Source organism: Salvia miltiorrhiza, chromosome 6 (genome assembly GCF_028751815.1).
Source record: "Salvia miltiorrhiza cultivar Shanhuang (shh) chromosome 6, IMPLAD_Smil_shh, whole genome shotgun sequence".
Lineage (NCBI taxonomy): Eukaryota > Viridiplantae > Streptophyta > Magnoliopsida > Lamiales > Lamiaceae > Salvia > Salvia miltiorrhiza.
In genome coordinates, this window is record NC_080392.1 from 30,375,780 (window position 1) to 30,427,242 (window position 51,463).

At 36.6% G+C, this 51,463-nt stretch overlaps 3 protein-coding genes and 1 long non-coding RNA gene across 11 annotated transcripts; 3 read left to right on the plus strand and 1 right to left on the minus strand.

Annotated features, from left to right (window-relative positions):
- Window positions 1–1,208: 1,208 nt before the first annotated feature.
- On the plus strand, window positions 1,209–2,368 carry LOC130989052 (uncharacterized). Its single transcript, XR_009090428.1, has 2 exons — window positions 1,209–1,438; window positions 1,887–2,368. It is a non-coding gene; the product is annotated as an uncharacterized LOC130989052 (long non-coding RNA).
- An 813-nt stretch (window positions 2,369–3,181) lies between these two features.
- LOC130990744 (uncharacterized) lies at window positions 3,182–14,624 on the minus strand. Its single transcript, XM_057914974.1, has 5 exons — window positions 14,291–14,624; window positions 13,278–13,779; window positions 12,840–13,041; window positions 7,281–7,700; window positions 3,182–3,553 (listed from the first exon to the last, which is right to left on the minus strand). The coding sequence occupies exons 1-5, from the start codon at window positions 14,622–14,624 to the stop codon at window positions 3,182–3,184; spliced, it is 1,830 nt and encodes a 609-aa protein (XP_057770957.1).
- Window positions 14,625–17,669: 3,045 nt separating this feature from the next.
- LOC130989038 (uncharacterized) lies at window positions 17,670–26,853 on the plus strand. 8 transcript variants are annotated; one of them, XM_057913030.1, is made up of 4 exons: window positions 17,670–18,380; window positions 20,235–20,299; window positions 20,944–21,544; window positions 22,044–25,112. In XM_057913030.1, exon 4 carries the CDS (start codon window positions 22,045–22,047, stop codon window positions 23,098–23,100), a length of 1,056 nt encoding a protein of 351 aa, XP_057769013.1. In that variant the 5' UTR covers window positions 17,670–18,380; window positions 20,235–20,299; window positions 20,944–21,544; window position 22,044; the 3' UTR covers window positions 23,101–25,112. The 8 variants fall into 8 exon arrangements, 5 of the variants coding, with proteins under 5 accessions (XP_057769013.1, XP_057769014.1, XP_057769012.1 ...); XR_009090416.1 differs by lacking the exons at window positions 20,944–21,544; window positions 22,044–25,112 and adding exons at window positions 25,925–25,989; window positions 26,634–26,853 and having other exon boundaries at window positions 17,670–20,299; XM_057913031.1 differs by having other exon boundaries at window positions 17,670–20,299; window positions 20,944–21,483.
- Window positions 26,854–40,825: 13,972 nt separating this feature from the next.
- LOC130989045 (E3 ubiquitin-protein ligase UPL1-like) lies at window positions 40,826–43,128 on the plus strand. The gene is made up of 7 exons (XM_057913040.1): window positions 40,826–40,976; window positions 41,058–41,155; window positions 41,479–41,677; window positions 41,770–41,919; window positions 42,004–42,084; window positions 42,234–42,459; window positions 42,548–43,128. The coding sequence occupies exons 4-7, from the start codon at window positions 41,911–41,913 to the stop codon at window positions 42,643–42,645; spliced, it is 414 nt and encodes a 137-aa protein (XP_057769023.1). The 5' UTR covers window positions 40,826–40,976; window positions 41,058–41,155; window positions 41,479–41,677; window positions 41,770–41,910; the 3' UTR covers window positions 42,646–43,128.
- The last annotated feature ends 8,335 nt before the right edge of the window (window positions 43,129–51,463 follow it).

The window sequence follows — 51,463 nt, forward strand, 5'->3', positions numbered from 1 at the left end:
TTCTAAAACAGAACAAGGAGAAGACAGAAAAACATAATCAGAGCCTGGACAAAGAGTCATTGTCTTCAGGTTGAGATAAAAAAGAAGTTATTTTCATTAATAAAAGACTGATAAGCCATCAGTCTAAATTACAATTGGGAAACGGAAAAGAACAATACAGAAGACAACCAAGAGACTCACGGTTTCTGATTATATAGCTTGAAGACTGCTTCCCAGATATCTCTGGCTGCACTGGAGTCTGGATGCAAATTCCAGATCTTGCATATGGCTTTGAATTATGTCTTGATTCTGTCTCTGTTGACTCCATTCTTAATCCTTGGTGGAGTCACAGTCTTCTTCTAAGGATCAGGAATGCTTTTTCCGAGTCTTCTTTGCGCTTCTTGTATTTTTAAGACCAAAGCTCGTTCTGGCAGCTGCAACAGGAAATACTTCCAGGCATCACTCCTGTATTCTCCGTCACCTTGGATGTTTGCAAAAACCATCCATTTGGTGTAGCATTCCTTTGTTTTCTCCCACCATTCGTTTAACTTAGACGGTATCCATTTGTCTGGACGCTCAAACTTTTCCAAATATGATACCATCAGTCCTTCACTGAAGTAGTGTTCGAGCTTTTGACCTTCCTTTAGAGTTGATACGAAATCGAGTTTCGTCTTCTTTAGTTCTGGCTCATTTAAGGAGCTTTCTCTGGCTCTTTTTCTGTTGAGTTCGACTGAGGATATGGTAGGAGCAACCTTTGAGATAATCTCTTCAGCCCTGTTAAAGTATGAAGGGATCCAATCCTCTTCCCTTCGGATGCGCTTCAGTAAATCCTCTTCCCCCTTTTTGGCATCATCGGGAGGAAGTCGCCTTTTCAGCTCTTGAAGATCATTAAACATCTTCTGAAGAAGGGCAGAGTCAGGGGACTCTTGAGGTCGTTGGATTTGCAGTTCCACTTTTGCAAGGCGTTCCAGGATAGGATGTACTGTGTCTGCAACGAGGTATCTGACTTCAGTTGCAGGCATGAACGTCTTCAAGAATTCAAGTTCCATTTCCTTGACCTTCTCTTTCAGCTCAAGAAGGTGCGTCTTAATTTGAATCTCTGTTTCAAGAAAAAGATTGCACAAGTTATCGTGATCCTTCTTGATTTTGGGAATACCGTTGTCAGGATCAAGCATTTCCTTCTTGTATTTGATAAGAGCAACTTCTTCATTCATCAAGTCTCTTTGTTCTCTCTGATTCCGACGCGGTCGCCTCCGCTAGGCTTCGTCCGCTGCCGCTCTGTGAATCAGCGAGAGCCTCGCCGTCGTCGTGCCCTTGGCTTTTCCCTGCACCTCTGCCTTGGCGACGAGGCGACAATCACCGCCTCTTGGCCAACCATACTTCCTCATGGTTCACCCATCGGTTTTTGGCTCAACGCTCATACAAAAGCCGAGTTCTCCCAGCTCGGCCCCACACTAAGGTACTAAACGCAGTTAAGCAAGATAGGATTTTTGGTGCTTTTCAATTATCAATGCTCGTAACTCAATTCATAAATCTCTTGTGAAACTATGGTTTTCTGTACTAGTCTTTGTTTCACCAGTTCTTGCGTGAAGTCTATAAGTATAAACTGAATGAGCTATTCATCAGCAACATATCATGGTTTATGCTGGATTATGGAAAGTGTGACTTTGGAAAGTGTGAAGTCTATAAGTATAAACTGAATGAGCTAAGTCTATACGCATATATACTTGTCTGTATAGTCTATATCCATTTACTAAAATATGTTTTGATGCTATGAAGTATAGATTTGAATAATTGAGATAGTATAATACCTTGCAATTGTTTGGTGGTTTGGCTGGCTGTTGTGTTGCTATTGAAATCAGCTTGAAGAAACTGAAATAGAAACTGGTTGCTTTAACCTTTTGCAGGGAGGAACTATGGAGGGATGGAGAGAGTTAAGCAAAACTTACCTATCCGAAACTTGGCAGCTGGAAAATTGGTTCACTCCTTTGATTGCTGGTGAACAAAGACTGAATAAGGGAGTTTGTTGGATGGCTGACTTATTGAAGGAGAGAGTTAGCTAAATGGGAGTATCTACTCTTCTATGACATGCTTGAAAGATGGGCAGCAGGTGTAGGGTGGCTGATTGACACTCTAAGTGTACCTTGGCATGTTTTAAGGGATGGGGGAGTGGCTTGGTGCAGATGGAGGTGAAGGTTGTTGTTGCAGCTATTCTGCACACAGGGCACACATTTCTTTTTCTTTCTTTTCCTCTCTTTTGTTAGCAGGTAGTGAGTAGGAAATAGGAAGTAAGTGATGATTGTACTAGCTATGTAGTAGGAGTAAAAGTTGTACTGTAACTAGGAACAAATCCTTATGACTTGTATTCTTTATGCATCTGTAATATTAACTCCGAGTTTTGAGATCATCGTGTATTGTAAATCCAATTCGAGCTATGCTAATAACGACGCTTCGTTATAAAGACTCCACAATTAAACATTTAATTTATTCTTATAAGTCGGAATTAAATCCATACTCAAGTAACAATAATAAATAGAAATAATAGTATGTAGCATATAAATTAACTTGATTTCGCTAAGTCAGTTATCATTCTGGAAAAATAAATCATTGTCTGCTCAATGAATAAATTACAATTATCTCACGCGAAAATATCTAATTCAGAATCTCAGCTGGATTAACATTATTGGAGGATGCAATAATTAAGTATCGCATTTACTAATCCTAATCATAAATAAAAGAGCGGGCTACTACAACATTTGCTCTTCATGCATACAATATTATTATTATTAAACACTCGTGTGAAACACGCGCCAAGCATCACCACCCTTCTTGCCCGGCATGAGCGGGCATGCCGTGCTCGAGCAGCGGCGGCACACTAGCTGCCCCCACCTCCCATGGTACTCAATTACTTATTAATTGCCGTTGAAGACAACCTCATGAAAGATACTCCATATAAAATACAAACACCAACACAAACACAAATAAAATTTATTAAAAAAATTGAATTTCATCAAATAAATAAATATACAAAAGTTAATGTAAATGGTTGATGACAAGTAAAATCCATAAATTCAAATTTAAGCATCATCCAACGATGGTCATAGTCTTTATTTATTTTCAAGTAATATAAGTGTATCAATAATAATTACTAATACTAACATAACCACTCTATGTAAGCATGCATAATTATAATATATACAAATTAAACTCGAAAAGGCACAAGATCAACATCTATATCTTGTGGAGTTTCTCTTTGAGGTGGAAATTTGGGCAAAAGGGTGGCAATGCGTTTTGCAGTTTCCAGATAATTCGTGTATCTCAAGGCCACATTTTGTTTCATGTTGAATGGCCTGATCATAGATTGTAAAGATAAGCCGTATTGATCTTTGTGTGAGTTAATGTTTTCCATAAAAGTCCAAGACCCCTTTTTCCAGCTGAAATGGTATAAACTCATAAATCTCTGGCCATACATAGCTATGAATTCGATGGATGCTAGAATGAATTCCACTTCTTCCTGCGCCATGTAGTATGGGAAGCTCACTCTTGTCCATCCTGGCTTTACTCCACCATATCCCTACATTAATTACCCTACTTGTAAGAAAGAGAGAGAGAGAGAGACTAGGATGCACATAAGGGTATCACAACCTCTTTATGGTTAAAACAAGTTAAAAGTATCACAACTTTCAAATATACTATGGTTTCTTTTTTTCAATTCTATAGCCGAAGCAAGCTTTTAGTGTCAAGAAACATGACATGCGGAAGGGCTTCGGATCCACTAAGGGGATGTTTACTTTGTGATAGAATGTGGATTGCTAAAAAATAATTCAAACTAACCTAATTTACCTTTTACGTTGATTGATTATTAATTTTGAACTCATTTTATAACCTTATCCTTTAAAATACCCAATCATATATTTTTATCAAGTTATCGTATCACTCAAAATAAACACTGCTCTCTAAACAAACACATTCCCATTGTGCCAATTTCAAAACTAGAATTGAAACAAATAAAAATTCAAGGGTCTAGATATTTTGGAGAGCTACTCTTAAATTATAGTCCAAACGTTTACCTTGCAGTGACTTTTTAGTTCAAATAAATAAAACAAAATTACAAACTCTTAAATTATATACATTGTTAATTTAATAGAGCATTTTTTTTTTTTTGACAAATAAAGAAGACGTGGACCATATAGTTTGTGGTCGGATATCGACTAAATTTTTCAAAATTTCATGATTTGTGGCTCAAAGTTTTGATAAACTCTTACACACGTCATGTTTAGCTGATCGAAAAATTCAATATAGGCTATTATATGAATAGCGCAAATAAGTACAAGAAATAAGTACAAGCTACATATATAAAATTTTTAACTTCAAGCTAAGATACCGAGGCAAAAAGTTCGAGCTATAATTTAAGAATAACTCTAGTTTGGAAAAGTTTGAAAGATCGGAATAGAAAGTGTGATTACTTAAATATGATATATATATATACATATATATATATATATATATATATGAATAGGATCTTGTAGTATCCAAGCATATGGTAGTACCATAGGACCAATTCTTGACCACACATTTATGACATATGGCGCATGAAGATGGTGACACGTGGCAAGGCATTCCAAGGCAAAATCTGGAGAGGGGTAAAATTGGAATATAATTTTCGGAATTAAATTTTTTTTTTTTTTTGATTTTCACAAAATAGATATATTTTAGATGCATAAAGTCTCACACGAAGATGCATAAAGTTTTCACATGAAATGCATAACTTTGAACAGAAAAATGCATTTGATTTTTACAGTTTTGGTATTTTCACCACCCCACCCCATACCACCCCCCAACCCACCCCACACCGCCCCCCCCAACCATCCCCATTACCACCCCCAAAAAATAGGCATGTTTCACATGCATATAGAATCAAACAAAAATGCATAAAGTTTTCACATAAAAATACATTAATTATACAAAAAATGCATTTCATTTTAATAAATCCGGTATTTTCGCCACCCCCCCCCTGCCCCACCCCCCCCCCACCCACCCCTCCCCCAATTTTTTTTTTTTCGAAAAATGATTTTCTGATTGCTGACCCACCCCCACCCACCCCCCCCCCCAATTTTTTTTTCAAAAACTGATTTTCTGATTGCTGACCCACCCCCCCCCAAAAAAAAAAAACTTATTTGCAGTTAATGTTTTATGCATTTTCATGTAATAATATATGCATTTTATTGTTCTTGATTATGCATTCTTCTTTTTTATATACACATGTTTTATAATATTTTATTTTAGGGTATAGGGTTTAGGGTTTAGTGTTTAGGTTTTTAGTGTTTAGGGTTTAGTTTTTAGGGTTTAGTGTGTAGTGTTTGTTTAGGGTTTAGTGTTTAGGATTTAGTTTTTAGGGTTCAGTGTTTAGGGTTTAGTTTTTAAGGTTTAGGGTTTAGGGTTTAGTGTTTAGGATTTAGTGTTTAGGTTTTTAGTGTTTAGAATTTAGGGTTTAGTGTGTAGTGTTTTAGTGTTTAGGGTTTAATTAGTTTTTAGGGTTTAGTGTTTAGGGTTTAGTTTTTAGGGTTTAGTATGTAGTGTTTTAGTGTTTATGGTTTAGTGTTTAGGGTTTAGTTTTTCGGGTTTAGTGTTTAGGGTTTAGTGTTTAGGGTTTAGTTTTTAGGGTTTAGTATGTAGTGTTTTAGTGTATAGGTTTTAGTGTTTAGTATTTATTTTAGGGTTTGGGTTTTAGTATTTAGGGTTTAATGATGTTTAGATTTTAGTGTTTTAGTGTTTAGGGTTTAGTTTTTTAGGTTTTAGTGTGTAGTGTTTTAGTGTATATAGGTTTTAGTGCTTAGTATTTATTTTAGGGTTTTGGTTTTAGTGTTTAGGGTTTAATGATGTTTAGAGTTTAGTATTTTAGTATTAAGGGTTTAGTGTTTAGGGTTTTTTTTTAAAAAATATATTTGCAAAAATAATTATTTGTAGTTAATGTTTTATGCATTTTCATGTAATAATATATGCATACCAGTGTATGAAATTATGCATCCCCAAAAATTAAAAAAAATGAAAATTAAAAAAGAATTGGGGAAGGGGGTGGGTGGTGGGTGGGTGGGGGGGTGGGGGTGGGTCAGTGGTCGGAAAATCAGTTTTTGAAAAAATTAAAAAAAAAAATTTGGAGGGGGGGGGGGGGGTGGGGTGGGTGGGTGGGGGGGGGGTGGGGGGGAGGGGATGAGTCAGGTGGTCAGAAAATCAGTTTTTGAAAAAATTTTAAATTTTTTTTTTGGGGGGGTGGGTGGGTGGGGGTGGGGGTGAGGATCGGTCAGTGGTCAGAAAATCAGTTTTTGAAAGAATTAAAAAAAAATTTGGGGTGGGCTGGGTGGGTTGGGGTGGGGGGTTCAGGGGTGGGGTGGGGTTCAGGGGTGTGGGGGGTGGAGTGGGGTGGAGTTGGGGTAGGGTGAAATCTTATGCATTTTTATATGAAATTGTATGCATTTTAGTTTGAACCTTTATGCATCTAAAATATGAATATTTTGAGAATATAAAAAAATAGTACTCCCTCCGTCCGCCAAAAGTATGGCACTTTGGCCGGGCACGGAGATTAATAAAATTGGTGATGATGTTGATGTAGTGGAGAAAGGGTCCCACCACTTTTTGAGATGTGTGGTGGAGATTGAATTTGGGGTGGGTTTTTTGTAAATAAAGAGTGTTTGTAAGGATAAAATATAAAGGTGGATGGTGGGACCATGGCTTAAAAAGGAAAGTGGAATACTTTTTGCGGACGCCAAATATAGTAATTGTGCCATACTTTTGGCGGACGGAGGGAGTATATTTTTAATATACAATTTTTTTTTCAATTTTACCCCTGTCCATATTTTTGTCTTGAATTGCCTTGGAAGCTTCTTGCCACGTGTCACAATCTCAATGCACCTCTTATCCAAATTGTGTGGTCAAGATTTGGTCCTACGGTACTACCATAAGCTTGGATACTACAAGAACTCAACCCTATATATATATATATATATAGGAATTGGTTCAATTGAGATTTATATATATTTTGAGATTTTGAGATAAATGAACATATAAGTACATTTTGATGAACTTGTCAATTAATTTTTATGAACGCGCGTTGATCTGGGGTTCAATCCCTACAAGTGGCGTGTTTTTTAAATAAATTAAATAGATTCATATGTTCATCAGTTATATTGGTTATGTTCAAAGAATTTATTGATATGTTCATTTATCTCAAAATCTCAAAATATTTAAAATCTCAATATAAGCTAACCCTATATATATATATATATATATGTATGTTCTCTGACCTGTTTGACGAAGGATCTCAAGGCAAGCGAGTGGTGGTGGTTAAGATTAAGTAGGCGGTGGCCGTAAGGGGCGGCACAAGCGCAGCCCCCACGGGCTTGAATGCCAAAGAGGTCGTTGAGAAGCTTGGCGACGAAGGAGCCATTGAGCGGCTTTCCTCTAGTGTTGTTTGAAGAAGACGAGTATATGAGAAAAGACAAGATGGATTGTCTCTTCACATTGGCGTTACCTAATATCAAAATGTTGGGATTGGGAGTGAATCGTTGCAGAGCTCTTTGTATGTAGCTCTTCTCTAGTTTGTCAATGGCATTGTAACCTATGTATTCTTTGATCCAGAAAGCTAAGCTAGTTCTTACTTTTTGGATGTTTTGTGGAGTTCCAGCGTCTTCTCTTTCTTCTATGTTGTCTACATATATGGTGTCCTACAATCATTTTAGGAAAATTAAACTAATAGCCTAGTAAATACTAAGTACATAAAATTTGTATATAGTACTACTAAGATGGGATGAGGTAGAATTCATCCCTCTTCTATTATCTATGCATTTAATATAACAATGCATTATATATATAGGGTTGCGCTAAAATAAGACACACTCTTAGCCTATAAAATAAGACCTATTATAGGCCATTGGATTTTATTTAATTAATGGACAGATCTTCATCATCTTTTCCTTAAGTAATTAACGCAGATTATGTGTTAGGATACAAAAGTAATTTATGCATTTTAATAACAATCATTTCATTAAATAATGGGATCACGTTTATGCCAATATCTAATATTCCATAATTACAATTCTGAATTAATGTATACATAATAGGAAGAAAAAAAAAACTTTACGAATAAAGTTGAAGAACATGATCAGTATTCTTATGGAGAACACTATTCACAATTTTTAATTATCATCCTTTCTGATTTTTTTTAAATTATTTTCATATGCAAACCCGATTACGTATGGTCTAGTAAACAAAAAAAAAATTCATACGTAAACAAAAAATAATTCGTACGTAAATAAAAAATAATTCGTACGAAACCCAAAAACAATTCATACAATCAGAGTTGAGGCTAAAATAATTTTTACGAAAACCAAAATAATTCATACGTAAACCAAAAATAATGCGTACGTAAATAAAAAATAATTCGTACAAAAACTAAAAATAATTCATGCAAGAACATTTATCCAAAATAAAAAAAGTTAGTTCTTCAGCGTACGTACGAATTTTCATTAACAATGAATGGATTATCGGATTATGAATTAACTAAAATGCAACTCTGTACGAATTTTGCTAGCATCTTTGTACGAGTTTTTCATTAACAATGTATGAATTATTACTGACATTTTATTACGTTTAATCAAACTTATCTTATTTTTTCTACAGTTTTGAAGAATATTTATCCAAACAAAAAGTCAGTTCTTTAGCGTACGCACGAATTTTTCATTAACAATGAATGAATTATCGGATTATGAATTAACTAAAATGCAACACTCTACGAATATTGCATTATCAATGTATGAATGATTGGATTATAAATTAATTAACTAATATACAGTACTGTATGAATTTTACATTAGCAATGTACGAATTAACAAAATGAAAATTTTTATTTTGATTCAGAAGATATGAAAGGTTTTTAGTATACCAAGTAGATTAAAATTCAAAATTTTATTGATATCCACAAATTTTTCGGGTGAATTTTTAGGTGGGATCATTTACTACCAAAATGGTGCCACTCCCTTAATTAAAGCGAGAAGTAATCATTTCGAATCTTAAATTCCATAAATAAATTGGAGAGAGAATCAGAACAGTTTAGAAGGTCAACAGCCAAAGTCAGTAATACCCTCACGTAAAAAATATGTATGAATAATTTATATTACTCAATGAACTATTAAAATCATAAATTATGGAATGACAGCCGTTGATTCCATTTGATTGACACCCATAAATTAGTCTTATATTATAGATTAAGAGTAGTGTAGTGAATAGCGTTAACCTATATATATATATATATATATATATATATATATATATAGATATAGATATATATAATTATGCATCTTTTGATAATGTATAGGGGCTGAGATTCATTAAGAATGTTATCTTTCGAGAGAAATGAAAATAATGATAAATCAATATAACCTACAAATAAATCAATATAATGCACGAATAGGTGTATATGCAACACGAATAGGTGTATGCAATTAATTAATGTGGGAAAATTTATGCCCTCTACAATGTTAAGGGATCTACGGTACTACCTAAAGCTAAAAGATCTATATTATCCATTAATTGATGAAAATTAATAATGTTAAACCATTTAACCTATAAGTTGTAATTGATGGATGATCAAAATTGATTTTTTAAATTGATATTTTTTTTTATAAAATAAATAATTAATTTCTATGAGTATATATGTTTTTTTATGCATATAATTATGTCCTTTCTATGTATACAATAATGCTCTTTATATATTAGAATATTGTTTGTTCACAATTAACAAAATAATGCTGGTTTTTAGGAGAGCCCTAAACCACGTATGTGTTATATATATATATATATATATATATATATATATATATATATATATATATATAGGGTTGGGTTCCGGTGGATCCCTATGCTTATAATAGATCCGTAGATCCAAATCTAGACCACACATTTATGACATGTGGCGCATCAAGATGGTGACACGTGGCAAGGCATTTCAAGGCAAAATCTGGAGAGGGGTAAAATTGGAATGTAATTTTCGAAATTCAAAAAAAAAAAAAAATTATATTTTCTCAAAATATGTATATTTTAGATGCATAAAGTTTCATACGAGAATGCATGAACTTTCATATAAAAATGCATAAAGTTTCATATAAATATGCATAAGATTTCACCCCACCCCAACCCCACCCCCCACACCCCAGAACCCCACCCCACCCCACCCCAGAACCCCACCCCCACCCACCCCCTACCCCCCACCCACCCCCCCACCCCCAAAAAAAAAAATTTTTTTTTTTTATTTTTTTAAAAACTGATTTTCTGACCACTGACCCACCCCCACCCCCACCCCCCCACCCACCCCCCCTCCCCCCACCAAAATTTTTTTTTTATTTTTTTATTTTCTCAAAAACTGATTTTCTGACCACTGACCCCCCCCCAAAAAAATTTTTTTTTTTGAAAATCAATTTTTAAAAAAATAAAAAAATAAATTTTTTTTTGGGGGGGGTGGGGGGGTGGGTCGGTGGGGGGGTGGGGGGTGGGTGGGGGTGGGCCAGCAATTAGAAAATCAGTTTTTGAAAAAAAAAAATTTTTTTTTTGGGGGGGGGGTGGGGGTGGGGGGGGTGGGTGGGGTGGGGGGGCAGGGGGCAGGGGCAGGGGTGGGGTGGCGAAACTACCAGATTTATTAAAATGAAATGCATTTTTTGTATAATTTAATGCATTTTTATGTGAAAACTTTATGCATTTTTGTTTGATTTTATATGCATGTGAAACATGCATATTTTTGGGGGGTGGTAATGGGGAGGGTTGGGGGGGTGGTGTGGGCTGGATTGGGGGGTGGTATGGGGTGGGTGGTGAAAATACCAAAACTGGAAAAATTAAATGCATTTTTCTGTTCAAAGTTATGCATTTCATGTGAAAACTTTATGCATCTTTGTGTGAAACTATATGCATCTAAAATATATCTATTTTGAGAAAATCTAAAAAAAATATATTTTTTTTAATTATTAAATCCAAAAATTACATTCCAATTTTACCCCTCCAGATTTTGCCTTGGAATCCTTGCCACGTGTCACCATCTTGATGCGCCACATGTCATAAATGTGTGGTCAAGATTTGGATCTAGGGATCTATTATAAGCATTGGGATCTATATGATCCCATTCCTATATATATATATATATATATGTGTGTGTGTGTGTGTGTGTCGGAGGACTCCGGTATAAATACTTCTTAACATATAAAATAAGAACTAACTAAAATATATGAATTCTATATAGAACACGTATGAATTTGTTGTGTAAATGTATGAAGTGCGAAAGACAATTTTTTTGCTACCTATGAGATTCAAACTCGGGACCATGAATTCATCCAATAAGGTGATTAATTAACCGTAGATCTTGATGATCTAAGGGCTGAAAATGTTTCCTATTTTATATTCTAAGATGTGTTTTTATTTTAGTCCACCCATATATATATATATATATATATATATATATATATATATATATATGGGAGCGTTCTAATGAGATCCCCTATATGTGGTGAGATTTTAGATTGATTTGTTAGTGTTGATTTAATGTATCATACGGCTGATATTTATCTGGATGGAGAAAATTTTTAACTGGGTTCGAATCCTGAAGGGAGCGAAATTTTACTAATTTTTTGAATATCGTTATTCAATATATATTGTCTTATTCATTAATCTCACGATCTCACGTGAAATAGCAATCTCACTGGAGCCTACCCATACATATATATGTGGGGGGCTATACAGAAAACTCCCCTTAAACTATATTATAAGGATAAATCCTAACCATTAAAATCTAATCATGGACGGCCTAGATTTATTCTCTGTTGGGCATTTTTAACATTTTTTGTGATCTTATACTTCATACATAATGTGCGGTAGAGGGTATAATTAGGGCTGATGAATTATTCTCTCTCTTACTTAATTATCTGCTTCCGAAAATAAAGCCTCGTTTTTGGGGAAAGAAAATGTTATCAAAGCAAATGAATAATGATAAAATATTTCAAAGAAAATTCAAAGATAATTCCGGATGAGATCGGTTCAGATTCTATAGCTTTGGAATTACAACCGATAATTCATTTACATATCTAACACAATTCATACTATCAACTCCGCCATTCATACATAATCATCTGCTCAAATAAGGATAATTTACACAGAATATGGATGTAGTACGAATTATTTTTTATTTACGTACGAATTATTTTTTATTTATGTATGAATTATTTATTTTAGCCTCACCCTATATGTGTTGCACGAATTATTTTTTGGTTTTTGTACGAATTATTTTTGGTTAACGTATGAATTATTTTGGTTTTCGTACAAATTATTTTTGCCAGTGTTCTCCATAAGAAATCTGAGCGTGTTCTCCAACTCTATTCCTATATTTTTTTTCTTTCTTGTACACGTGGGTTAATTCAATTTTGTGAAGAAGGAATATTATATATTTACTTAAATGTAATCCCTTCGTTTAAGGAAATGATATTTAATAAAATCCTAAAATTACTTCTATACCCTAATACCAAATCTGCCGATAATTAGCTAATGAAATCAGAATGCATATTTGGCCGTGCCCAACAGTAATGTCCCATAAATAATGGGACGGAGGGAGTATATAAATGCATGCATACCTAACTACCCAAACTCTTATGTAGGTAATAATGGATATGCACCTATACTACCCAAACTCTTTAACTCCTTAGGCCAACCTGATCTCCCTCCTGCCCCCTATCCCTATGTAAGACCATACATATGCACGACATTGACATCACAATATTTTATCAGAATTCAATACTATAATTTATGGAGAAGATAACAATAACACTTGCCTTTTCATCCAAATCATTAACATAATCAACAGTTCCACCCCCACAAGTTGATGGAGCTGATGAACCAAGCTGGTAAAGGATGTTGCTCATCAATAGTATCCCCGGGGTACCTGGACCTCCCACAAACTTATGTGGGCTCAAAAATATTGCATCGTATCCATCTGTTTTGCACGATCTCATCTCCATCTTCGTGTACGGTCCGCTGCATGCAAAATCATAACATACAAACATATATTGGTCGTCGACTTTTGTAATGAGAAACATAAATTAAACTTTTTCAAAAGTTTAGGATTTTTAAGAAATTAATTAAAGATATTAGTTGTATATATTTTTTGAAAAATATTTGAAAGTTAGAAAAACAAAATATAATTAATCCATAAAAATAACTTAAAAGAAAACAAAATGATTGATTCGGAAAGAAAGGGAAGAGTTAATGACCTCGCAGCAAAGTCGAAAAATGCAAACGCTCCGTATTGGTGAAGGAGGCGAGCGACGGCACGGGTGTCAGTGATAATTCCGGTGACGTTGCTACAAGCAGAGAAAGAGCCCAAAATTTTTCGTTTTTCATTCATGTAGAAACTAAGTTTTTCCCGCAAAGCCTCCATGTCGATGTGGCCGCGGTGGTCGAGGCCGATCTCCACCACTTCGGCCAGGCTCTGCCGCCATGAGAGGAGGTTGGAATGGTGCTCATAGGGGCCTACCAAAACCACCCACCTCTCTTCCTTGCTTAAGCATTTTAGAACCCTCTCCCTTAGAATTGAGGGAACGACGATTCCCATCACTTCTTGGAGGCGTTTGATCGCCGCTGTCGAGCCCGACCCACAGTATATTATGGAGTCTTCTTCGCCGCCGCCTAAGCATCTCTTCACGTAGTTCGTCGCCTCGTGCACCATTGTTGTCGTATGGTATCCCACGTGGCTATCGCTCGTGTGCGTGTTGCCTAGTCAAGAAAAATTATTATTGATCCTCCTTTACAAAATAAACACTAATAATGGACCATTTGTTAGTAAAATGAATTTCATCTAAGTCGTAATAGGACAGTCTGTTGGTGAAATAATTTTCCTCCAACCTTGGGTTCGAGGCACAAGGGCTATGCGTTCGAGTGTGTTTTTATTTCTTTGATTGATAATAGCATTTTTTTTTGGATAGATTAACAACATTAAATAAAGAAATTTAAATTTATTGACTATAATAATACATTATTAACTAATAAAAAAATGATAAAAAATAATTATTTACAATAATTTAGTGAAATAAATCTTAGTTAATGATCATAAAATCAAATTAAACCATATGAAATTAAAATGGACGAAGAAAGACAGATGAAAAAGCATAAAAAAAAAAACTAAATTGAAAACAGAACATAAATTGAGACACGAAATTTGGTATACTAGTAAATTTCATATGCCTTTGAGCCAATGATAACTTGAATGATTTTGCGACATACTTACCATAAAAGGGAAGTAATTTGGTTGTGATATAGTTCTCGATGTAGTGGAGGGAGCGACCGGAAGCGGTGTGATCGGCGTAAGTGAGGCGGCGCCGCCCAAAGGGAGTTTTGAGTTCAGCTGAGCCGCCGATGATTTGAGAGCGCAACCACCTGAGTTTCCTTGCAGTGGAGTCGTTGCTTTTTGGCACGCCTCTACCAATAATATGAAATGGCTGAATCTCATGGTTGACTTTATCATGATAATGATGATGGGCAACATCATCGTTGAGATCTTGATCAACTCCGTAACTTGGAGCATCATGATGATGCCATTCAAATTTCATCTGCATGGTCATGATACGAATTTCGTGAGTAATTTGGTGCGCATTGAGTAGATACAAGTTAATATATATATATATATATATATATATATATATATATATATGTGTGTGTGTGTAGGTTGCATAGAGAATTATCTTTTTCAAGAGAATGAATAAATCTATACATTTTACGAAGAAATCAACATAATTAATGAACCGACGTATTTACTAAATATAGTGAAAATCTCGCCACCTTCAGGATTTGAACCCAGACCAAAATGTTGTTCATACGGTACATTAATTTGTTCATCAAAATTATAGATCTGTTTGTTTTTTTTTTCCACTCAATAACTATTCTCTAAATATTTAGCATTGTATGTTGAACCTTTCTATATATATATATATATATTTATATATAGGGTTAGGATCATGTGAGTACGTATATTTTTGTGAGAACGGAAAAACCATGAACAAATACGTAAAATACATAAACAAAATACTGTCTTTTGTTCATGTATTTTATGTAGAGTAAAATTTTGAAGTGGCCAAAATGAAGCATAAAACACAATTTATGGCCACACATTGAAAAAATATAAAATTTGGCCATTTTTATTGATTTGGATGTTTTTACCCTTAGTGAGGCGGATCGGGTAGGATTAGGCACGTGGGTCACGTGCCGGGTCGGGTTAGGCACTTATGGCACTATTAGTGTCATAAGTGCCAAAAGGACCATTTTACTTTGGTTATATTTTGGATTTTCGTTGGCACTTTTGTGCCAAGATTTTACTTTGGTTTTATTTTGGATTTTCGTAGGCACTTTTGGCACTAATAGTGCCAAAAGTGCCTACGGAAATCCAAAATAAAACCAAGTAAAATGGTCATTTTGGCACTTATGGCACTAATAGTGCCATACGTGCAAGAGAAACAACAGTAATAGAATCAAGAAATCATAAATGGATCCTCTAAACCCTAAATGAATAATCTAAACCCTAAATGGAACATCTAAACCCTAAATAGATAATGTAAATCCTAAATGGAACATCTAAACCCTAAATGGAACATCTAAACCCTACGGGAAAGTGTTTAAATGGTTCTTTTGGCATGCACTTATGGCACTAATAGTGCCATAAGTGCCAACAGAAATCCAAAATAAAACTAAGTAATAAAATGATGCGTATGGCGCGCAGCGGGAGCTGACTTTTCCCCGCGAGCGCGCAACTCACCCACAAGCTTCCAGCGGCCGCGCAATCATCCATCGGTCGCGCAATCACCCCAGCGGCCGAGTAAAAATGGCAAATTAGGCATATCCATATTTTGATGTTTTAAGATTAGGGGCCAAAAATTGATTTTCAATCTTCATTATGGCCATTTGACTACATTGTTTCTTTTATGTATTTGTTCATAAATAAAAAACACATGAACAAAGATGTTCATGTCTTATTGTCTTTTTTTTTCATGTATTTTATGTATTTGTTTATGATTCTGCGTTCTCACAAAAAGATGTGGTTCTCACATGATCCTCTCTCTCTCTCTCTCTCTATATATATATATATATATATAGGGGGAGCTTCTAATAAAAATCTCTATAAAAATGAGAACTATTTCTTAAATTTTAGATCTAGTGGTTAGGATTGTTTCTATTTAAAAAGCCGCCTTTATTGATTTGTTTAGTTATGCTATCCATTTTTTTATCTTTTAGATTGGTTGAAGGATATTTAAGTCTTTGTATTTTAATACCCCGTTTTTACCTATCTAGTTTAGAGTGATTTTGAACTTAGAATTTAAGATGATTCATGCTGGATTAAAAATAAATAAATTTATTTTAATTCCAACAAAAATGATTTACAAAAGCATTTATAAACTTTTAGTTATTTAAATTTTTATGCATTGCATATTTATTTAAATTAAGTGTTTGAATATTTATACGAGTTATTTATTTAGCGAAACATCGAGACTTTATTTTAGTCCTGATGAATCAATCCTGAGGGATTTTTAATTGTCTAATGGCTCCCTCAATTTGTTCACACACATGCATCCCATCAACCACCCTATAGCCATGTTTCTCCTTACACTACACCTAATCTATAAGAAACCTATAGCCATGCTTCTCTTTACACTACAATACACCTAATATGCAGGAAACACAATTTCAGTCTACTAGCATACCACTCTTCACATTCTTACATTTCAGTCAAAGTTTTCCTTCCCCATTTCAAAAATTTATCTCGCAAGAACTCAAATTCAAGAACTAAGGAGCAAACCAAGATTTGTCTTCCCCACCAAATTGGCAGCTGTTACCTCTCTCATTCAAGGTTTTCCTCTATCCTAAGAGCATCTCCAATGCCCGGATCGAAGGAGGCGTCGATCCGGGCCTTCCATTGCTGCGCCGCGTTGGAGAACCAGGGTGGTTTGAAGCCGAGGCTTAGCGAAGACCCGGGGCGAAGGAGAGAAAAGATGATCACGTGCGGGAGACGCACGAAAATTAAAAAAAAAAACGAACAATTACAAAAGAGAGGAGAGATGGGGGAAGAAGAATTTAAAAAAAAATGAAAAATTTACAGAGAGAGGAGAAATGGGGGAAGAAGAAGAAGAAAGAGTGGGGTGGGGTGGAGTGGGGCGGTGGGTAGGTAGGTAATTGATTTGACTTTTTTAATTTCTTTTAATTTTTAGCCAAATTTTTAATTATTGTTATTTAATTCATTGTATTGTATTTAAATTAGTAATATTTATTGTTAATTTTAATTATTGTAATTTTTTTATTATCAAAATTATGTAATTTTTTAATTATGTCTTTAATTTTATTTTAATTATTGTAATGTTTAATTTTAATGAAATTGAGAATTTAAAAATAAAAATATAAAAATATGTATTTTGTGGAAATGAGGATCTAAGACACTCTCTAAGACCTAATGCATTGGAGAGGGGTGTGTCTTAGATGGGGACCACCATCTAAAACACCCCCTAAGTGTAGTAGCCCGCTCTTTTATTTATGATAAAAACTAGTAAATGCAATTTTTTATAAATGAATCCAGTTTATGGTTCTGATTTTTTTTATCAGAGGCAGAGTTATTATTTTAGCGTTATATTTTTATAACGTATGAAAAAAAAAAAAAAAAAAAAAACGCGACGAGGATTATTGAGCAATCAATAATTATTATTTCCAAGTTATAACTGACTTAGCAAAGTCATGTTATTTATTAATCGAGAAACAGAAGCAGTTATATTTTATTAGTGCTACTAGAAGTCGAGAAATTATTCCGACTGCAACGCAAATTCAATCTACGGATTTAATCTAGATTCATATTACTGTATTAGCATCACCAAGGCATGAGGATATAATTCATTTATTCATCAATCTCATTCTCATACTTTACAAACTCTTATAACCAATTACAGTTTCACCTATCAATGCTATGAAGTAGATACATGAATATGCTAGACATATATGTAAGCATACAATCATCATTATTTTTTTTCCACTCCCTAATGTCTCCTACACTATACACGCATAATCTCCACTTCTCCACTCCACCAACTATCTCCACCACCTTTTGCTTTCTTCCACTACATTTTTTTTCACCACCCTTTCCACTCCACTAATTCCACTACACCAAACTTTCCACCTACTCCCTTCCCCACCACACGCAAGAATGCATCTAACATTCCATTATACAGGCAACAATCTTTTCATCATCTTCATTCTTCACTAAGGAACCGAAGAGCAGCCACGAGTTCTGCCATAAGTACACTGCTCCGGCAGTGTTTTGCAAGGCGATTCCAGCCATCCAAAAGGTTCCCAAAAATTCCCAAATTAATTGTGTATCATCTTTCATATGTTTTCTATACTTTGGCAAAATTTCAGAAGGTTTGAAGCTCTTATGATTTATTTATGAATTTGTAAACATCACTGCCCATCTGGAATACATTTTTGGTAAACAATCTTTGGGAGGCCATAAGTAAAGTTTCAATCGGTGAAAACCTTTGAAACTTGAATATGTCACTCTAGACTCCCGTATCTTTCTTTTGACATCGGCCTCACCATTTTTGAATAAGGGAAACAACCGGTATAAATTCTTGAAATCTAGTTCTTATTCCATGTACCATCCAGTAGATTTTACAAACCTACGACTTTGAGGTGGCAAAGCCCGACTTAAATCTTTGATTCTCAAGCCTAGCTTTCTACTGAATATTCAATGACATGTTGGGAACTTACTTGCTTAGTTTTAGAATTTTTGGTGAAGCCTAAAGTTGGTTTTCTGATTTATGTTATGAATCTGCCAAACTTGAACGCTTTTTGTGCACTGAACTTTAGACAGTCATATCTTCTAAACCATGAATGTTCTTAGAGTAAATCCAACTGGAGAGTGTTATGATCTCTCCCTAGTTTCCAGATTGACCCTTGGGGTTCCCAGTGGAGTTTTGTAAAGGGAGATATGAATTTTTAAAGAAAGCCCACTGACTTGGTTGTAATCTGGAAATCTGAAATTTTCAGATTTTGCTTGTTAAATACCCATCTTTGAGAGGGCATATCTTGCTCGTTTGAATTGTTTTTCATTCGATTCAAATTGGAGAATGATCCTTGAAATGTCTAGTTTCCAGAATGTCTTTTGGAGCATCATTTGGAGATCCGAGGCAGATTTGGTGTCTGTTGCAAAACAACCCCTTAAGAGCTCAAGTTGTTGAATTATTTTCTATGTATCAAAGTTTATTTTAAAGGATGTTTCATGAAAGATTTCGTATATGTGCGTAACAAGTTTGGGACTATTTATTTTAAATGAGGTCCGTTCTTTATTTAAATTATGATGGACTTTTAATGAATATTTTTGGGATTAAACTCTTATTTCTTGATTTATATAAATTATTTTTTTTAAGGACTTATAAATATGAATTTCGTAGGCCTACTGACCTACTGTGATCGACGGTTTGTCGATGTCTAATAGCTTTGAAAATTTTATAGCAAGTCCTGACATGAGTCTTGAGTACCCTGGTAAAATTTCAAGCCATTCCAACTTCGTTTGATACTTCTTTAAAATGCAAAACCTAAACTGCACATAACTACCGAGAATTTCAGAGAACAGATGAAAGAGTCATTTATTTCAGTAGCTTCCTGTGTGATCTAGCTTTCCAAATTTTTATGGTATTAACCTTATTGTGTTAGCTAGATATCCACCAAAGTTGAGCCCAGTTTGACAACGTTTACTATTTGTCAAAAATCCAAGTTTTCGATTGTTCAAAACTGCCGTACATGGTAGATCGTGGTAAAAACGTCATATCTCTCAAACCACTTGGAGTTTTCGACTCTACTTTTTTTTATATGAAACTAGATTCGAAGATCTTTCTTTCGGTATGAGTCTCGAGTCCAGGAGATGTCGGAGTCAGAACAGATTAAATTTTGAAGTTGAGTCAGTGTAAAAACAGAGCATGTTTTGATGATGTTTGATTGTGATTCTTATGTGCCTTATGTGTTTGTGTTGCCTATGTGTTTGAATGAGATTAGACGAGGTATGATTGATTTTTGACTGTCTTTAATGTAACGAATTATGGATGCTAGAACCCTAAAACACTAAAAGATACCCTAGGCACGTAGAATTAGACTTTGTCTTATGACAATTACTTCACGAACTTATCGACTCTTCATCAATGAAGGTCCGGGCGACAGAAAGTGAAGCCGAAGAAGAAACGACTCCACGCCAGCTTTAAGAACAATTGAGGTGGGCAATTTCTTACGTGTAAATAAAATGCTATGCAAGTGTTATGCTTTAAAATGCAAATTGGATCTTCAAGTGTGGTATGCTTTATTACGCTTATATGAGTTAAGCTTTATTATGATGCACATTAAATGATTACGCTTATTTACGCTTGAATGCTTTACGCTGATAAGTTTATGCTTATGTTTGATGCTTGCGTCTGTTGGGGGAGGCCTCCCTCAACAGTACGATGCCGTGTCCGCTGAGGAGGGCCTTCCTCACGGCGCGATGCCCGTGTCCGCTGAGAGAGGCCTCTCTCGCGGCGCGATGCCAGTATGCCAGTATGCCAGTGTTACAGCGTCTATTGGGGGAGGCCTTCCTCAATAGTACGATGCCGTGACCGCTGAGGGAGGCCCCCTCTCACGGTGCGATGCCCGTGTTCGTTGGGGAAGGCCTTCTCCACGACACGATGCTTGTTTATGATTGTTGATGATGAAGAATGCCCTTATGCTATTTATGAATTTGGAAATGTTTAATGAGCAAATGATATGAAAGAAACTTATGCCTCTTATGCGAAGTTGTGTTTTGTTGTTGATATTATGTTATATGCTTGGCACTGCCCACTAAGTACTCTTGTACTTAGCCCTTCGATGTTTATGTTTGTGCAGGTTGAGCTGTGATGGGCGATGAAGTGTTGTTGCTGAGTGGAGTTTTTGTCGAACCTAAAGTAGGCTCAGAAAGGATACATGTCTTCATACATGTATCTCAGTTATGCTTTCCACTGTAAACACTGATTATTTCAGTTACGCCTTCCGTTGCAAACTCTGATAATATTTTAGCCAAGCCCCTAACGATGCCTTTTTCCTTTTACGGAATATAACGCGTATACAAGTTCTTTGAGTACCCTTTTTATGCGACCTATGCCTTTTTCCTTTTTAAGGAATATTTCACGCGTATTCAAGTCCTTTGAGTATTCTTTTATGCGCCCCTTTCTCAACCCGCTTCTTAATTTCCCTTCCCCAGTCATGGTTTTCCCGGATTAATTATCCTTAATTAAGGCCGGTCGTGACAGAGTGGTATCAGAGCAGATCGTTTGCTCTGAGCCTAAGAGTTTATTTAAGCCAAACTTAGAATGGATCACTAAAGTGTCTAGAGTTCAATCGACAAAGCTCAGCACTTCATCGTATCACACTCAACGAAGCAGAATGGTATGCTCTTCCAAGTTTTGAGTTAATGTTTACAAAAAGTGAAAATTATCGTAATAGCAAAGTGAGTAACTGTTAATAACTATGTTATGTTGTTATTGAATGAAATGATTTACGCAAGCGCGATTAAGTATGCCTATGGAATGAATCCCTATGAACATAGAGCTATTAAGATATGAGATCACCACTACGACAGAACATAGAAGCAAACATAGAAAAAAAATTAGATTGTATCTTTTGGTGGCTATAGTGAAGGAAGCAAGATAAGTGATACGTATAGAAAAAAATTTTCTTAAGCTGATGATATTATAGCCACTATAAATCTCCATGACTTATGCTTAAGTATCCAGTTTAGATGATGTGATAATATATGCTTAAGGATTGTTATGACTCATAGATTTGAGATGCTAAGGACCCTTAAAGCTTACTACATCAATGATCAATGATGTCATTGGAGTCATGACTTGTTTACAAGTTATATTAAGTTGACATTTACAAGAATTCTTTTGAGGCTTGTATTAGATTATGCTAGAGTGTACTAATTGGCACATCTTTGCTATCAGAATGCCGCCTAAGAGAGGACGCCCTGCGAAAAACAATAACAATCGCAGAAACCGTAACGCTGTACCCGAAGAACCACAAGATGCTCGAGGACATAACCCATCCCCTCCGCCTCCGACTAGGAGAGTCGAAGAACTCTTTTTAAGGCAAAATCCACCTACGTTTGACGGAACGAGTGAACCGGCTGAAGCTGAGATTTGGGTGCGTGCAATGGAACGCATTTTCAACTTTCTACGTTGTACTGATGAGGAGCGCCTATCTTGCGTCTCTTTCCAACTAACAGGATCAGCTGACTTCTGGTGGGAAGCACGTCGAAAAATTCTGACACCTGAACAATGGGCAAGTTATACTTGGGAAGATTTTAAGACGGGATTATATGATAAATATATTCCGAAAAGCTATAGGAAGAAGAAAGAAGCTGAGTTCTACGAGTTGAAGCAAGGAAATAAATCTGTGGTTGAATACGACAAGGAATTCTGCAACCTGTCTAGGTTTGCTCCGCAACAAGTGGACACAGATGAGAAGATGGCAGAGAAATTTTGTGCCGGTCTACGGTACGAAATTAAGATGGCTCTAGCAAGCCACGGAGGACTCTCATACACGGAGTCTTTGAACAGGGCACTTGATGTTGAAGCTGCAATGCCGTCGGACAAGTCAGCCCCATTGTTGATCTCAACGCCAAATGATCCACCAGTAGCCTCACATACTCTCAAAGGGAAGCGCAAGTGGGACAACAACGAAGACAATATCAATCAGACTAGTAAGAAAGTGTGGCAAGAATATGAACGGGCCGAACAGTTTATTCAACCAAGGCACGAGGCACAGACTAACCTCGAGCGAACTGGGGGTAACCAAGGTCAGAAAGGAGTTTTACCTTGCCCAAATTGTGGTAAGATGCATAGGGGTATTTGTCGTGCTGGAACTAACGGTTGTTACAATTGTGGCCAAAAAGGTCACTACTCCACGCAATGCCCCAATAGACAACGAGGTTCAGCAGTTGGGAACACCCGCACCCCCTTGCCAGCAATACGTGGACACTTGCGAAATCATCCTCAATAACATCAGTGAAAATCTTATGGAGACACCGCAGACAAGAAAAGCTACGTGGGAGCTTGAAAACAAGATGAAGGAAAAATACCCCGAATTGTTTTAGCAGAGATATGCAAATTTCGGGACGAAATTTTTGTTAAGAGGGGTAGTATGTAGTAGCCCGCTCTTTTATTTATGATAAAAACTAGTAAATGCAATTTTTTATAAATGAATCCAGTTTATGGTTCTGATTTTTTTTATCAGAGGCAGAGTTATTATTTAGCGTTATATTTTTATAACGTATGAAAAAAAAAAAAAAAAAAAAAAAACGCGACGAGGATTATTGAGCAATCAATAATTATTATTTCCAAGTTATAACTGACTTAGCAAAGTCATGTTATTTATTAATCGAGAAACAGAAGCAGTTATATTTTATTAGTGCTACTAGAAGTCGAGAAATTATTCCGACTGCAACGCAAATTCAATCTACGGATTTAATCTAGATTCATATTACTGTATTAGCATCACCAAGGCATGAGGATATAATTCATTTATTCATCAATCTCATTCTCATACTTTACAAACTCTTATAACCAATTACAGTTTCACCTATCAATGCTATGAAGTAGATACATGAATATGCTAGACATATATGTAAGCATACAATCATCATTATTTTTTTTCCACTCCCTAATGTCTCCTACACTATACACGCATAATCTCCACTTCTCCACTCCACCAACTATCTCCACCACCTTTTGCTTTCTTCCACTACATTTTTTCTCACCACCCTTTCCACTCCACTAATTCCACTACACCAAACTTTCCACCTACTCCCTTCCCCACCACACGCAAGAATGCATCTAACATTCCATTATACAGGCAACAATCTTTTCATCATCTTCATTCTTCACTAAGGAACCGAAGAGCAGCCACGAGTTCTGCCATAAGTACACTGCTCCGGCAGTGTTTTGCAAGGCGATTCCAGCCATCCAAAAGGTTCCCAAAAATTCCCAAATTAATTGTGTATCATCTTTCATATGTTTTCTATACTTTGGCAAAATTTCAGAAGGTTTGAAGCTCTTATGATTTATTTATGAATTTGTAAACATCACTGCCCATCTGGAATACATTTTTGGTAAACAATCTTTGGGAGGCCATAAGTAAAGTTTCAATCGGTGAAAACCTTTGAAACTTGAATATGTCACTCTAGACTCCCGTATCTTTCTTTTGACATCGGCCTCACCATTTTTGAATAAGGGAAACAACCGGTATAAATTCTTGAAATCTAGTTCTTATTCCATGTACCATCCAGTAGATTTTACAAACCTACGACTTTGAGGTGGCAAAGCCCGACTTAAATCTTTGATTCTCAAGCCTAGCTTTCTACTGAATATTCAATGACATGTTGGGAACTTACTTGCTTAGTTTTAGAATTTTTGGTGAAGCCTAAAGTTGGTTTTCTGATTTATGTTATGAATCTGCCAAACTTGAACGCTTTTTGTGCACTGAACTTTAGACAGTCATATCTTCTAAACCATGAATGTTCTTAGAGTAAATCCAACTGGAGAGTGTTATGATCTCTCCCTAGTTTCCAGATTGACCCTTGGGGTTCCCAGTGGAGTTTTGTAAAGGGAGATATGAATTTTTAAAGAAAGCCCACTGACTTGGTTGTAATCTGGAAATCTGAAATTTTCAGATTTTTGCTTGTTAAATACCCATCTTTGAGAGGGCATATCTTGCTCGTTTGAATTGTTTTTCATTCGATTCAAATTGGAGAATGATCCTTGAAATGTCTAGTTTCCAGAATGTCTTTTGGAGCATCATTTGGAGATCCGAGGCAGATTTGGTGTCTGTTGCAAAACAACCCCTTAAGAGCTCAAGTTGTTGAATTATTTTCTATGTATCAAAGTTTATTTTAAAGGATGTTTCATGAAAGATTTCGTATATGTGCGTAACAAGTTTGGGACTATTTATTTTAAATGAGGTCCGTTCTTTATTTAAATTATGATGGACTTTTAATGAATATTTTTGGGATTAAACTCTTATTTCTTGATTTATATAAATTATTTTTTTTAAGGACTTATAAATATGAATTTCGTAGGCCTACTGACCTACTGTGATCGACGGTTTGTCGATGTCTAATAGCTTTGAAAATTTTATAGCAAGTCCTGACATGAGTCTTGAGTACCCTGGTAAAATTTCAAGCCATTCCAACTTCGTTTGATACTTCTTTAAAATGCAAAACCTAAACTGCACATAACTACCGAGAATTTCAGAGAACAGATGAAAGAGTCATTTATTTCAGTAGCTTCCTGTGTGATCTAGCTTTCCAAATTTTTATGGTATTAACCTTATTGTGTTAGCTAGATATCCACCAAAGTTGAGCCCAGTTTGACAACGTTTACTATTTGTCAAAAATCCAAGTTTTCGATTGTTCAAAACTGCCGTACATGGTAGATCGTGGTAAAAACGTCATATCTCTCAAACCACTTGGAGTTTTCGACTCTACTTTTTTTTATATGAAACTAGATTCGAAGATCTTTCTTTCGGTATGAGTCTCGAGTCCAGGAGATGTCGGAGTCAGAACAGATTAAATTTTGAAGTTGAGTCAGTGTAAAAACAGAGCATGTTTTGATGATGTTTGATTGTGATTCTTATGTGCCTTATGTGTTTGTGTTGCCTATGTGTTTGAATGAGATTAGACGAGGTATGATTGATTTTTGACTGTCTTTAATGTAACGAATTATGGATGCTAGAACCCTAAAACACTAAAAGATACCCTAGGCACGTAGAATTAGACTTTGTCTTATGACAATTACTTCACGAACTTATCGACTCTTCATCAATGAAGGTCCGGGCGACAGAAAGTGAAGCCGAAGAAGAAACGACTCCACGCCAGCTTTAAGAACAATTGAGGTGGGCAATTTCTTACGTGTAAATAAAATGCTATGCAAGTGTTATGCTTTAAAATGCAAATTGGATCTTCAAGTGTGGTATGCTTTATTACGCTTATATGAGTTAAGCTTTATTATGATGCACATTAAATGATTACGCTTATTTACGCTTGAATGCTTTACGCTGATAAGTTTATGCTTATGTTTGATGCTTGCGTCTGTTGGGGGAGGCCTCCCTCAACAGTACGATGCCGTGTCCGCTGAGGAGGGCCTTCCTCACGGCGCGATGCCCGTGTCCGCTGAGAGAGGCCTCTCTCGCGGCGCGATGCCAGTATGCCAGTATGCCAGTGTTACAGCGTCTATTGGGGGAGGCCTTCCTCAATAGTACGATGCCGTGACCGCTGAGGGAGGCCCCCTCTCACGGTGCGATGCCCGTGTTCGTTGGGGAAGGCCTTCTCCACGACACGATGCTTGTTTATGATTGTTGATGATGAAGAATGCCCTTATGCTATTTATGAATTTGGAAATGTTTAATGAGCAAATGATATGAAAGAAACTTATGCCTCTTATGCGAAGTTGTGTTTTGTTGTTGATATTATGTTATATGCTTGGCACTGCCCACTAAGTACTCTTGTACTTAGCCCTTCGATGTTTATGTTTGTGCAGGTTGAGCTGTGATGGGCGATGAAGTGTTGTTGCTGAGTGGAGTTTTTGTCGAACCTAAAGTAGGCTCAGAAAGGATACATGTCTTCATACATGTATCTCAGTTATGCTTTCCACTGTAAACACTGATTATTTCAGTTACGCCTTCCGTTGCAAACTCTGATAATATTTTAGCCAAGCCTCTAACGATGCCTTTTTCCTTTTACGGAATATAACGCGTATACAAGTTCTTTGAGTACCCTTTTTATGCGACCTATGCCTTTTTCCTTTTTAAGGAATATTTCACGCGTATTCAAGTCCTTTGAGTATTCTTTTATGCGCCCCTTTCTCAACCCGCTTCTTAATTTCCCTTCCCCAGTCATGGTTTTCCCGGATTAATTATCCTTAATTAAGGCCGGTCGTGACACTAAGACACCATGCATTGAAGATGCTCTAATGGATTACTTACACCCTGCTTTGAATCATCATTTTCACAATTATTCTTCATATTCAAGGATTTTTCACAATTATTCTTCATATTCAAGGATTTTCCCCAAATGTCAAAAACTTATTGAACAAACTCACAAATGCAACCTTTATCATTCATATGCATATATATATGTATATACGTAATAAACGTATGATTTCATTACAGCAACACCAACTCTTTATTGATGTATCAGTCTTATATATATATATATATATATATAATTTTCTGTGATAAAATTGACATAAAGGTCTTCTTGTTCTTCTTCATTAAGAAGTATATTGCATAGAGCATCTTTTAAATCTCTATCAATATTAAGATTATTAATCTTTTTCTTAACAAAACACTTATTAGCTTTATGGCCAATTTTTCCACATTTCCAACAAACAGGTTTAATAACTTCATTTTGTTTAACCTTTTTTATCCTTTTAGGATATATATATATATATATACATACACACACACGAAATCAGGGCACTAATTCGACGTAGAACAAATGTTTTTACTAATGAAATGAATAAATAGAAAAGTGAGATATTTGGCTTGAAAACTTCTAGTTTTATGCTAATGAATACTGGTTATCAGAACCATAAAAAAAAAATTAAAAAAAATAAAAATAAAAAAAAATTGTGATCCAAAGGGGCCTAGCCCGAATTTTTATTTTATTATTCGGATTTCAACAAGGATTTTTCCTTGTATTATTTATGTGAATTGGTTGCACCTCGATATTAATTATTTCCTCAAGAATTGGGGTGTGACATATATATTTTTCTTATTCAATTAAATACTCTAAAATAGTGGATTAAGTTGTTAGTGCCATTTTTTTATTTCATGTTTTTTAATTATAGACTTAATAATAGATAAGAATGGTGAATATTATTTTATTATTAAAGAGCCTTATTTATTTTTGTTGCATGTTCCATCTAGGTTTTCAATGTTTCTTATTTTCTGCTCTTAAAACTCTCTCATTTTTTCTTCAAGTTTTCTTTAGTCTTCCATACGCTTAATATCAATTCTTATTGAAGCTAGATGAAGCAAGTGTTTATATACAATGAACAATCAAGTTATTTATGAATTTATATTAATTGTTGTCTTTTATAGAATAATTTCTATAATTTAGGGTCGAAATTACTTTATCATATTAATTTTTTATGAAACGTTTATTGTTCTTATTTAATAGTTAAGAAGTTGTTTTTTGCACTGTTAATTATTGTTGATTCAATTCTTGATCATAATATGTCATGACCGCATTTTGCTAAGGATAGCAAATTCGGAAAACCGCGACTAGGGGATGAGATTTAGGAGTGGGATTAAAAAAGGGGCGTGTTTAACTTCTTGATGACTCGACTTTATATAAAGGAAGATAATTGAACTTAACTAAATATCAAAGAAGACCACGAGGGGGCCGTGCATAATTCCAAAAGATACTCAACGAGTTCGAGTAAAATGCTAATAATACATAACGGGGGTTGTCATGGCAACAAAATATCCCTAGGCATAATTAGTGTTCGCAGCGGAAAATAGTAATTCGAGTATATGTGTGAAGACATATACTCTACTATGAGATTCACATTCTAGATTGATAAAAGCTTCGCTTGCACACTGCATCTCCGATCACGGCTCAACCTGCACATTTATAAATACATACAGGGCTAAGTACGAGAGTACTTAGTGGGCATTTGCCGAAATTTACATATATGCATATCATTTTATTGTCAAGCCTTTCATAAGTAGTAAAATACGAGGGTTTTCTTTTAAAGGCTCGTATTTACTAAATAATTTATCATTTCTTACATAAATAGCCCGCGCAAGCATTTTATATCATTAATGACCATATCAGTAACTCGTGCCGAGAGGGAGGCCTCCCTCTACGGACACTGTGATCGGCCAACCCGCTAGATGACTCACGATCATGAAGGTGTACATTAATTCCGATGGGATTTGCGGTCTCATACAGAATCCGAATTCGATTAACATCAGATAGGCGATTAATAATAGGGTTAATAGTCAGAAAATACACGAACTTTCATCGGAATTGCATATTGCACACGACCTTCAAAAATAGCCAAAAAATACACCACCTTTTATTTTAGTCGCAAATTGCACCTTTGAAGTACCCAATCGTGATGCAATTTGCGACTAAAATAAAAGGTGGTGTATTTTCTGGCTATTTTTGAAGGTCGTGTGCAATATGCAATTCCGATGAAAGTTCGTGTATTTTTTGGCTATTAACCCTTAATAATAAAACATAAAACATTTAGGCATTATTTAAATTCATTTCATGAAGCATAAAGTCTTAGCAATTCTATAATATGATTTTAGTTTATACGTAAGAAAGCTCACCTGTTCAAGTCTTCTTAAAAACAGGTGCTCGTCATCGCCTTGGCCTGTCCTCCAATTAAAGTGCGCGACCTTCATCGAAAGATTCGATAAGACTTAGAAGGAAAAATTGAGGTTTTATAAAGGAAACGACGTGTTTTAAGGGATTTAGGGTTTTGCATTATATTAACAAGTTTTAAACTCCATAACACACCTTATGTCACAGCCCCATTTTACGAAAAACCAAAGGCGACATCTATAGACTCCGTCAACACATAGGAACAAGGACATTTTTCTCAATAACAAGTGAGTGGCATAAATATGTAACAAAATATTAGAATTTCAATTACGCAATCACCCCTAGATATATTGAACGTGCATATAGAACAATATAAGCACCACTAAGTTCAAATATATATATATATATATATATATATTAGTTAGGTTCAATGACATGAATTAGGTGGATTTAAAATAAGTTCACCATAATCCCAGTACGAAAGAATAACTCGAGTATCAGAGCTTCATGAAGAACGCAAACGAAAACATAGTCAGACTACATGTATGGAGACATGTAGCCTGTGAGGTCTAACTGGTAATTATACGAATTTTTCAACAGACCAAGGCAATCACTTTGCGACCATTCACAAGCTCAAGTGGAATAACCATGATAAAAGACATAAGGACGCGTCGGATGTAACAATAGCCTTGGATCCCTCTCCTCTCCATTGCTTAACCTGCACATTTAGAAATATGTGCAGGGCTGAGTACAAATATACTCAGTGAACATATGCCGAAAATAATTTGAAATCTTGCTCAATTAGAGCTATAGTTGAACTTGCCAATTTTAAGCAAACAGAAGGTAATATTTGATTGAGAAAAATACCTGTGCATGCTATACTTATCATAAAATAATTTCTGCAGTCATCATCATAGTAATATCATCATATCTCATATCATAAGCCGGCAACAATAACGTGTATGGACCACATCTACCCATCATCATCATCATAATCATGACATCTCAACAATATCATCAACATGGGCGAAGAGAAGGAGGCCTCCTTCTCAACCCCGTGACCGGCCGATGCATGACAACGGCTCACGATCACCACTGTGCACATACCTTAACTAGCAGCCCGTCGGCTCACATAGTTCAAGGCCGATCGTTATCTCATGGTAGCAGGTCAACATACATCTCATCATCACTCAACAAAAACATGGCAAGTCAACGATTTATGAAATACCTTTTTCAAAATAATAATATTAGTAAATTTGATTCAAAATTATTTTATTTTTAACCCACATAGTAGGGTTCATGAGGCCCACTTATTAGGGTTAAGAAAATGCCCACCTGTCATCCTTGCTTCTCTTCCCTTAGCACGATAGGTTACTCGGGCGCTTTTCTTCGTTTAAACCTTTGATAACACGAAAGCAAGCTTTCGTGTAAATAATAGGGAAAAGATAGACAACAAGTGTAGTGAATTACTATTCACTTCTTTCCTAATTACCTATATTTCCTTAAACGACAATGCCTCATAAATTGTTGTTCTAGGTGTGATAAGTCTCAGGTAAGGTGGATTGTCTTGTGACAATCGTATCCCATCTCATCTCATCACATCACATGTAACGATATCTTCATATACAATCGTTCTTCATTTATCGAAGTACTTCATGTGTCTTTGAGGATGTAGGAAATCTCATTTTATATTATTCATTTATTTATCTATTATAAATAAAGAATACTTCTATAACATAATACAATATCCTTTCTAGCTCCCATTTAAGAATGACAATCACCATATGTGTGTGTGTGTATATATATATATATATATCTTTTCTTTTATTAAAAGAAATATCAAATCATTAATAAATTTTAAACATTAGTTCTAGATTAAAAATTTTAATAGTGTTATTATTGGAAAAATTGTTAAAAACACTTTAACATAATAGAAGAGGTCAAATATAATAAAAAGAACTTTTCAAGAAGAATTATTAGAAAATTATGATATCTAATTCCTCTTAGAAAATCAATTATTATTAAACTTAATAACTCACTTTCAAGATTTAAGAAAAAATAAATATCGGCGAGTTTATAATTATTAATAGATCCGATATTTTAACCACTAAACAATTAACCAATCTTCAATAATCCATTTATAAACTCACAACTTTTCACTTCTAATTAACCCACAATAACCCTTAATAATCATAATAATTTGCATGTAAATCATAAGAATTTCTTCTCATTCCCATGCAATATTTGCCACGCAATAAAACTATAGAAATTTAAATAAACATCAAATCCTTGCACTTACTTAGCCTCGTAAGCAATAGATGATATTGAATCATCCCCATTTCGAGCAATCTCGTGAATTCATTTCTTCGCTCACGATCTATAAATTAATAATAATCAAATGTGTGCCCACGTAAGATTTCTTCTTAAGAAAAGAAATAATAATAATAATAATAATAATAATAATAATAATAATAATAATAATAATAATAATAATAATAATAATAATAATAATAATAATAAGAGTGAAACCCCTACTCTAGCCAAAACCTTGTAGTTGTAGGAAAATATGTCCATGAAGATAAATATATGGAAAATGTAGCCTTTTTAGTGTTGAATTGACAAAGTTACCCTTAATAATATATATTGATTAATTAGTTTTTTTACTAATTTTCGAAAATTTCACAAAATAGTAAAATGAAAAAAAGTTAAAACAAAAAACAAAACCTAGATTTTGGGTTAAATCATATTTGAGTAAAAAAAAAGTTACCGTCTTCTTCCCCAAGTTACCACCGTCTCCGGCGGCTTTTTTTCCGGCGACCTCTTTCTGGCGGTCTCATAAGGCGGTCTCCAAGGTCGTGTTGCTTCTGTTCCTCTCGTTTCCGGTAAGTCACATCCTCCTAATCTCTCATAACACGGAATTTGTCGAGAGGTTTTTGAAAAAATGGTGTTTTAAAATTTTGTTAGGTAAATCTTGATAATAGAGGGATGTGTTAACCCCCTTTGTAATGATGTTCAAACAACAAGATTTGGTTGTTTAGTATTAGTGAATATTCTTGTTGTTGTTGGTTCTTGATTTGTGATTTTCACATTGTGTTCATGGTTACACGGAAATATACTTGTTTACACACAAAAAACGATAGTTACACACTTTATTCGAGTGTTACACACAATTTGGGAAGATAATGTGTGTAACAGTGCAAAATTTTGCACTGTTACACACATTATCTTCCGAAATTGTGTGTAACCGTTCAAAATGCTTCATTACACACATTATCGACCACAAATGTGTGTAATGGTTGAAACTTCACGTTTACACACAATTTCGGCTGATAATGTGTGTAACACTCAAATAAAGTGTGCAACTATCGTTTTTTGTGTGTAAACAAGTAAATTTCCGTGTAACCATGAACACAAAGCTGGTTCGAACGTCGTTGGTTCGGACGTCGCAACGGGAAAGGAAAGGAAACGCAGTGGGAGAGGAGAGGCGGCAGCTGTTGAGAGACGGCGCCGGTTCGGACGTCCCAGCGGGAGAGGAGAGGAGAGGTGGCAGCCGTGGGGTTTTACGGCTGCTGGACAATGACGGAACGGCGGCGGAGCGGGCGGCCGGCGTCGGACGTCGACGTCACGGCGGCGGCGTGAGAACTTAAAGGCGATGGGGAGATGTTAGGGTTTGAGTGTGAATTTTGGGTGTGGTAAATTTGATATGGTAATTTTGTGATGTAATTTTATTTGATTTAATTATATTTTTAATTGAACAAAATAGGATTTAATTTTTCACTTTTTATAAATTATTAAAAATTCAAATAAGGGTAAAAAAGTCTTAAAGGCTACTATTTCCATGTTTTAATTTGAGTGGACATTTTTTCCTTTTATTAAGTTGGAAGGGCTAAGTGAGCCCATTTACTCTAATATAATAATAATGATATATATAAGTGAGTGTACATATAGTATGAGAGTTATACTCAAGCTTTGCTAAAGACGTCGGTTACCGTTAGTGTCAACGCCGGCGACGTGAGCGGCGGTTGGAGGCTGAGATTAGCGGCTCCGGTGTCATGGGAAGTGGCTTCTGCTCACCTTCGTTCTGATATTGCTCCCACGGCAAGAGAGAGTGCAGCGTGAGGAGTTTAAGGAAGTTGTTCGCCGAGGGGTTTTCCGGTCGTCGTTTCGCGATGGTCTTTAGCCGTTAAAGGCTACGGCTTGGTTGTCCTTGTGCGAGGTAGATCGGGCTACACAATGGTGGTTTCTCGATCTTTTGTTGTTGTCGACAGAGCGAGAAACGAAGGCCGTAATTAAGCCGGCTGCTACGTTACGTCGGGAATTCAACGTTGGTTGCCGATGGATATTGCGGCCCTTGATTGGGGAGATGGAGAGAAGGTTTCGGCCTTTCGATCTTTGGTAGTGGTAGCCTGAAGATGGAGGAACGGTTACGTGCTGACGGCTCACGTACTAGTGGCCGGTCGGCAGAGAAACAAGCCGGTGAAGGGAGCTCACTTGAGCTCTTGTTCTAATTTCAGGCGAGAGGGAAGAGAAGCTTCCGGCGTTTCTTTCGCCGTTCAACGACCTCCTCGGCTGGTTTTGCGAGGGTGGCGGCGTAGGGAGGCTGCGGTGGTGACGACGGTGGCCGGCGGAGCTCAATCGGCGAGCTCGGAGAGGTGGCGTGGCTCAGGCAGATTCTGCCGCTGTTCTGTTGCTACTTGCTGCTATGGTCTGATCGACTGATCGGAGAGAGCTCAAGGCTGGAAAAGTGATGAAGATAGAATTGTATAATATATTATATCTTTAATTATTGATTTGTCTTGTTGGTCAAGTTAGTTTGTTTCCTTTTAGATGTCTAGGGTTTTATTATAAATAGGAGTTTTATTTATGTTTTAGTGGAGTTGAATTGAGAGTTAAAATATAGAGGGTGGGATTGTTCCCTTCTCGCGGTGTTCTTCCGGTATTCATGAGTGAATCAACGGATTAACCCTTATTGTACGTATTCCGGTATACAATGGTTATCAACGGAGTTCGTATATTTATCAGTATCAAATATATTTCACGCTTCTACCTGCATCAAAAAGGAGGGAGGGTGGTGGTGTTTCACGGTGGTGGTGAGAGCAGAGCGAAGGGCGGCGGCGCGACGGAGCGGCGCGGCCGAGCTTGCTCGCTGCTGCTGCTGTTGCTGCCGGCTGCTGCTGCTACTCTTCGGCTGCTGTTGCTCTAGCGCCGTGCAGGTGGCCGGCGAAGGGCAACGGCTGCGGTGGTTGGGGCTTGAGCGAGAGGGAGAGATGGCGGGCGGTGGTGTGTGAGCCGAATTAAGAGAGAGAGTTGAGAGTGATTGAGTGTGAGAGGGCCGAGGGAGTATTATAGAGGTAGAGAGAGAGAGAGTTGCCTGCTAGAGAGAGAGAGTTACTTGGAGAGGAAGTAACTGCCCGGCGTGTGTTTCTCGCGTGGTTTCGTTAATAGATATCGAAATTAATACTCCTTAAGCAAAATATATATATGTATAGGGATATATTATAATTTTCGACATTTTATAATAAATCTCTCCCCTTAATATATAATCACGCCTAACTATTAGGCGATTAAGGCATCATAGCTCACTTCCGAATATAATTAAATTAGCATCCCTACTAATTTAGCACACATCATTATTATTAATAATCACAATTGCTTAATTAATATAAGCAATTAAATTTCACATGGCAAATAATCTCTCCCAATAATATTAATCGCGCTTGATTATTGGGCACTCTCAAATAATTAAATTAATAAGTAAATATATATATAATTACAGAGGCACTAATTATAATTACAAATTAGCATCATTGCTAATTTGTTAATAATTCACTTTGCCAATAAATAACACAATCACTAACTTAATATGAGCCATTAAAGTTTATAGAGAAAATAATTTTCTCTAAAATTCTTCCATTGCATCATAGGCGAATAAACTTCCCATCGGCTCATGAAAAAAATAAAAAATATCGTGTATGCACATATATATATATATATATATATATATATATATATATGCATACACGTTTCCAAAGAAAACTAGTGATTCTTACGTCCTTAATGGACGTGAAACTCATTCATGTGCGATTAGAGATTCTCACAATCAACCTAGGTTTATTCCCTTGACTTGTAAACTACGCCACATATCGATAGGTCCTTTTTATTCCCTAAGTAAAAATCCTGAAAGTTTTAAATTCCCACCAAAATATATAATAAAATATACATATATTCTGGAAGTAAAAATGGCGGGTATTACAACTTAAAACTGATTTAATACCCATATCCATGGATAGGTTCAGTTCAGGCATAGAGACGAGCTTAGGTTCGCTCAACTCGAAGCTTATTGGCATTTTAAGAGGATTTTCGAATTTTAGATTTTTGACAGCTTCATTGTGAATATCAGTCCACTTTGAACGCTCGCCATTTTCTGCTCGGTTGGAGTTAGGAGTCGTATCTTATACCGTTAGAAAGCCACATCATGTGTGTATGTGGCGCGCTAGGAGAGTGACACGTGGCGGATGTCTTTTAGGGGCTTCCAAGGCAAAATACACTCAAGAGTAAAATAGGAATAAAAATTTTGAAAATTTTAAAAAAATTATAATAAAAATTTTCTTTTAATTTTTTTTTCTTCCGAGAATTCATTTTTTATCCCGCGACCTTCTTCAAACTTAGGCATGTAATTGAACACCAATATGCATAAAGGTAAACATAAATAAGGATGACGCTGGATAGAAATATGCATGGAAAAGTATCAGTATGTGACCCATCCGAAAAAAGTATGATCCGTCAAGTGACCAACAGCGAGAGCTACCTGGCGGTGTCACATAGTGACCAATCTGCCTAGGCTCAAACCTCTCATCGCTAAAAACAATCTGATTTCTCCTATCCCATAACCACCAAAGCAAAGAGATAATACCCAATTTCCAAAACGAGGCGATCAGAGAGCTGAAATGCGCATTCCAAGCCATAACTAAGAAGCTATGAATATCAGGACACTGAGCAAGGCCACCTTCCTAAAACCACTCGAAAAACTCCTTCCAAATCGGTTTAACCATGGTGCACTCCCAAAACAGATGGGAAATCGTCTCCTCAGCAACACCGCAGACAGGGCATCGATTGGGTCCCAGAATTCCTTGTCGAATGATGACTGATTTATGCCTAATTGTTCTTATTTTGGGGGTTTGATCGTGCTAAGTATGAGTTAATTGTTCTGGAATTTGGTGCGTTTATGTGTCTATTTCATGCTTTGTAGGAGTTTTTGATTAAATGGGAGGAAGAATGCTAAGTTGGAGATTTTGGATCAGAAATTGCTTATTTGGGCTCAAAGTGCTGCCCAACGCTGATAATCACTTGCCAGCGCTGAGAAGGCCGCAGCGCTGAACAGACTCGCCAGAGCTGACCAACACTCCCCAGAGTGGCCAAGGTAGCCAGAGCCGACCAATACTCCCCAGAGCGGTCAAGGCAGACAAAGCTGACCAAACTCGACAGAGCTGATATTCACTCGCCAGAACTAGCAAGGTCGACAGAGCTGGCATTCATTCGTGCAGAGCTCAAGCTGCCAGAGCGGGAAATCATTCACAAGGCCTCTAGAGCTACCTACGTATCCAGAGCTGGCAATCACTCACAAGATCGCCAGCACTACTCCAGAGCTGGCAATCATTCACCAGCGCTGCCGAGACTTGCCGAGCACTTTATCCCTTGCACTTTCCTGTGCGCACACGCCTGTCTTGATGTTTGGCTGAGGCCCATTTGATTGTCATTAGGGTTGATGAAAGGCAGTCTATAAGAAGGGCTTAACGTTCATGATCAAAATTAATCTTTTACCTCTAGCAATTAATCCTCCGCCTCCAGCACCAAGAACATTTTAGGGTTTTTCTAGTTTTCAGAGTTCTTTGAATTTTTCAAGATTCTGTTCTAGTTAGCTTTCCAGACACCAGTTTCTTAGTTAGGGTTTACTGCTTTCATTCTTAATTCTTACGCCTAGAGTAATTCAGTAGTTAGAGATTATTTCCAGTTATCGCCATTACTGTAAGTTTCCATTTATTGTCTAGATAAACTCTAAGAATTATTCTTTCAATACAGTTTCTATTATTTCTTTCCGTATGCTCTTTAGATTTATTTTGCTTAATAATTTCATTCTCTGTCTAGATAATTGTTATTTATATTGCGCAATTAGTTTAATGAATTATTGTTTTTTCTCAAGAACCCTAGAGTAGATTTCCATGCTTTTTATTCCTGCGTACTATTTTAGTTCTTGCCTAGATAATTTTACTTGCTTTATTTCTTGCCTAGATAATTTACATGCTTTATTTTAATTACGCGCTAGATAAAACAGAGAGAAAGTCAGCCCCTAAAATCTTGATTAGAGTGTTTAGGTTTATTTTCTGTTATTTGTGTGCAACACGAGAGAACACCCTGTTTAGCCTTCCTTGAGAGACGACTTGGGTTAGCTTATTCCACTGCAATTGATCTCGTACGATTGCGAGTCAATCTAGCATAGTGTTTAGGTTGAGTCAATGACATCCATCGTTGGCAAATGATTATGAATAATGCTCCAGCAGATGATGGAGCGCCGAATAAGAATATAATTCTCCCAAATCCAATCACCCCAAACAACTTTGGGATAACTATGGCAATTAAGAGAAAAAGCAAGGGCTGCCGTAACCTCTCCCTTGACCGAGGGCTTCTAGAATCTGGAGTAATTTCTTCCCTCAATGGGCAAGAGCAAAATATCACAAACCGTGTCAAGAAGTTGAATAATGAAATCCTCGGAAAAATGCCACGTCCCATCAAAATAGTAATCCGCCACCGATTGATTGAGGAAATCGTGCATAAAGTGCGGGACATGAAAGCGATCACCTAACTTATAACCAAGCCAATCATCACGCTAAAAATAAGTATTAGATCCATCCCCAATATGAGAGTAGGTATCATCCACCAGATCACTCACATTATCACGAATGCTAGTCCACACATGAGAGGAAGCTAACGAGGTTTTAGCATGGCCAAAATTATTGAAATACCTCGTACGAAGAATTGAATACGTGAAATCCGTTCCTTTAATCAAATTCCAAGTGAGCTTCATCATAAAGCTTTTGTTCATAATATCGAAGGACCGAAGACCAAGACCACCCTCAGTGCGAATAGCACAAACACGAGACTAGTTTACCGGGTAGGTAGGACGCTGATCCACACTGCCAGTCCAAAGGAAATTCCGACATTTCCTATCCAAGCTGTAAATGAGCGACTTCAGCCAACGATAAACCATCATCGAATGAATCACAGAGCTCTGTTAATAGAAATACATAAAGAAATTATAATAGAACGATATAACACATTGAACATCAAATGTTAGAAATTGTTTGAAGTATACCTCTTCTATAGCATTGGCTATATCCTTCCATTCCAGTCTAGGATGAAGTGTGACGTGCTTCCGACTGTTTCTATTAATCTTACTAAGTTTCTAAAATTCAATCAAGTACTAATAGTTACATATGCTATATAATCAATCACCAAAAATAAGAACAAAAAATATGATCTAAGACAAACGAAAAAGAACAAAAAAAGGTGTAGGACACAGCTCCGAATTATATAGTCATTATGCACAAATTATTTAACAAGCAACAATGTATTTAAGCCGTTAAAAGAATTATGATTACTTTAACATGTTGATATAATAATTGTCTTCAAATTTTTCCTTTTATGAGGTGCACAAATTTCCAACAAAATACTATCTCATGCATTGAAATTGCAACACTCAATAAATGAATTTAACTATGTTACCAATTGCAAGCTAAACATCACAAATTTTAGAATTTATTTGATGTATAATACTAACCTTTGCATTTTTAGAACTCCAATGGTTTACCAATAAAGGTCATTGATCAGCTTCCACCCTTTGGGGACATCTTGACAATATTTGATGTAGTTCGCTTTCAATCTATTCTTCCAATCCTTCAGAGTTTTTCAAGTTTTTTCAGATAATTTTTTTTGTAACTGCCCGACAAGTTTGTATTTTCCTAGAACCAAAAAATTGAAGGAATATTAAATTGAATTAATGTTCCGTTTGCCCGATGATCGTTTCTTGGATTATTATTAATTCATCATACAACGATTAATCCTAACATGCTCCTATGAATTAACAGCTGCACACAGGTGTTAGGATTTACTTACTTGTGAATTGGATGCACAGATGATTGATGATCGTATCGAACAGCTCCAGTTCTGATATTCTAGACTGTATCCCGCTCAATTCTCACCGTTGGATGGACAACGAACTGTGAGAAATCCCAAGACAGAAAGCTCCCACGTTTCCTGCGCCTCCTCTCAGTTCTCAAACCCTAATAATTATCAGTGTGTATTTCCTGAGAGCTGACAGCTGTATTTTATAATAAAATACAGTGAGGGGGCGCATATTAGGGTGTAGGGGCGTCTTCTGCCTTTCTCTGGGCTGGGAGACTTTGGGCCAGTCCAGGGACCAGATACAAGGAATAAAGATGGGCCTCAAATAAATTAATTATCTATGGTCAGCCCGGACCATAATTAATTTATAAATATTAGTTCATTCCACTAGAGAACCAATATTGATTTACCCCTTTATTGCCGGTGATGAGTCGGGGCTTGTATTTAGACTTATTAAATCCTCGTATTTAAAATATCCGACATCCATTAATTAATTAGAGCTTTGACAGCCTGAATTAATTAATCTCTTTGTAATCCTTAAGCAGCACCACTCAAACCTTATTATTGCGCCTGAACTAAATCAACCTGCAGGGTTTAGCGCAATAAACATTATTGAGCTCCTTAAGGGGATGTCATTATCCTATACGGATACGAGTACCAATACAGATAATCAGATATCATATATTAACCGCTATCACCCAAGATACAGAGTACTCAAGTTACTATATAACTCTTGCTCATAGTAAGTCAAAGTGATATATAGACGAATCAATATATATATCTGACATCTTATTAGTATTAAGATCTTATAAGTCACCGAGATCTCTAATTCTTCACTTAAGTCAGATAGAAGAATATATATCTCACTATGGTCACTACAAGAATTCAGCACATAGACAACATGAAATAGACAACAGAATTTAATAAATATGTTGTTAATTATTATACAGACAACACAGATGGCGAAATATGTTGTCTATAACCATAAAAATATATGGTCATAGACAACACAGTTTTAAACTTGTTGTCTATGACCGTTTTTAGACAACAGCTATTAATTTACGTTGTTTATTAATTCAATAGACAAGGGCTTTTTACTTTGTTGTCTTTATTCAATATATATAGACAAGTATTTCAAACCTATGTTGTCTATAACATCATTAAACAATAGATTTTTAAAACACTGAATTTGAAAAATGAATAGTAATATTAGCATCCACACTTCCCGTAAACAAAAAAAAACTAAGTTCTTCTACCCCTCTCAAAAAACTAAGTTCTCCACGTCTAGTTTAACAACCGCTCCTCCCCGCTGTCGCCGCCCACCTCCCCACCGGCCGCCGTCGCCGCCACCTTCTCCAGCCCGGTGCGCTCCCTTCTACCGTAACTCACTATGCATCAAAACCCCCAAAATCCTGCCCTGATTTTTTCTATTTCTCTCTTTTAGCGGATGACTGCTCGACGATAAATCGACGCTTCCTGCAGCGAATTTTGCTTCTGCATCACCTTCACCAATCGGACGGCTTCAGAATTTCTGTTATGGAGGTTAAGGTTACGAATTTCTGTTGTGGTAACAAAAATCGTATCGTATTTTGCAGCTTGAAGCAATCGAGCCTTTTGCCTTCTTTCTGTAAAAAAATTCTCTTCCTTCCCAAGCAGCTCATGAATGGAAATTTTCCATCTATGAGGAACACTCTTCACTATATAAAGGGTGTCATAATGTAGGATTTTTCATCACATTCTGAAGTAAGGCCGCATATATTAATTTCTCCCTCTCATTTTCGTTTCTTGGTGGTATTTGAAAGGATTGTTGGTGAGCTTTAACCTCCATAGTTGCAAGAATTCGACTTTTGAATTCTGCATACCAGGTGCTCGAGAAATTGCTTGAAAGAACTTTACTCTTATTTTAACTTTGCTTCCTTCATCAGCTTTGCTGTGTTCGTTCCTGACCAGGCTCCTCTCTCTTTGGAACGGAGCCCGTCGAATTGCTCCGCGCCTTTTCAGCCAAATCCTAATTCTGTATATCAAACTGAACATCTCTCTTATTTCAGATTTGTCGGCCGCGTGGTAATTGTCTTGGGGACCTTTATTGAGTTTGGTTTTTGTTTCACCTATTCATCATTTCACTAATTAACATTGTTATACCATGTTTTCTATAGGTAGCCAAAGCATTGTTTGATGGACAATTGCTAGATGTATATTTTACTCGGTCCTTCTATAAGCATATCCTTGGCGTGAAGGTAACCTATATATCATGATATTGAGGCTATTGATCCTGATTACTATAAAATTTGAAATAGATGCTGGAGGTGAGCGGGAGTATGAAGTGAATTACTTAATTTAGCATAAACTCATTACGTAGTTCCTAAATTACTTTGGCTCATTTTCTGCAGAATGTTGTTAGTGACATACCTGATCTGACCTTTAGCATGGATGCGGATGAAGTAAAGCATATTCTTTATGAGAAAACAGAGGTAAGAGAGATTATTCTTTTAGTTGTTACTCATTTGCGAGTTTCCGAATTCCTTATTACTAGTTTTTGGAGCTTGGCAAAAATATTAGAGGTCACCTAAAAGAGTTCAGAACTTAACTCAGTTTTCCCTGATATGCTTATAATTGGAAGGTTACTGATTATGAGCTCAAACCGGGAGGAAGAAATATTAGAGTGACAGAGGAGACGAAACATGAATATGTAGACCTTGCTGCTGATCATATCTTGACAAATGCCATCCGCCCCCAAATAAATTCGTTCCTTGATGGTTTCAATGAATTAGTGCCACGGGAGCTTATGTCTATTTTCAATGATAAGGAGGTTGAATTATTAATTAGTGGTCTTCTAGAGATCGATTGTAAGTTGGCAAAACTTATCTAATTTGTCAAATTATCATTGGTTTGTTTTAATCATTAAACTTTGGAATGATTTCAATGTCTTTGCAGTGGATGATCTGAAGTTCAACAAGGAAGATATGGCAAGATTACTCCAATTTGTAACAGGCACTTCAAAGGTGATTCACCTGAAGCTGGAATTGTTTTAATTTATCTATTGCTACAGTTAACTTTAATGGCATTATCTTGAGTTGTTTTAAACCACATTCACACTTTGAATGTTGCTTTACTTAGTGTCTAGGCTCTTATTGAATCCCCCCACCAATTTGTTTCCTTAGGCATACTCTACAAAGTGTTCAATGTATTGATTTAGGGTTCTGTTATGTTTCTTGGTTTATAAATTTCTGTGCCTGACATTTTCATTTTGATGTGTTTAGATGTGTTCAAAATTTTGTATAATTTTCTTGGTAAGAATGATGATGAAGGTAAATTTGATATATATATTTCTTTTGTTTTATTTATATTTAGAGATTTAGATGATTTTATATCTTAAAGTCGTCGTATTTTATTTTGCTCATGTAGATTCAAGCTAGTTGGATGGTTGATTTGTTGGACGATTGGTGGTGAATGAAGGCATAATTAGTTGGAGATTGTATTAAAGGTTTTTTTTAGTATATAAATGAAGGCGTAATTAGAGATGATACAATTTTGGATGCAATGGATTTTGATGAAATATCAAACAAAATGTTTGACTTTTATGGTATTAGTCTAGTTTTTATTAGTGGTTTATTAGTATTATTTGGTTATTTGATGTGTAAGTATTTTATTTTTGTCATATATATTGATATTATAAAACATGGATCTAAATATATTATATATTTTTTTTAATTTTGTCATAGAATAGACAACAGATATTAAATGTTGTTTATAACCACTAGGTATGTTGTCTATATTATTATAGACAACAAATATTATCTACGTCTGTTGTCTATGTTTAAATAGACAACAGATAATATGTGTTGTCTATGACCACCCCAGAATAGACAACACTGATCTCAACAACAAACATTTTCACATAGACAACATTAAATATCTGTTGTCTATGTGCAGAATTCTTGTAGTGGGTCCTATCAATACGTATTACGTACCAGTATAGATAAGTAGTCAAGACAAACTACTTCCATCTATACCGCAACCTAAACCAATAACTTGTCCTAGAGTTATTTCGGTTGTGATAATATTATATCTCTTAAGGTTAATCCAATTATATGGTCTTCTGTGATCTACAACACACCATATAATCTACTTATATAGAGATAAAGAACATACATATGCAATCATGAACCCAATCAGATAGGAGATTAAATAGTGAAAACAAGAATCATTGTATACAAGCATAAAACGTTCTTGCTTTCAGTATACAAATCCAACAATCTCCCACTTATACTAAAGCAATTTTTTTAGTATACAATGTGTCTAAATACTAGCTATTACAACATCCACTTCACTCTTTATTTCTTCTCCCACTTATACTGAAAGTTTTTCTCTAAGTGGGTGGCATCAACCGCAGCCCCATCCCTCGAGCATGCTTCTCGTAGGCCTTTTGTGGTAAGCTTTTCGTGAAAGGATCAACTAAGTTCTCCAAGGTGTTAATCTTCTCAACTAGCACATCTCCTTTGCTTACGATTTCTCATATGATGTGGTACTTTCTCTCTATGTGTTTGGTCGCCTTGTGGCTCCTGGGTTCCTTAGAATTTGCCACTGCACCCGAGTTATCACAATAAATTATGATACTCTTAGGCAAATTAGGTACCGCTCCTAGATCTAAGAGGTAGTTCCGGAACCATACAGCCTCTTTAGCAGCTTCGGAAGCAGCTACATACTCGGCTTCCATGGTGGAGTCTGCAATGCACTTCTGCTTTGCACTCCGCCATGATACGGCTCCACCTCCCAAGGTAAACACATATCTAGAGGTAGATCTCTTCTCATCCCGGTCAGCCTGGAAATCCGAATCGGTGTAACCCAAAGGAAATAGACTGTCTGACTGGTAAACTAGCCTATAATCTCGAGTCCTCTTCAGGTACTTGAGAATATGCTTTACCGCAGTCCAGTGTCCTGGTCCAGGGTTCGACTGATTTCTTGCAACCATGCCAACGACATAGCAAATATCAGGTCTCGTGCAAAGCATTGCATACATGAGGCTACCTACGGCGGAAGCATAGGGTATCTTCCTCATCTCCTCAACCTCACTAGGCGTCTTAGGACACATGTCCTTAGACAGAGGAATGCCATGTCTAAAAGGTAGCAAGCCTTTCTTGGCATTTTGCATGCTAAAACGAGCAATCACAGTATCAATGTAGGTCGCTTGAGATAAGCTCAACATCCTTTTCTGGCGATCACGGACAACCTTGATCCCCAGGATGTACGCTGCATCTCCTAACTCCTTCATTTGAAACTGTTCGGATAACCACTTCTTTATGTCCGATAATAGCTCAACATTGTTGCCAATGAGGAGGATATCATCTACATAAAGTGCAAGGAAAACCACGTCGCCATCGGCATCCAAACGGTACATGCAACTTTTGTTTTCACAGCGAGTAAATCCATAGGATTTAATCATCTCATCAAAACGCTTGTTCCATGACCTCGAAGCTTGCTTAAGTCCATAAATGGACTTCTTCAACTTCCAAACAAGATGCTCTTCGCCCTTCTTCACAAACCCTTCGGGTTGCTGCATATAGATGTCCCTTCCTTCTTCAAGGAAACCGTTTAGAAAAGCGGTTTTGACATCCATTTGCCAAATCTCAAGGTTCATGTGGGCTGCTATGGCAAGGAGTATTCGGATAGACTTAAGTATGGCAACCGGCGAAAAAGTTTCATCATAATCTATACCCTGTTCTTGGGTATAGCCTTTCGCCACCAGTCTAGCTTTAAAAGCTGCGACTTCGCCATCCGAATCTCGCTTTCTCTTGTATACCCACCTACCACCTATAGCTTCAAAGCCATCAGGTAGTTTAGTTTTCTCGTATACACCCATAGCAGTCATGGATTCTATTTCAGAAACCATGGCGTCGTACCAAGAATCTGCATCCTGATCTTTCATCGCTTGTCTATAGTTATTAGGGTCGATATCCTTTTGTTCATCAACAGGAAGAAGATCCGAAGATTCTCCCAAGAACATAAATCGATCGGGTTGAACTACAACCCTCCAACTACGACGAAGCGGTGGTGGTACAGCTGTGACAATGGTTTGTGCAGTATCCTGTGGTGCATTCACTTGCACACTTGGCTGGGGTGATGGAATCGCCTGCCCATTGCCTTCGATTTCTTGAAGGAAAATCTCGGACTTAGACTTGTGTTTATCTATATAATCCTGTTCCAAGAATCGTGTATTGGTGCTAACAACCACTTTCCGATCCTTAGGATTATAGAAATAACCACCTTTCGTTTCTTTAGGATATCCTATAAACAACATTACTTCACATCTAGGTTCCAATTTTTTCGCTTCCTTGTCTAGCACGTATGCAGGACAACCCTATATCTTTATATGGTTTAGACTGGGCTGATGCCCATACCATAACTCGATAGGAGTTTTAGGAACCGATTTGGAAGGCACTAGATTCAGCAAGTATACCGCTGTTTCCAAGGCATATCCCCAAAACGAAATAGGCAATGATGCATAACTCATCATTGATCTTACCATTTCCAAAAGAGTTCTATTTCTTCTCTCCGCTACACCGTTCTGTTGGGGAGTACCCGGTGCAGTCAATTTGGGATGTAATCCCTGAATCTGACAAGTATTGCAAGAACTCGTACCCGAGGTATTCGCCACCGCGATCAGACCGCAATGACTTGATAGATTTACCCAATCTCTTCTCCACCTCCGCCTTGAATTCTTTGAATTTCTCAAAGCATTCAGACTTGCGTTGAAGTAGGTAAATATACCCATATCTTGAGTAATCGTCAATGAAAGTGACGAAATACTCATACCCTCCACGAGCCTTTGTGGACATCGGTCCACACAGGTCAGAGTGAATCAATTCTAACACATGCGAGGCCTTATTCCCCTTGGCTTTAAAAGGCCTTGCCGTCATCTTTCCTTCTATACAGGATTCGCAGGTTCTAAATGGAACAGCTTGAAAGTCTTTCAAGACTCCATTTGAAACGAGCCTTTGGATCCTATTTAGATTGATGTGGCCTAACCTTAGGTGCCACGCATGCGTATATTGTTCATGAGAATAATACTTCCTCTTATTAGGACTAGGACAGATTTGTGATGTAGATGCAACATGGACAAAATTTTTAATTGGACATGTAATAGTATAGAGAGAGTTGTTCAAAATTCCAGAACAAATAGTCATGTTATTTTTCATGATAGAGACGCCTCTATCAAAAGTAACAGAATATCCATCCAAAAACAATTTTGAAACAGAAATTATGTTTCGCCGAAAATCCGGCACATATAAAATATCTCTCAAAACTAAAATGTCATCACCAAAACATAAAGATAAATCTCCAATAGCAACAGCTGCGACCTTCGACGCATTGCCCATGGAGATGGTGATCTCATCACTTTCCAGCTCCCTTGTCGGCTTGAAGCCCTGCAAGGTGTAACAAACATGATTAGTTGCCCCTGTATCCACTACCCATGAATGAGTAGAAAACGAAGCTAAACATGTCTCAGTTACTAAAACTTGTGACGTACCTTGTCCCTTTGCCTTGAGCATCGGACAATCTTTCTTCCAATGCCCAGTCTTGCCGCACTTGAAGCACTTCCCTTTTCCCGTCGGCTTCTTCACGCCGCCGCTAGGGCCGTCACCTTTGGCTTTGCCACTCCCACTAGCTTCGTTGTCATTCTTACCCTTTGGACCCTTCCACTTCTTTTTCCCGCCTTTCGACGAAGAAGTAGATCCCTTGGCAGCGACAAGAACCTCTTTCCCTTTTCGCGTGCCCATAACTCCCTCTGCCGTAACCAGAGCATTCAACAACTCATTGAGAGTATAGTTGGCCTTGCTCATAACGACGTTGAGACGGAAGTTCTCATAAGATTTGGGGAGAGTGTTGAGGATGATATCGACTTTGGCTTCGCCTTCGATACCCCCTCCTAGCAGATCAAGCCTGTCAAACAAATTTATCATATGCATGACATGATCGTGCACAGAACTACCGTCGCTCATCTTACATGCCAAGATTTCTCTCATCATGTTAAAGCGGGCAGATCTTTCGGACTCCCCATAAACCTCAGAGAGATTTAACATGATCGTAGTCGCATCGTCCATGCCCTGATGCTGGAGTGGCAAAGTTTGCGACATAGTCATCATAATTGTAACACCCCGCTTTTTACCTGTTTATAAATATTTTGAGATTTATTTTTAAGAGCACCGAGATATAAAAATAATCTTATGATGAGATGAGATATCCCAATAGTATGAGCTATTATATTTTCGATGATAAGATTGGAGAATGAAATACTTTGAGGAAATAAGGATGTTTAGAGATGTTGATTGAACTTTGATGTAGTTAAAATTTTCTTTTCTTTCAATAGTTGGTGGCAGCTCTGGCGAGCCGAGCTCTGCTCTGGCAGCAGAGCTAAATCCGAGCTCTGCTCTGGAAGCAGAGCTGAAGTTGAACCGAAGCAGAGCTGATGTTGAGCCTAGCTCTGCTCTGCTCTGATAGCGTAGCTGAAAGCTCTGCTCTGGAGGCAGAGCTGAGTCGAGCTCTGCTCTGGAGGCAGAGCTGAAAATTCGAGCACAACACTGGAGACCAGAGCTGACTTTCAAGCCAGAGCTGAAATTGAGCTCTGCTCTGGCCGAGTCAGTGAGCTCTGCTCTGGCCGAGTCAGTTAGCTCTGCTCTGGCCGAGTTAGTTAGCTCTGCTCTGGCCAAGTCAGTGAGCTCTGCTCTGGCCGAGTCAGTTAGCTCTGCTCTGACCGAGTCAGTTAGCTCTGCTCTGCCGAGTCAGTTAGCTCTGCTCTGCTGAGTCAGTCAACTCTGCTCTGGCAGCAGAGCTAAAACAGAGCTCTGCTCTGGAGGCAGAGCTGAAGTTGAGCTCTGCTCTGGAGGCAAAGCTGATGACGAGCTCTGCTCTGGAGACAGAGCTGAAGACGAGCTCTGCTCTGGAGGCAGAGCTGAAGTTGAGCTCTGCTCTGGAGGCAGAGCTGAAGACGAGCTCTGCTCTGGAGGCAGAGCTAAGACGAGCTCTGCTCTGGTGCGGAAGAAGTCAAAGCAAGTGGATGGATGGATAAGATATTTATGCAAGTGGATAATTAAGCATGTGTTATTATCCAAATACTTAAGTAAATGAGGTTATATATGTATAACACCTTTCTCTTTCATCCTCACCATAGCAGCCGTCCCTTTCATCTCACTTTTCTCTCTCTTTCTCCATCAACACCTTCCATTGTTGGGCATAACCAAAGCTCCATAGATCAATTCTACACCATAGAAAGCTCTTAAATCATGCTCAAAACATCTTTATCTCCATAAATCAAAAGCTAGAGTGTGATCAAAAGCTTGGTTTCAAGAAGGAGGAGCTATACTTTTCTCTTCAAAAATCATAGAGTAAGCTTCTAAATACATGAATCTACTTATATCTAAGCTTTATGAGCATGTAAATAGAGGATCAAAGCATGAAAACATCACCTTATCTTTTCTTTGTAATTTTCGAAAATTACTAGGGTTGGAAGTCTTCTAAAATTTTGTCGTCTTCTAACTAGTATATGCATGCTATTAAGGTGTTAATTATTGGTCTTTGAGTGAAAAGCATGATTTAATTTAAGATATGGTTTATAAAGATGTTGGTTGTGTGATGTTGGAAAGTTGAAGTTCATGAAGAAAGTAAGGGCTTAAGTATAAAAAAATGAGCTTATGAGATTGTAGCTATGATTGTTGATGAATTAAAATGATGATTAATGATGATTGATAAAGATTATGATGAATTGGTTTGACTAGAAAATAAAGTATGCTTGGCTATATGCTTAAAATGGACTAGGTTGATGAGATAATTGGCTAGCTTTTAAGCTACTGACTTGATTGAATTCGACAGGGTTATTGATACCCAAAAACCTTGAAATTTTTATGGTATATATATATAAGTGTTAGGAACGTTCATGTAAAATTTGAGGTCTTTTGGACATCGTTTGTTACCCTTGTAAATTATGAGTCTCCAACTGCAACTTTCTACCGGAAGTGTGGAAGAAACTGATATTAGAGTCACTTTTTCAGTAGCTTATTCTAAGTTTATGGTTTCCAAATTTTTATATGAACAAGGTGAGCATGTTATCTAGCTACCCATAAAAGTTTAAGTCTTTTTGACAAGATCTACTATTTTTCTAAAATCAAAAATTTCAGTTACACAAAACTGTCGAAAATGGTAGACTGTAGGAAAATGGTCATATCTCTTAAACCACTTAGAGTTTTGCAACCTACTTTTTTTTAAATGAAACTAGACGTCGAGAGGTTTCAAACGGTATGAGTCCCAAACCCAGGAGAGTTCCGAGGTAAAGCAGTTTATTGCTTGAAGTTGGGACAGAGTATATGAAGTCAAGTATGGTTTTGCACAAAGTACACCTACCTTTGATTTAGTAAATTGCATGTGTTAAAGACGATAACTATACACCTTAGTAATTCATAAAAAATGCTTATGGGATACATATATATATATATATATGTGTTTATATATATATATAACACTTTTTCCGAGTTTAATTTACTTAACCAAATTGGTTCTCTTGAGATATTAAACCACTTAGTAATATCATTAGGCATTATGTGAATTATCGAGTATATATTAAAGAATGTGATATAACCTCATAACTTTAGTTTGTGATTGCTAAAGGTTATCTGGGTTTGTGTATTTAGAAGTCTTTCCTTAATGAGCATATTAACTTAAAACTTTGGTATGTGGTTGATAATGAAATCGATGAATAATTAGGAAGTATTATTATAAAAGTATTTTGGTTACGAAGAGTGATTAGTTACAAGGAAACAATGAGAAGGGGAGACTAGTATTTAGATGAGAATAGTAAACCTAGTAAGGATTTGTCTGATTGACGTTTATTTTATTACATGAATCGTCTATGCCATTAATGATATCTGAAGACACGAGTCAAGGGCATAAGTAGGATTTCTCCGAAGTACGAGGACCAAAGCTAAGATTTCAAGGTGGGCATTACTTTCTAATACTTCTATTACAGGCTTTCTAAATGATGATTTTGATGATGTCTATAAGTTTTAAGATGATAAATTGATGTTTGAACTAATTAACTTGCCGAATTTTGATGACGACGAGCCTGTATGTTACCCTCTACGGATGAAACGATTTCGGGTCCTGCCAAAGGCGGGATTGTGTACACAGAGGTAACTGTGAGCTGTATACCGGGTTGGCCGATTAGAAATGACCGTGAGCCGACTGTCAGGTCGGCCGGTTACGGTGCTTGAGAAGAAGGCCTACTTCTCAGTACCATGATGATGATAAGTTGTAGAAGTGGTACTACATGCTAAGTATTTATGACTGCAGTCTATTTTTCATTACTTTATGATGCTTATAATTTATCAATTGCTTACACAGGTTCTTTTAAAAGAAAAACCCCTGTGTGATGTATAAATGTCAAGTTAAATAATAGCTCTAAGAGCGAGATTGTTTATTTTCGGCTTATGTCCACTGAGTATTTTATACTCAGCCCTGCATGTATTTCTAAATGTGCAGGATGAGCAAGGAGAGAGATTGGGGGATCGCTGGAGGGCTGTTGTTCATAGACGACCTTTTTAGTACCGTATTTTACTCCTATACGGTAGTGTGATTAGTTGAAGACTAGCTATGAACTTAATTAGGATTGTTACTCTCAGCTATATGTCTTCATACATGTAGTCTGATCACGTTATGCTGTGCTACCCTGAACATTATGAATCATTGTAAATATTTAACTATACTCCCTTTTGTTTTCGTTGACAAGAACCTTGATACTTTTGAATGTATGAAGCCGACCATGTTTCTATTAAGTTTGATGGTATTTTATTGCTTTAACTT

Coding starts and splice junctions, on each gene's coding strand:
- LOC130990744 (XM_057914974.1), bottom strand. CDS start 14,624: ATGACCATGCAGATGAAATTTGAATGGCATCATCATGATGCTCCAAGT. Junction 13,780..14,290: donor CAAATTACTTCCCTTTTATG/GTAAGTATGTCG, acceptor TTTCTTGACTAG/GCAACACGCACACGAGCGAT. Junction 3,554..7,280: donor TGAGATCCTTCGTCAAACAG/GTCAGAGAACAT, acceptor TAATTAATGTAG/GGATATGGTGGAGTAAAGCC.
- LOC130989038 (XM_057913031.1), top strand. CDS start 22,045: ATGCCGCCTAAGAGAGGACGCCCTGCGAAAAACAATAACAATCGCAGA.
- LOC130989045 (XM_057913040.1), top strand. Junction 42,085..42,233: donor TTCTTTATGAGAAAACAGAG/GTAAGAGAGATT, acceptor TATAATTGGAAG/GTTACTGATTATGAGCTCAA. Junction 42,460..42,547: donor TGGTCTTCTAGAGATCGATT/GTAAGTTGGCAA, acceptor ATGTCTTTGCAG/TGGATGATCTGAAGTTCAAC.